Raw genomic sequence first — 71,282 nt, 5'->3', positions numbered from 1 at the left:
ATGATTCTTAAATGATACATTTTCAAATGCTCTGATATCATATAAAGGTTGTAAAAGATTTATTCATTTATTGGTTGGTAAAAAAGAGCATTTTCTCTGGTGGAGGGAACAAGAAATAAACATTTCCCTGTTTTTATGGGTGCCCACACATCTGCCAGTGAAGCACCAGTCTGCTAATGTGAAAACAAAAACTTGCCGGAGAGAATCCACTTTGCTAATGTTACATTCAAATGACTTTTATGCAGAATTTTATTGTTTTGTTCTGGTCTGAATGTGAACCCCAAACCATTAATGTGTAAACATGCCATTTTGTTTGTAACATCTTAAAAACTCTCCGATCAAGAAGCCAGATAACTGTACTTGAAGCGTTCGTCTTTCAATGATTGCAGGTATTTGGGCGTAAATAACATGTTGCTTTGAGTTTACCTTCCTCTGATCGCAGCTCATTCAGTCTGAGCGTGAATGCTGCAGACTTTCCATATAAACAGCCTGTTGTTGTCATTATCACCATTTTCACTTGAAAGAGAACAAGTGTGAAATGTGTGGATTGAGTCATCACACAGGAGACGCGATTGCCAGAGGAGGATGCATGCAAATGTGATTATCTGTGTGATAAGTGTGTGTGGTTATTTGTTGGGTTTGTGTTTCCTCTGCGAGATGAACAATATCTCTATTTTCTTGGTTCCTGGAGGAAAAACAAGCTTAAATCAATTATATATTTGTCTCCACTTTAATGTGCATCACATTGTGCAGGACGGACAGACTCCCTCCAACGGCAGCGTCGCAGATAAAAGCAGCGGCTATGACATAGGCGAGCTGGCCACCTCCTCTTTGATTGGTGAGACACACATGCACACACACACACACACACACACACACACACACACACACACACACACACACACACGCGCGCCAACAAACATAAACAGGTGTAGTTCATGTTGTGTTTCATTATGAATCCAACATATGAGACTGGGGAAAAAGCAAGCTGGGAAATTGCATTAGTAACCATGGGAGGTTAGTAATGTAATTTCCCTCCTTCTTCGTGCCCTTTTCAGTCACACAAGCTGTAACAGCAATATAACCAGGCAGACACGAGTAAACAACCAGGTACAAGAACACATTTCCATCTCCAGTTTCAATTTCTCCTTATTCCACTTCTCCTCATGCCGCCGTCTCCTTCTCTTTTTCATCCCCCTTTCCCCGAGTCTGTCTGCCTCGTATCGACGGCTCCCCTCTCTCTGCAGGAGGTTAATTATCCAAGGTAATGTGTTATACCTTGCAGAACTTTCCCTGGTGAAAGGTCCTTTATAACCCAGACAGTATAATTATGAATATGTTCGACAAATACAGACGTTCAGGCAGACAGCTGGGAGGCTGACGTCTGATTTGGGAGCGACAGAATCGGTCCAGAGGGAAAATAAAACAGCTTCCGAACGTTTGCTCCGACTTAATCACCCGTCAGTCTTCACTTTAATTGGGAGAGGAAGTTCTGTGGAGTTCAGCTGACAGCCTAACTGCTCACATTAAACTCACATGGTGCAAACTCAATATAGTACAAATCTGTTATGTTTAGAAATATTTATGCAGACATTTGTGTGCAAAGTCTTTGGCGATGAACAGCATGATGTCTTCATGAATTCCAAACGGGTAGTGAGGCTGAGAGCAGGACAGGATACCCTCCCAGATGGAGTCTAGACACTGGTGGTGGTGCTGAAGGAAGGATGCAGGATGTGATGAGGAGTGGACTCCTGAAGAGCTGAACCTGGACACTGATGGGATGCAACGATCCACTGAAATGACAAACTGGCAGCAGCAGAGAGGAGACCAGATTTAAAGTTCGACTGCAGCAGGATGATTGGCTGATTCAGGTTGTGGCAAAATCTGGTTGGTTTAATACTTAAAAGAGTTAACGCTCATGATCAGCTGTTCAGAGAAGCAGGAAGAGATAGAACGGGAGAGGTACAAGCTGTGTCCCAATCCAGGGGCTGCAGGAGGAGGAGTCATTCGTAGCCTGCGTAGACCGTTAAAGCCGAACTGAAATGAGACGGTCTGGTCTACAGAGGATTTCCTGTTTGTGTCACCAGTTCCCGCCCTTACCCTTTCATCACCAAACACCGCTCCTGTCACCTAGCAACAGGTAGCTAGTGGGCTCACTAGCTAGCATAACTAACGTTGAGTAGTCAACATTTTGTTTTATGGGTAATTTGTTATCTGTTGTTATTTGTTATACGTTTTTTAAACATGTGTAACGCTGGCTATTTGATTGAGTTGAAACCAAATACTTTTACATTTAAAAGTGTATTCCTCGGCCACTTAAGAGTCCGTCATCTTGTTTGAATTGGTGTGCAATGAATCCTGGGATCCTTCGTGGCCTGGGTAAAGGAGGACGCATTTGTCGGCCGCATCTGAAGGAGCCTTCGAAATGGGTCAGCCTGCGACGCGCCGCTGTGACGCAGTCGGCCTTCAAATACATCCTTCAAAGGGTGCAGCCCCTGAGTTGGGACACTGCCACAGAGTGATATGGATGAATGATGAATTATGAATGAATAGATGGTATAAAACAGTCTTCCTGCTTTAACTTGCTTTGGCCTTTGACTAAGTCTTTTTGAGTGGTTTTGTCTATGGTACACATCAGCAATGACACATAGCATAAACACAAGCAAAACTAATTAAACAAGCATCTTCTTGGAGTTATCAGCTATAAAAATCACACATTGTTTGAATCTTAATTGCTTTTATTCCACACAGTCCCCTCCGCGCTCCAGCTTTGACCGCTTTAGGTTTTTTAAATAATTTTGGTCCACCGCAGCTTGAAAACAACAATAGTTGTTTCCAACTGGAAAATTAGACTGCTTATCAATGTTACCCTCTTTAGCGTGTGATTAAAGGTTATTTTCCAGAATACTCACAGGTTGTCTGGTAAATAACACAGCTCTGATAGCAGCTCCTACAGGAGCCCGTGTTAGTTGATCTGTCTGTTTCCTCACTACATACAGCATGGAGTCATGCTTCACTAAATGCAATTTACCGGTATGTTCTATTTTTTATAAGAAAAGATTGATTCATGACATACTGTTGCTACTTTATTAAACTTGTAACCTTTGTGTTTACTGTAGAAAAATGAGCATGTCTGAGAAATGTAATCGTTTTTAACGGCTACAAAGGAAACTGAGGTGTACAGAGAATTATAACTTCTCATTCTAACAGAAAAAACACATTTAAATCATTCATAGTCAGCTATCAGACACATGTAGTTTATGTTAGATTCCTTAATTGAACATCCATCCATTATCCTATTCAGGGTCGCGTGAGGCTGCAGTCACTCCCAGCTGTCATTGGGTGAGAGGCGGGGTACAGCCTGGACTGATCACTAGTTGATCCCAGGGCCAGGGACATAGAGACCACCAGACAACCAGTCACGCTCACATTCACACGAATGGGCATTTCTTTAGAGTCACCAATGAACCTAACAAGCGGGTATTTGGACTGTGGGAGGAAGTACCCGGAGAGAACCAGCGCATGCTCGAGGAGAACATGCAAACTCCACACAGAAAGGCCTCAATCCGACATGAAAACACTCAAATATGTTGGACAGAAGCATCAAAAAGTAAAATGTATTGTGTCTTTAACACTGTTTTTTTTATCTGCACTAAACGTACGAATCATCAGAGAAATGTTGGCTAGCTCGCTGCTCTGCTCTGCATTCAGAGGGACACATTAAACACGAGATTACTCTGCTGGGTTCGGAGTAAACCTAATGATGATTTGATCCTTTTCACTCTGCAGCCTGGACAGTAAGCCCTAAAATATCCCACTTTCCTGCAGCGTGCACACAACTTAAACAGATGCAGCATAGCTCTCTCTCCCCATCCCCGGCCAGCCACGACAGAGCCGTGACAGTGTGAGCGCAGGGTGAGAGAGCGGGGTGTCAGTGCAGAACACAGAGAACAGTCTCTGTAGAGCTCGAAGGAAAATAACATGTCGTGATGTTTTTCTCACTTTCAATTAGCTCTCTCAGCGCCCTTCTTTTATTTAACAGTATCCATTTGTCTTCCGTGTTTTTCTCATCTTTCAGTTTGTTACCCTCTCCTCCCTGTCCTCCTGGACTTGATATTTTTTCCTTTTCCTTTCCCCCTCATTCCACCTTTGCCTTTTTCAAACTTTCGTTTTTTATCCCTTTAAATGACCTGTCCTGCAGTATGACCTCAGTTAGCTGTCACTTTCACTTATACTCTGTATTTCCCTGGACCTCTCTAGCCTTTTCTCTTGTGATTAAAATAAATGATGGCTTCTTTGTAGTTTTAGCGACTGATTCTACGAGTTATGATGAATACCATGTAAGTGTAAAGATGCAGGAACACAGAACATCTGTTAGAACTTCTGTTAGATCAACATGAGTCTGTTAATGAAATAAAGTACATTTGATTTCAGTCACAAAAATGACGACTTCAGACCTGGTTAAACTGTGAAGGCTGCTAGGTAAAGTGCCCAACCGTCAATCAGTACTAATCACATTCATACACCGATGGCTCTGCCACCAGGAGCAGTTTGGGGTTCAATGTCTTGCCCAAGGGGAATGCAATCTGTTACGAGCTAGCTTAGAGCTAATGTCTATACCCTATAGGCTACTGTATATAAGAAGCGTACATAGCCACCGTCACATCAGCAATTGGTGTGTGGTCTGTTTTGAAGCCTCAAGTTTGGCCTCTTGGGAGTCGCCATCTTGTTGTTTTTTTGAGCCAGGAGTGTCCATATTTGGAAAAGAGGATGGAGCTAAAATGCTAAATCTGTTCATGCTAGAGCTAGCTTGGTTAGCACGTGCCTCTGTAATTCATTTTTAACTCTGGCGGGGGGTAGGTGTCAGACGAAGCGATTAACTGCACGCTGCCTTTGTTTATTTTTTCCGGGGCAACAATTTAAAGTAAGTGATACAGATGACTGGTAAAGAAAGCAGGATGAGATTTTTTGTTAAAAAACACCACTTAAGCATGAACAGGACAAAATCAGCGAAGAGATAAGAGGCACGGCTTTGTCCACAGGGGGCGCCAAAATCAACTCAAACGTTGCTCACAGGAGCTTTGAATCAGACTGAAATTAGTCACAAAGTTACAAAATAAGACAAAAGTTGTTTTTAGTTTTGGAGTTAATAAATATAATTTTCAATTTCTGTACATTTGCAAAGTTTTTTTACTCTATTAAATTATGTTCTTTCATGAGGTTTTCTGTCCAGCTGAGTGTCAGTCAGTGAAAAACAACTAATGTACACTTCTCCCCTAATCCCCTCAGGTGCTGTTACACTCTCATTTCTAATTTTCTCCAATAAGTTTTCAATAGAGCTCTCCATCAGAAGGCAGCAGCAGGAATATCTATTTCATGGTTTACCTTATGCAAATCTGCTCACCTTCAAAGTCTAAATGATGCTCAAAGTATAGAACTTCTTCTCAGGTAAAACCATCTCATGATCCTTCTCCCTCTCTGTCTCTTACTGCGGCATTTATTTGCCCTTCTCTTCCTCTTTATCCCCCTCTGTTGATTATTTCATCTGGCCTATCACTTCATCTTCCCTCAAATGATCTCCTTCATTCCTCTGCCAGCGCACATACTGTACATCCCATCTTCTTATCCTGGTTACCTTTTATTTAATCCACTTTATCAAGATGTATCCCTCCCTCTCTTTCCCTTATTTAGGTCTGGTGGCCACGATAAAGGAGCATATCACCAAGCCTACGGCGATGGCGCAGGGGCGAGTGGCCCACCTGATTGAGTGGAAGGGTTGGGGTGGAGGCGGCGAGGCCAGGGGAGGTGGGGGCGGCTGGAGCGGGGCCTATAAAGGAGGAGGAGGCTGGGGGGGGATTGGCGCCGAGCTGCAGGAGGATGAACAATTCTACTCTCAAATGACGGACGAGATCAAGGAAGCTCGCTTCGCTGCAGGTGAGACATGAGGAGGAATTTAATTGAAGAAAAACAAGTTGTGGTGAGACGAGACGAAGCGATGCTCCGCTCCTTTAGGCTCTGTTTATGTTCGATTGGTTTGTTCTAAAGGAGCATCTACGAAAATCAGTAGCCCTTATGAAAACTGTGACAGTGGCTGAAATGTGCTGCACTTATTGGATTTCCCTCAGTTTGTGATGGTGGTTGACTCTAAGGGGAAAAGCAACAGGTTTGTGCATTTTGTTTTACAGGAGTAGCGGAGCAGTTCGCACTGGCTGAGGCGGCCATGGACGTGTGGTCGATGAACGACGGCTTAGAGCAGCCCTCCACCAGCTTACAAGGTGGGTCATGCAATCACATGTGTGGCAAGTCAAAAATGTCTCTTTTATTTTCATTTAAAATGATATGGAACGGAGCATTAACTTATCACATCTGTTGTGTCTAAAGTCAGGTAAATGAAATGTGAAAGCCTTTGCTGTAATGTTGATGAAAAAAAAAACATATATCCCTCCAACGGCCTGGAGCCTACCCCATCTGTCATTGGGCGAGAGGCAGGGACTGATTGCTAGTCAACCACAAGGCTGACACTCACAGACAGAGACATAAGCCGTGTCCCAATCCAAGAGGCTGCATCCTTCGAAGGACATATTTGAAGGCCAATTGTGTCACAGAGGCACGTTGAAGGTTGTCCCAATTTGAAGACTCCTTCAGGTGCGGCCGAAAAATGCGTCCTCCACGAAGGATCCATGGGGTGCATCCTTCACGGCCCAACATATCCTAAGATTCATCGTGCTCCAATTGAAACCGGATGGCGGACTCTTAAACGGCCGAGGAATACACTTTTAATCGTAAACGTTTTTGGTCTCAACTCAATCGAATAGCAATACAAATGTTAAAATCAAATTATCTTTAAAATACTAGGTTACATTACGTAAAGTTAGTTATGCTAGCTTGTTAGCCCGCTAGCTACCTGTTGCTAGGCGACAGGTGTGGCGTTTGCCGACGCAAGGGTAAGAGCGGGAAGAAACAGGATATCCTCCGTAGACCAGACTGCCTCATTTCGGTTCGGCTTCGACGGTCTACGGTAGATCCTTCGAAGGCTGCAGCCCCCAAATTCAGACACAGCTATAGACAGAGATGGGTAATTTTTAGAGTCACCAATGAACATAACAAGTCTTTGGACTGTGGGAGAAGCAGGAGTACCTGGAGGGAACCCACGATGCAGCCCTTGTAAATTATATGCCAATTTAACGTGTAATGATGTAGTATAAGAATGTGCATACTTTTTCAAAGACATGCTTTCTTAGCATAACGGAGAGAGGCCTTTTTTCAAATAATTTATGGACTGAAAACTCCCATTTTGACAGATTGATGTTTCATGCAATCAATTTGCTGTAACCCACAGAAGTGGACAAATGTTGAGTGCTGTGTGTGCAGTTTGTCTGCCTTTCAGATGTATTGTTTCCCTGTAGGCAGTATAATGGCGGACAGTCAGACTAACGGGCAGAGACAGAGAAGCTAACACATTTTGAGGACTGCCATTAAAATGATCATACATGGTACCCAGAAGGAATCCTGTTGACTTTGATGATGCCACATGTCAACAAGCAAATTCATATTTTCCTCTCAGATAGTTTAGTTCATGACAGGATTTCTGTGAATTCAGCCTCATCCCTTCTTTGAGCAAAGTGATGATATAACATGTTAGCATGCTAGTAGGCCTTTTCCACAGAAGACTGTTTAGCATATCACAGTAGGACAGATGTTTATAGTAGCATTAATGATGGCTGTATTCCATCTAGCTGCTTCAATTTCACAGTCCTGGTTGTGTGCATGCTGACTGGCTGTCATGGCTTTGTCAGACACCTGAATAGAACAGAACCATTGTTAAGTAATTATTAACACCTGTGCTTTTCCTCCTTTTAGAAGTCAAAATGTCCGCTGTGAATGCATGTGCGAAATCTGTTAAACATGTCTGAAAAGTTTAGTCTCTGTTTAAGGCCCCTATCGCATTTTACAGCCTGCAAAATGCAAGGCGCACCGCACTGCCTTTTTTATGGAAGTAAACACCTGATCAGACAGAGTGCGTTTTAGCAGCGGGGGGCGGCTTTTTTTTGCTGTTGTTAAGGCAACCACCGAATCATTTGCTGTCAATCTAACCGTTACTCTTCCGATTTATTTTGGCTAGCTGAAATACTTAACTTTGTGTTCAATATATTGGTTATATCTCAGTAAAAATATGTACAGGCGGAGGCTTGCTCTGGCTTTGATGGAGGATGAGATGCTACTCACAGGGAAACAGAGATCCTTATGGGTACATGAGACCCTCAAAGAGAAAAGAACACGGCGAGTACAGCTTCGCCTGGATGATAGCTGTTTCAGTGTTTACTTTAGGATGAGTCGGGGTCAATTTGACAATCTCCTGTCAATCGTCGGGCCCATCAACTGGCTCCAAAGCCTTGCCAATTTGGTAAACAGATTTTTTTTTTTTACCTCACTTGGCCAATTTTCATTCAATTATAGTTCATAGTTAGAGAACTGTAACTTCAATATGTTGCTAATGCTGGTTTAAAATGTTGAAGTTTCAAGCAACACAAAGCTGTACAACTCATAAACACAGGAACCTTTTTTTATCATGGTTTATTTAATTATAGTTTCACTTTTATCCAACAAGCACGTGGAACACAGCACACAGCTGTGTTGTCTTTAAACGACCATCAGACAAAAGATTTAGACCTGTCATTTCCTTTAGTGACACCCACCTGTAGTTACATACATACATTTCTATTGCATAGAAACCACGTACAAAAGGAACGTAATATAATGATATTACACAGGTACACATAACAGCACTTCCCCTCCCTTCAGTTACCGGGTGGTGATGTTTAATGATGCCATGACGGCCATAGCCCTGTCCTGTAAGTCCTGCAGCTGCGACCTGATGGAAGCAGTGTGAAGGATGAATTGAGGGGGTGTCTGGGGTCATGTGCAATGATATTTGCTCCTTTGCTGTTGAAGTCAGAGAGGTTCCTTTTTCTTGTAATTAGAATTAGAGCACATTTGTAAATTGTTTGGTTGCACTCATTTAACTGAACAGCTGCATCAAATAATGTAACCCTTTTTCCATTTATTGTAAAAGTTCCAGCTGTAAAGACTCCGTGTATGTTATGCGGAAAAAACCTCTTCCAAGTACTTCCACACAGAAATAGCTGTCTGATGGAATTTTAAGGCGTATGCAATCCAAGATAAATGCTTCCTGCCATTCAGCAGCTGGTCCAAAGTAATGGCTCCTTTTTCCACAATAAACCTGAGTGCAGAGCTGCAGCTTCTAAAAGCTCTACAACCTGAGATGACTGTTATATATTCCGTTTTTATAAAGCACACATGCGACTGATACTGTTGTTATTCCTCCTCAGCTGCACAGAGCCACCTCTTGTCTCAGTTCCTGCTGGACAGCGGGAGCATCAGCGTCCCCCAGCACCTTTACAGCATCCACCCACAGACATATGGCGACAACAGGGCGGGACGCCTCGTCCCTCCACAAATGGTCGACTCCATTTCCCCGATGTCCAACTTTCAGCAGGACAGAGAGCAGCCGTTTGAGGACAGAAGCCCTGCGACTGGGGAGGCAGCGGTGCGACACGTGGACAGCAGCTCGCTCTCCGAGGATGACGTTTTTTATAACTAGGGTTAATGGAGAAATCAAGCGAGCAATCATTGAGAGCAATTGAGAGAACTTGACCTTAAGCCAACAGCAATGACTGAAAATAAATGCTGGAATTTCCTCAGATTGCTGGTCTGAAGAGGTTTAAACGCCTGGTCTTCAGATACAAACACTCCAAAGACTCAAATGTTTTCTCCCAGGCTGAGGCGTACGCTTCTGTGAATGTACAACCCCTGTTTTTATTCAATGTACATGAAACACTTTGAACTGAGCTGTGAAGAGTCACACAATACTGCTGTAAATATCTTGTTATAAAGCATACATTTTAATATATGTGCTGTATGAAGTTCTCCAGCTCTGTTTTTGATCCTTCTTTCTTTCAACCTGAAGACCTGGAGGAGTGTGTATAAAACAGAATGACGTGAAGGCAGTGTGAGCAGAGAAAAGAAATTGAAAATGTGTCGTCTTTCCGGCTCTTCCATCTGAATCTAGAGAGCAGAAGAAGAAGTCTGGTGTAAAGAAAGCGTACATCCAATTATCTGCCTGAGTCCAATCTAAGATTAGCTATTATTCACACTTTTCTGTGCGAGCGCGACATGTGCCGGGGAGGAGTGCAGAGAAAGGACGGGTGCAGAAGAAACAGCAAGGGAGGAGGAGGAGACAGGAGCTGTTAGTGTCTGAGTGAGAGAGGGAAGGTGTGAGTGTTACCTGTAAAGCTGTTCTTTTACAGGTTTACACCGAGTGAAGCGGTGCTGCGTGATGTGTTGTGGTTGTTCTGGCTTTTGTTATCTCTTATAACTCTGAAGGGTGTTCAATCAATGTTACAAAAACACTACAAAAGGCTGCACAAAACAAAACCCTTGAGCAGGACAATCAACTGATTTGAGGTCTAATTATTTCTGCAGCACAACAACAACAGCTGAAGTAGTTTCAGTCTGCAGAGAAATGTGACACTTGAAAAGTGATGGATGACAGAATCCTATTGGACGGTTTCACCCCGACAAGCTGCAAGTTGTTTTGTGTTTCATCTCGTTGTCTGAACCATGGACTGTATACAAAGATGGACGACATGACAGCTCCCTAAAAGTTTATTTTTAATGACTGTTAAAAATGCTGTAAAAATGATGATTGACAGCTCTGTTGACTAATACGGCTCCTACAGCCGATCAGTTCTGGATTAGCAGAGTAGAGGACAAACGGCGAGAGGAGACGTAACTAAAACAATCACTACAGTCATTGAAGTTTCCATATCTGTGAACGTTATCCTCAGACCAACACAGAGAAGCTGTTCTTAAGTTAAGTGTGTGTTTTGGTTAGATGAAGTGGCTACGGCCGCTTTACCCGCCGATCTCTACTGCGCAGACTCTTGCTCCAAATTATGTCACCATCGCAAGATGGCAGCGCCTATCACGGGGGCTATTTTGGCATCAACTTCGTACAATAGGAGCAGATTGAGACGCATCGTCCATCTATATGTACAGTCATTGGTTTTAAGTATAAATGTGTCATAAAAATACTGCAGATGTATAAATGCAGAATTACTTTTAAAAACCAATATAGTGTCTGAAGACTCTGGTACAGGAACCTACACAGGGAAAGGTCTGTGTGGCATGTCTCTACAGTAGCCCAGAATGGACAAACAAAACAACGACTTTAGAGCTGGCTTTGAAACGACTTTTGTGTCCATCGCAGGATCTAGAAGAGGCTTGGAAGGGGAGGTTAAGGTTAATGGCTGGTTAATGGTTAATGGATATCAAATCCTTCTCATGGCTCCTTTATGTCTTGCTTACTGAAGTTTCTATGTTGAAGTGTCAACCATAAGTGTGGTGAGTATAATGTAATCGTCCATCCATCAATTTCCTTCTGCTTATCTGAGGCCAGGTTGCAGTGGCAGCAGGCTAAGCAAGGTGACCCAGGCGTCCCTCTCCCCAGCAACGTTTTTCCAGCTCCTCCGAGGTGTTCCCAGGTCAGACTGGACATATAGTCCCTCAAGTATAATGTATAATGTTATAGTAATGCATAGGAATTATCCTTTAAAATCTGCCTCCAATGCACAAACGATCCTTTATGCAAAAATATACAGAATATTTAGTGATCATTGATGGAAAGTCTGTTTTTATTTTAACAAAGACAATTGCATGGAAAAATAATTTCATAAAGTCATATTCTTTATTTTAGAGTCAGACTTTCCCTTAATATGTCATTTTTTTAGGCTCCTCTTACAAGTCAAGTTATTGGTTTTAAAACATATTATGATTTGTGATTTATATTTATGACTCACATTTACAAATGACTTCAAAACAACTTCAATCAAGATTTAATCGAGCTGAGCAGGAATGTCATTGCTATGGCGACTCTTGCCGCTTCTCCTGTTGAAGGTCGCAGTGGGACTGGAGCTGATTCCAGCAGTCATTGGGTGAAAGGCGGGGTACACCCTGGACTAATTGCCAGTCAATCACAGGGTGGACTTATACAGACAGACAACCTTTGACGCTCACATTCACACCTACGGGCAATTTGAAGCACCAATAAACCTAACGAGCATGTCTTTGGACTGTGAGAGGAAGCCGGAGTACCTGGAGGGAACCCACTCATGCACGGGGAGAACATGCAAACTCCACACAGAAAGCCCCACTACATCTGAACCAGGAACCTCCTAGCTGTGCGTTTACAGAGCTAACAACTGCCCCACCATATTCCTGATTTGAGTGTGAGAAATTACTCAACACTTTACCCAAAAGATATATTATTTTCGTTTTGTTCAGAGAAATGAGGCGATCCAGGTGAATTTTGGTGCAGGGGATGTGCTGGGCCTGTCTGCTTTTAAACTGCAGTGTACCACAGGTTGAACAACACGTTTTCAGATCGGCAGGTTTGAGACGTCACAAACCTAAGGAGCCAATCCCGTTAATGGATGGGATGACGCTATGCATATCATTATGTGCAACCTATGGCAACCCCTTTGGCGATGCGCGAGCCAGCTGTAACTGTCATTGCCATTTTTGCAAACCCACTACTGACTACTAACGTTCACGTTACTAAACTACTACATTTCAAGCTAGCTAAGTTTCAAGTTGCTGTCAAATGATGGCAGAGACGTGATTTTTTTTGTGACGGAGGGGGCGGTTGCATAGGAATATTTAATGAGGGAGAAGGAGGAGATGCCTCGGGAGGATTTTTACAAGGTAATTAAACGTATTTTGCAGAAAAAACACATCAGACACAATTTATTATCTTAAGCAGAGCACTTTATGTCTTTAAACATGACTGGAGCTGGTCTTTAGGATATGTTTTGTCCTATCATAAGTGTCATTTTTGACACTACCAGCAGGGGGCACTGAAAGGAATTCAACACATAGCAGCTTTAACTTAGGATGTCTTCTATGTTTGTTGGAACTATTTGAAACAAATCCTGAGAGAAATCGTGAAGTAAAATATTGTTGAGTGAGCCATTAGTCGTCCTCCTCCCCACAAGATGCCAAAACCTGTTGGTATATTTCCTGTCGGTTACCTAACGGACGTTTGAATTCTCTGCATCATGATTTCCATAGTGTATAAAAAGAAATCAAAATATGCAAGGATGTTTAGATTCTAAAAGACGTTTAAACTGGTGTGCAAACTGTTTAACAAGCTTTTGTTTTCGTCCCTGCTGGTTATAATTATTGTTAGACACAACTGTAATAATGCTGTGTCACCAAGTGCAGATCAGTGAAAGAGATAGCACGTAATCTCCTCAGGGGACAAGATCCTGCTAATTACAATAAGACAATTAGCAATGATTAATGCTTATTGTAGGAGTCTCCAAGTAATGGTGGTTTTGTTTGGATGCAAATATGGTTACGCTTGGGCGATGAAGAAGTCTTATCGTTATGAGAGCAGGCTAATCCGGCAGAGATGGATTCATGGTGGCTTTGAAAGGTTAAGGGATGTGCTTATTCCCTGTGTGGCTCTGCTTAGATTTCTTTGGCCAAGTCCTCTAATATTCTCGTCATCTGGAAGAGAAGATAGAGAAAGATTGAAAATCAGAGAGAGGGGGGGAGAGGAAGCTGCTTTGAATGTGTAAGTAGCCATTTAGACACCCACACTCTGCATAGTGTTAACAAATCCATACAGGGACATGGTGTTGTTTGGACAAGACAAACGTCCCCGGAGGAATATAACAGAATTAGTAGGCTATGTTTTATTAAGAACATATTGTGAATTTGACTTGTGAGTGTTGTGAGATTAAATACACTCATTATGTTATTAACAGTCATTACCTCTGGCCACGTGATGACCCCGACCAGCCGTCCTCTGTCTGCGACGAACAAGGTCTGCGCTCCAAGCAGACTCAGGATACTGTGCGCCTGTGAGGACAGGATTAAAAGGAACTGATCTTTTAACAATTACCAACCATTTGTAGCTATTTTTCATCTTCTAACAGTTAGATGCCAGGAACCTTAAACCTGCAATAACAGATATCCTCTGTTTTTTTTGTCTTCTCCAACTCTTAAGGATATACACCAATCAGCCATGACATTATGACCACCTGCCACATATTGTGTAGGTCCCCTTTTGCCGCCAAAACAGCCTTGACCCATCGAGGCATGGACTCCTCTAGACTTCTGAAGGTGTGCTGTGGCATCTGGCACCAAGACGTTAGCAGCAGATTCTTTAAGTCCTGTAATTTGCTAGGTGGGGCCTCCATGGATCCGACTTGTCTGTCCAGCACATCTCACAGCTGCTCGATTGGATTGAGATCTTGGGACTTTGGAGGCCAAGTCAACACCTTGAACTCGTCGTGTTCCTCAAACCATTCCTGAACCATTTATGAAGCGTAGCATTATCACGCTGAAAGAGGCCAGTGCCATTAGGGAACATTGTTTCCATGAAGGGGTGTACTTGGTCTGCAACAATGTTTGGTAGGTGTCAAAGTAACATCCACATGAACGGCAGGACCCAAAGTCTCCCAGCAGAACATCGCCCAAAGCATCCCATTGCCTCCACTATGTCTTCCCCCAGGTAAGCGGCGCACACGCCGGTCATCCACATGATGTAAAAGAAAACGTGATTCATCAGACCAGGCCTCCTTCTTCCATCGCTCTGTTGTCCAGTTCTGATGCTCACGTGCCAATTGTAGGCGCTTTCGGAGGTGGACAGGGGTCAGCATGCGCACCCTGACTGGTCTGCGGCTACGCAGCCCCATACACAGCAAACTGTGATGCACTTTGTGTTCTGACACCTTTAGATCAAAACCAGCATTAACTTTTTCAGCCATCTGAGCTACAGTAGCTCTTCTGGTGGATGGGACCACACGGCATTTGGTGCTGAGCATTGCAAGTATAGAGTATAGGTCTTTAGAGCTCTTTGCAGGACACAGCTCCATGTTGGAACCAAGAACGATGCTTTAAGGAGGAAAGAACGAAGTAAAGTTTTGGACTAGACCGCTAAACAATGAGCTTAGCAAAAGCTCTTTATAGCCAACGAGAGCTGCAGAGTCATGATTATTATTTTTTGTAGGTTCATCACTACAACAAACCCTTTTCATATTATCACATGATCTGATACAATGCTGTCATATAAATATAATTTACAGACACCTAAACTACAGAGCTGAAGTCAGGATATGGTTAGTGTAGCTTAGCATAGAACTGTTAACACAGACAAATATCAAGCTAGGAGATTATTATGAATATCGAGGAAAATATCTGGTCTGGCTCTGTACTAAAGTAAATAACACCTCTGAGGCTCACAGTTTAATCTGCTGTACACTAACATAAATGTAAAAATGCTACTTCTTATAATAATTTTGTCACGAGAAGCAATTTATCTAGTTATCTAAACAAAACATCATTTTTTAAAATATTTCTGTAAATGTCCAGAAAAAACGAAAAAAAGGTGCAAGAACATTTTGAATTTTGGTGGTAGCCAGGCTAGCTGTTTCCCCCTACATCCAGTCTTTATGCTAAGCTAGGCTAATTGTCTCCAAGCTCCGATTCTGTACTTTACAGACAGACATGAGACGGATGACAATCTTTCATCTATGGCTCTTAACACACCTGGTATTAACATGTGATGCAATCACAAGTGGTCAGCTCTAAGTACAAGCATTCACACTTTGTATTTCAATGCGTCTCCAACTGCGTCTTCAGTGACCGCTTGTGATCCGATCTCACTTTCCTGCTCTGTATGCAAATGAACACAGAGCCTCATTCACCTTAACAAGACTTTAAACACATCATATAATACAAAACACTGTGATGCAGACGCGCAGCACAGAGAGGGAGAGAGCTGCTGTGCAGGCGCTCAGAGGGACATCACTGCGCTGCACTATTAAACTGTGATAATGTCATGGTCTGGACTGTGCCTCTCCCTCATGTTTTCCCCCTCCTTGTGTGTGTTGGTCCCCTGAGTATTTTCTCTCTGTCTGTCTGTGTGTGTGTGTGGGCGTGCTGCCAGTCCACCTGCACACCTGGGATCCATTCACTCATCAGCTCCTGCAGTATATATACCCCGGCTCTTCACACCAGTCTTCACCAGATTGTTCAGTTTGCATCAGTGGTACTGTGCTGCGGCCAAACTTGTTTCTTGATCTGTGGATCTTTTTGGTGTTTTTGGACTCTCAACTAACTCCTGTTTTCCTGTGCCTCAGATCCATCAGCCACCCAGGATCTCTGTCTCCCTGCCTCATTCCACCGTGCTCTCGGTTTCTGCTGCTGCTGCCAACATAACTCAAGATCTACTTCTCATCTTCACCAACTGTTTCCTTCTGTCTCTGCTTTTGGGTCCAATTGCTACACACCTTGACAGATAATCTGGATCACTTGATTTTTAAACTGTTACAACATGCTTGTGGATCATATCTCCAACCTGTGCCGTCTCTCCTTTGTTCAGTTCGGTATCGTCCCTATTTCCGTGCACACTGTGTAAATCTACGTTTACACCTGCTGGAGTGACATGAGAGATAAATAAAAATAAGATTTTTAAGAGACACAGCGGAGAAACGTTAATTACAGGAAAGAGAGACGAGTGATCTCCCGATACGGGGAGAGTGGGCGGTGCTTAATATGGCCCGGGACACGTGCGTACACACTCCCAGACGTATGTGGAGAAATGCATCCCAGACCTCCTCCATATGCAGCCTGAGTGATCGGATCTGAATGCGTCCTCAATCCGTCCCGAGCGTTCACACCTGTAGTTAAAGCTGTCCACTTGTGATCCGATAACGAAAACCACATGTTGATACCAGGTGTGTTAAAGGCCTAAGTCTTGAAAACAAAGCAAATAAGTGTTGAAATATTCCTTTAATTTCTCAATATTTATGACATCATCAATTCTCCATACCTCCTGGACGGTGTTGTGAGGCGATAACAGGAACGATGTCGGGTAAATGCAGCAGACTTCATGCAGACGTTTCTCCGGAGTCTGCACAAAACAGCACAAAAACGTGTGTGTGCTTGTCATACAGCAGCGTTCAGCATTAAATTTATGATTCACATCAAGTCTGATGTCTAAATCAACTTAACTGAACATAAAAATGTGGATCTGTGGACATTGCTTAAATTGCATAATGCTGCTTTCTAAAAGCCCTTTTGATGAACATCTTCGCTGTCATAAAATTGGCTTGTTTTAGTCGGTCCTGTCATCATCCAGCTCCCATTCTCTGTTTTTGGAACTGTTTTATATTCAGTCAGTGTATAACGGATTGTAAAGACATGAGCAGCTTTTTAAACAGACCTCATCTCGACTTCCCTCCAGCTACCTGTCTGACTCCATCCTGGTTTTTACCTCAGTCCTCCAGTGACGCAGGACCATCAGCAGCTCTGATCGGAGAACAAACCCCAGCAGAATCTGCGACTCTTCAACACAATGCAGGAGAGGAAATCAATTTTCTTCCCAGTCGGTGCTACAGTTTAGCTCATGTGCAGCTCTCTAGTGTGCTGTGGGTCGCCTGTTTCAAACGTAAAATGTTATTCATGTGATTGCAGAAAGGCTCAGCTGGCCGACTGACTATTTTCTCACACTTGTCAGCTCCTTATAGAGAGACCCTTTCACGCTGCTGAATTGCTGTTGCTGCTTCGACAATTGTTCATCATTTCTCCCATCATTGTCCTCTTTTCTTTTCAGGGACTGTGTGGAGTCATAACCACGTGTTTGACCAGCATGCGCCTTGTGGATCCCACTGACTATGTGCCAGTGTTCTCTATCCTCAAACATACTTTAAACAAAATGACTTCTTCGATAAAATACAATCAGATATCCTTGTCTGCGTACCATCCGAGTCCACCACAGGGATTTGTGCTTCAGTGCAGCTGTTGACAGCGTGCTGAACCTCCTCTGGCTCAGCTGCTTTTTGTAGCTGCACACATTTCACTCCCAAAACCTCCCCGACAGGTGTGGAGGGAAGCCTGCAACAGAGATGAGTCACATCACATCTGGAACAAAAGCAGCAGTGGTTAAACTTACTATGAGGAGTTTTACTGGATTCTAAACAGTCTCATTACGGAACTGATGCCTCTATATGACCTACATGTTTCTATATAGTCACTGTATGTTTAATGCCTGGTTTTCCTAAGCGGAGTTTACACAGTGAGAGGTACCTTAACTAGTTTAAAGGAAGCAGGACGAGATTTTACAAGGCAGGATAGACAAAGAGATAAAAAGCAGAGGACTGACTAAAGAACAGAAATGTGGCCGGTGATACATCACAGGTGCAAACACGAGTCAGCCTTGGTCAGTCGTTCCAAGTTTGAGAGAGGTGCAGGATTTAAAAGTATTCATCCTGAATGTGCCCACTTCCGCTGGGACAGGTCGAATATTTAATTTGAACACAATTAAACATTAAAACCCATTTTATTTGTCTTTCCTGTACTATTCTCTGGTTGTAAGGATTCTCTATATGAATGATTTGATTGGAAGGTGGTAACAACGGAGGATCTGATGCTTGTGCCAAGGTAGAGAACAGTGGTAGCTACAGTGTGTTGTATGACATCCATCTCCAATATGATATGACTCTGGAAAAACATTTTTAACTAGTTAAAGGTGTCCGGCAGATAATAAGATGATCCACAAGGAGTCTGTCGGAGGAATACTTGAAGCCAGCTCAGCCCCACTGCTGTCAACAAAGAGCTATGGGTAATGGTGAATGATTATTTCAATCAAAATGTGTTGTTGGAGGCTGGCTTATTGTTCTAACTATCCCATTAACATTTTTTATGTGTCCCCTTTCAAGAAAAAACATTCTCCCTGCAGGTTTATTCACTGTAAAAAGTGAATTTCTCCCAGAATGCATTAGAGATGCTTTGATTTAGACTTTAACAGAAACTGTTCTCTATGCAGAAGGAAAATGAGGCTCGTGTGGGTGGTGGAGCGGTTCCTTAATCAATACCAGGGACTGTGGCAGTCACTCTGCCATTACTGTGCAGGCTGCTTAACAATCACAAAATCCATCCGTCCACCTGCAGTGTTGCTGTGAGTGAGGATCAGGTATGTTGCAATCATTTCACTTGGCACAAAGGCCATGTTGGATTTGTCAAAAATGGAGAGGGGGTACAGAACGAACACAGTGCACAACATGGCTGTGTACTCAGTACTGGAAATTACAGCTAGACTCAAGCTACGTTAAGTTTAGTTGTTAAGTTGGAATGGTTTAACGTCTGCCACTTGAGCTCACACTGAGTTTTCAGATTAGGCTCTGGATTGAGCAAAAGTCTCAGCTGTAATCAGACTTAAAGCTCCTGTGAGGAGTTTTTATCTAGTTATGAAACAGACTGAAATTAATTCTGATGTCTCTTTATGACCTACAAAAGCAAACCAGACCATCAGCGACAAGACTGATTATTTCTATGTCGTTATTTTTAATGCCTGAAACTGCTGGTGGTGGTGTAGGTGACAGACGAAGTGATTAACAGCAAGCTGCCTTTGTCTACATTTTCCAGGGCAAAAATGAGTGATACATATGACTGTTAAAGAAAACAGGATGAGATTTTTTATTAAAAAACACCACTTAAGCATGAACAGGACAAAATCAACAAAGAGATAAGACGTTTGTCCACAGGGGGCGCCAAAATCAACACAAACCAAAAGTTCCTCACAGGAGCTTTAACTGAATGCTAAAGGAAGTGTTTTAACATGCACTGAATTACATTTGTAAGATTTAGTGATGGCTTGTAGTCTTTAGGATGTTAGCAAATGTGCACAGTTAGCAATTACAAATAGTCCTTAGGGTTAGTATGGAGCATAACAGTCAAAGGTTTTTATGTCTTTGCTCTTATTATTGAACAGTTGACCTCATAAATCATCGCTGATTCCTTTTATCAGACACTTTATATTTACTTACTTTGGGCATACCTTCTTCAGAGAGGGCAGATGTGGGAGCTTTTTGCTGATAGAGATTGCATCATAGAAAGATGGGCGGCGCCCAGCTCGAGCCAGGGTGTTGGCCAGCAGAGAGGCGAGGAGGACGGGGACAGCATGGCTGAACTGACCGGTTAACTCTACAGCCAGGAGAGCTGGAGACAAGGTGTGTGTGACAGCTCCAGAGAGGGCGGCTGCACCTGCAAGACAAAAACCTCATTAAGGTTCTACCACACTTTCTATGAAGCCAACATCTATAGTGCATTATGGGCTCATTCTAAGTGTATTTCAATGTATTTGTTATGCTATATGACTGCATGCAAAAACATAAATAATGCTTTCTCATGCACTATTTCATAAACGTTATAGATATGACTCATAATGAACTATAAGTTCAAGTGTAGTATGGATGCTCCTGACTACTAGACTTGTTTGTGTATGCGTTAAGAGAAGTCAGGTACATGTTGATGCATCTGTAATAATGCATGCTTTATCATAACATTTCATGCTAATGTCATTTTCATGTCTAATCACTGCTGCATTACAAGAGGAGCAGATATGCATACTATCATAGAACACAGTGAGTCCGAATGGTCTGTGAGCTCCTTCTTACTTGTTGCAAACACGCCAGAGATATGCTGGGAACAAAAGTTAAGCTGGCTTGTGCAACAAGCAGAAAAGGTTAAGGTACATCAGCTAGGGATTTAAACCCTGCCACTATTGATCGAGTGTTTCTACCAGCGAGTGCATAGCCCCCGGGATTTATAGCAGCCCACTGCTGGCCTGCTGAGGAAGACGCCAAAGCTGCTCCTTCTCCAAACAGACGGCCCAAAGCTGCTCCTACAAAACAGATCAGTTAAAGTAAGAATCTCAAAGATTTCCATGTAAATAAATGTCTGTTAAGTCACTATCTATCGCTGAATGAGGCAACACAATGGTGATTGAGCCTATGGCCCACTGATGAAAGCCAGTGTTATGGTGTCTGGTGTGAATTTCAGGTAGGAGGGTATAGGCGGAGCTAAGCAGCTGCTTTTCCACTCTCTGCAAGTGTTGCGAGTAAACAGTAATCTACTATGGCTGAACAAACAAAGAAAAGACTGATGACTACAGATACAACTTCAAAAATATCCAACATCCAAAGAAAAAGAAACTAATTCAACGCTCAGATGTCAGCGATCAGCGAGGAAAATCAAGAGTTACAACCGGAGCCAACCGTGGACGTCACACATGCAGCACTGTCTGGATATCTGGGAAGTGTGCTCCCGCAATTACCGTTTATCGCCGTAGGTGATCTTTGAGATTACCACATTAAAAATTTGTTTATCCCAGTTTTACCACATTCTGGTGATTTGTGCATCACAGGTGATCTACAAAACAGAGTCCTTTCCCTTCACTCACCGTAGATAAACACTGGCATGAAGTATCCAGCTGGCAGAGGCAGAGTGCAGGCGAGGACCAACATCCACATCTTAGAACCAACAACACACACACACACACACACACACACACACACACAGACACACACGCACACACACTTATAAATCTCTCCTCGGCATCTCTGCGGCCAAAACAGCTTTAACAGCACACGCAGCACAGCATGAGTCACTGTCAATCTGTGTGCAGGGAACTGTTTGCATCTCCTCCAAATCAATTTTGCACAAATAAATACTGAATCACTTCAATTTACATTTCCCATTTGCATGCAGAAATGGGAGAAAACACATTGTCATAGTAAGTGGATCTTACTGAGTGAGTTTCTTACAGCGCTCACTGCATTTCAGATCCTTTGACTGGTATAAGGATCAGATTGTCATTTAGAAATGTGCTCATTCGATGCAAATTTTTCTACAATAAATGCACTATTTTCTTTTCAATTGGGCTACAAATGGGAATAAGAGACTTGTGGTTGATGTTTGGGATTCTGCAGGAAAACAAGTGACTTCTACCTGCAGTGTTGCTATGACAGAGCGTCAGATATCACAAGACATTTCAGTCTGAAAGGTTAACAGTCTTTAGCTCGCTTAACCTGCATTGAAAATGTCATTTGCTGTACGTCAATTATGGGCGGATGTGACTCAAAGGAACAAGAGGAGTGGGGGGCTGAGCTCGGTGCCCTGTTACTGTTCCTGCTGCTTATCACTGCAGAGATAAAAGAATCCGTAATTAGCAGCTTCCATTGTGTGTACCTTCATGAGCAGGAAGACAGCCAGAGACAAGTAGACAGGACTCCCTGATGAGCTCCACTCCGACAAAGGCTGAACAGATGCATTGTGGGATTGTGTGCTCCACTGACTGCTGTCCAGTAAGGAGGTGAGGAGCTGCTTCATGGTGTGCTGTGAAAGAGATTACTGCCAATCAGATGACCGTGTGAACACAAGACAGACTGGGATAAAACAAAGGGTAACATTTAAAGGACGAGGCTGTCAGTGGATGTTTCTTTCTGACAAAAAATCTCATGAAAAGACAATCTATCCATCTCAATACATTCTTAAATCCTCACCCTGTTTGTAGTACTCACTCCCAAAACATTGAATTTGTTCCGATAAAGATGTCAATCTTTAAAAAAGGGCCCTATCTTACACCCCAAGCAGAGTGGCTCACAGCGCAGCACCAAGGGGCAGCTTTGGCTCAGCTGTAGAATACGTTGTCCTTCAATCAGAAGGTTGGCAGTTCGACCCCTGGCTGCTGAAATCTACACGTCGAAGAGTACTGGGCAAGACACTGAACACCAAATTGCTCCCGAATGAATGGTTATCTAGATCCTGATTGGAGATTGGCACTTAAGTGCACTTCGACACCACCATCATTGACTGCATCCTCACCTGCTCCATCACTGTCTGGTACACTGCTGCCGCTGCCAAGGACAAGCTGCAGCGTATCATTGACTCTGCAGAGAGAGTGATTGGCTGCAATCTGCCACCTCTCCACGACCTGCACACCTCCAGGAGGTTCAAGATTGAGGCCGACCCCTCTCACCTCGGACACACTCTTTGAGACCCTCCCCTGCGGCAAGAGGCTGAGGCCCATCAGGACCAAAACCTCACTACACAAGCACAGTTTCTTCCCCTCTGCTGCCAGCCTCATCAATAATGCCCTGGCCTGGCACATGACACAGACTCTCATCCAGCCCCACAGTCACTTAACATTACATTAACACTGTAACTCAGATTTAGCATTACATTAATGCCATACTGTCTGCTTACATTGCACACATGCACCTTCCTGCACATCCGTACAGCTCCATTCACTTATTACATATTTTGTATTATATAGTTGTTGTTTTTTTACATATTTCTATTGTTTGTTTATTTTTGTATTATTCTATTTAAGTTCCCTGACAGTCAGAGTACTGCTGCTCCTAGCTACCAACTGTTTCTAATTCTAACTCTGTGTTCACTGAGGTCAAACTCCTCGTACCTGTAAACCGACTTGGCGATAAACCTGATTGTGATTTGCAGCGGCCTCTGCCATCAGTGTAGTGTAAAGCACTTTGAGTGGTCACGCACTATATAAGTGCAATCCATTTACCATTTAACTTCTGCTGCTCATGTCGCAGTTGTCATTGCCACCACAGTGCTCAGTGAAATTGCAATTGTGCCCATCTGTGCAACCCGTGGCTGTATTGATGTGGTAAGACGCATTACTGTGGCATTTATCAAACCCGGTCTAGTGTATGAAGCTCAGTATTTTCCTGCTGTTCAAAAGTTCAAAATGCGCACTTCTCAAGATGTCCCTACACGCTTCCACTGCTTGTTACACACAGGGACGCACAGCAGGGCTCCTACTCCTCAGTTCAATATGGCGCATTTACTCATGCGCAGTCAAATGAGTTTGAGTTCTGGGAGACAGCCAGCTTTTGTTCATCGGTCTCCTGACATCATTGTACTGGTGATGCCAGAAGACGAGCTGGTCGAGCCCGGTCTACTAAGAAGAAATGGCTGAAATCAGCTGATTCAATAGCAGTGTAGGTGCAGGTGTGTCTGGTTTGGTGTGGGAGATTTAACTTTGATTTCTTTGATTCATGTTACGCCCAAAACACACTTTTGCTATTTTGCACCCAGATTATGCACTGCCAGCAAATCCTCATTTAAACAGAAAGACATGAAAATGAGCAGAATGTCAGAGTGAATCATGTGACATGCCATTGTTGGAATAATGCACGTGTTGTTCTAGCAGCTTGAGGATGTATGAAGCTGTGACTCAAAATAAACTGAAGTGTTTGTTAATGCAGAGACATGTGACACGATGCAACAGTGTTGGAGCTCTATGAGGTATCTACAGAGGCATATCATATTTAGTCTCGGTCTTTCCTTTACTATTGTTTAAAATGTAAAAGTAAGATGTTTATAATGATCATTCATTGGAATTATGTCTTTAAAATGTTCATTCCCACCTGAGAGGCCATATATTGACCTGCAGAGTTTGGAAACGTCACACATGCCAGGAGGAAGACCACCATGCCCGAGTAGAGACCCTTCCTGCAGAGAGGTGATCATATAAACAGGCACCTTTGTGAAAATCATTGAATTCATGCATCCATCAATCCATTACAGCCACACCTGGAGGTTAAACATTTTACTCCAAACTATCCATTATCTATATTCTTCCATTATCTATACCGCTTATCCTGTTCAGGGTCACAGAGGGGAGCCTACCCCAGTTGTCATTGGGCGAGAGGCAGGGTACAGCCTGGACTGATCGACCTGACTGACCTTTCTCTCTCACACTCACACCTACAGGCAACTTAAGAGTCACCATTGAACCTAATGAGCATGTCTTTGGACGGTGGGAGGAAGCCGGAGTACTTTGAGGTAACCCACGCATGCACGGGGAGAACATGCAAACTCCACGCAGAAAGGCCAACTACGTACTAACGTTAGGATTCGAACCAGGAACCTTCTTTTAGTGAATTTATTCCAGCTAACATTTAAATAATCAGTTGTTTGTTTTTCGTGGCTTTATATGAGACGCTACTGTCATCTGCTGTGTTCAAAAGGCCACACTATACTAGCAGTACGTACTGATTTGGCTAAAATGTAGTATGTAGTATGCAAACAAAAGAAAAATGTGCAGTATACCAAAAATCCCCGGATGTCGTACTAATTCGGAAAAATCTCCAGAATGCATCGGACCAGTCTACCTCGCCTACTGTATCCCACAAAGCAAAGCGCTGGAACGTCACAGACGGACATCAGCACGGACATGACGGACATCAGCAGCATCCCACAGAAGGGGGCACTTTAGCTAAAGAAGGTTATTGTTCACTTCCGCCTGGCGTAGCATACTGCAAAATGAATTTGAAAGCTCCTCCATACTACATACTACCGCTGAGCGCAGTATGCAGTATATAGTATGTATAGTACGCCATTTCAAACACAGTCTCTGCTGGAGCATCCTGCTCCTCTTAGACCCCACCCTCCAGCCGCTTCTCCTGCACAGAACCCCTCTGCTCATTAACCAGCACCTGCCAGCTTTTTCCATGGCACTGACTCTCCCCCTTAATTTGTCTGTCGGCCAATCACTTGCCAGCCTGCTCATCCTGCCACACACCTGTGGCTTGTTAGCTCATTTACCCCCTCAGTATTTAAACAAGCCATCTTGCCGTTGTCATTTGCCAGATTGTAGTTTGAGCTTCTGCTTCGCATCCCGCCGCTCTGTATGTCTTGTGTTTTTGGATTTTGACCTGAGTTTTTAAACTTCTGTACCTCTGCCTGATTCTGTGGATTTCTGGTTTAGACCTCTGGAAAGGACTGTACATGACTCTGCCTAACAAACTAAGTAACATTGTTGCTGCCTTCCTCCTGCCTCTGCCCTGTGAGTCTGCATATGGGTTCTCTCATCTATTTTTAGCGTAGTTTAAATGGTTGCATAAGATGAGTCTGTTAAAATAGATGATCCTTTAAGACACACTCTGATTGTCTCATGAGCCTCCTTTACACAGCAGATGACTCATCCCTGCATCACAATCCTGCCTTCCCCTTTGCAAAGAGCTCTCACTCTGTCGTCAGCATCTTGATAAAAATCAGGTTGGTTTTGGTGACTTTCAGGCTCCACCGGTGGAAGAAGAGGAAGCAGCAGCTCATAGCTCCACACAGCAGCCTGCTCATTAAACACACAGGAGAGGATCATTTTAACACAGGCACTTGTAGATTATGAGAAGTCATTAGACCTGGGGAAATGATGACAAAGGTGAAGAGGAGGAGGACGGGAAGAGATTGTTGTGAGATCTGACTGCTCATTAGAATAGAGGGATGAGAACAGAAGTGCTTGGTATAAACATTAATGCCAAATGTCAGTTATTATTTGTAAGATATAAACCAAGTCACAACTCGTTTAAATCTGCAGACGCTGTCAAACATAAACTCACCCCAACAAAGCAAACAGCAGAATCTCCAGCGGGTAGAAAGGTGAAGACGAGGGGAAATTAGTTTTGAACATAGCCTGAAGAGTCTCTGTGGGCACAAAGCAGATCGGAGTCTCACTCAGATTCAAACACAATCTTATCTTCTCTTATTTTATCGCATTTTAATGCTTTTAAAGGAGAAAGTCACAGCTGCTGTTCTCTGTAATCGATAGAAGCAATAATATTTGAAATTGGTGCCATAGCTGTGGAGAAAGTTGTACAAACAGCACGTGGTTTCACCCATTCCTACAACACCCAGCGTGCATTGCGCCTCTCCCTCTGAAAGAGAGGAGTGAAACACTACCGTTTTCGCTGCAGGCAATGGCTCAGAGCGGTACAGAATCCGAAATACGACAGGAATATACCGGTGGATCGTCTAGAAAATCTTCCGGTCTGCAGTCTACATTTCAAACCTGCCGACATCGGAGGCGGCTTCCTAGGAAGGGTAGTTTAGCAAGGTCCGCCAGATGACACGTTTAACGTAGTCTGGCGGAGCTTTTCCAGGGCCCATTGGAGAAGCGTCCTCCAAAGGCACAGAGCGAAATTGCAATAATTGGCATTAGCTCACCATAACAGCATGATAGGACTGAGGCTGAAAATCGGCGAATTGGCCCTTTAATCAGTGTCAATTTAGATCAATCGGCAGCTCATGTGCAGAGGCCATAGTCCTCAATGAGGCAGCCCTGGGCTAGACTCACACCCTCTGCCCCCTGCTGCGTGTCATCCCCCACTCTCTCTTCCCCTGTTTCCAACACTATCCAACGTCCTCTCTATAAAAAAGGCATAAAAGGCCCAAAAAATAATCTCTAAGGCTTTTAATGAACTGTCAGTCAGCTCAAATGTTTCTGCTAAGTTTGCCAATGCTGATGTTCCCAGTCTTCGGAAAAATCAGCATTGGCAGGTAATTACAAAGCTGCCAGTATCACTAACAAGCTAACATGACCGTATTATTACACCAGTCATTGTTGGGTCTCTGTAAATAACATTATAAAGTGTACGAATTAGAGCTGCTCTATATGTTAAGTGTTGTGAGATAAGTTTGGTTGTGATTTGTTGTTATATTTAATTGACTTGATTTACTGTGAAAAAAGAAAGTATGTTTCCAGTCTAAGAAATGTGACATTCTCGTGGGGGAAAAAAGGTTAGAACTTTTACAAACTGAAAGGGTTGTTTGTGGATTTTGAGCACATACACTACATGGCCAAAAGTATGTGGACACACAAACGTTACAGCCACATGTGGAGGATGAACATTTATCTTGAAACCATCCATTATCTACACCGCTTATCCTGTTCAGGGTCGCGGAGGGGCTGGAGCCTATCCCAGCTGTCATTGGGCGAGAGGCGGGGTTACACACTGGACTGATCACCGGTCAATCACAGGGCTGACACGTAGAGACAGACAACCTTTCAACCTCCCATTCACACCTACAGGCACTTTAGGGGAGAACATGCAAACTCCACACAGAAAGACCCCCTATGTCCGAACTGGGACTTGAATCAGGAACCTTCTAGCTGTGAGGCGACAGCGCTAACCACCCTGCCATTCTCTCAAAATCAGTGGCATTAAAATTCTGCCACAGCAGCAAAGTAAACCACCAGTTGACCATTTCTTTACAGGCCTTGCTGTGTGCATAGGGTAGCCTATGTTATATATCAACCCTGGCTAAACTAATTTGCAGGAAAGGGTCCTGGATCAACCCATGAAAAAGTTCCCAAAACCAAATGTGATGAATAGTCTGAGTACAGGGCTGTTATTTCAACCACAGTGCACATGTGTTTGACTCTCGAGTGATCCTTCTCCTTGTTGACCATGAGGGGGCGGAGGCTGATCGGGGCTTCAGTTACCTAAATCTCCACTCCACACGGAGAACAGGCGGAAGGTCAGCGCCCCGCAGGCGGCCGAGAAGAAACACGGGAAGTAATGCCTCAGGGCGAAGTGAGAACTCATCACTTCCACACTGAACAGCACGCCTACAGGGGCGAGAGGGGGCAATGATGACAGCATGACATTTTAGACAAACTGGATATAACAGCAACAGGGTTTTTTAAATATACAGAACTCTTAATATATCTCTGAAACATAACTCCTTTTTTTTTGCATGTGAAGCAACTATCATTTAGAAATATACATATGTTTGTAACAGAATGTTTTATGTAAATTATGTTATTGATGTTAAATGTTAAATTACCAGGAGTTTAAACCTCAGCTGCAAACCTCAAACAACGATGCAGAAATAAGGCTCAGTGGATCAAATTAGGAGGCGGAGAGGTGATCAAAGATGAGGAGGTGAGAGATAAGGAAATATAAACATGATGAAGGTGCAGTAGAAGTGGGAGGGAGATAAAAGGGAAGAGCAAATGTGTGAAGGAGAAATCAAAGGAGGAAATGCATTAACCAGACAAGTGTGAGAAAACCATTTTCAGCTCGAGCAGAAACACAAACATGCTGAGCCTTCACCGACTCTCTCACCGCTGATGGGAGCTCCGAAGCAGCTTGCTACACCGACTGCAGCCGCGACAACCAGCATTTCATTGGAAGCTTTTTCCTACAAGAGAATTATACTGTGATGTCTCTTTACATGCATTTACATCATATGCAAAGTAAAAGGAACATGCAATATGAGGAGAAAACTCACTTTACCACATTTTCATAAGCCTGGTTCTCCATTTTCTTGGCTGCTATTTTAGTTTAATTTCAAACTTTGTCTTTTCGTCCATAAAAAAATATAACTTACAGTTATTTCACAATAACATGTATTCATATTCAAACCATAGACTGTATAAAAAGATGGACGACATAGCTCCCTAAAAGTAAAGCCAAAACCTCTCTATCACCCCCTGCTGACTGGCTGCAGTATAGCTCATAAAGCCCGCCTCCTCCATGTTAACAGATGGGACATGAGTCAAACTATAAAATCAAAATACACGTCAAATACATTTTTCTCAAACATGGTTTCTATCATTATACTTAGTTCTTATCATGCTGATTACGTCCAAGAAGCAGTGTTTTCTGACAAATGTATTTTTAATTAGTTATCTGATGCTGTAAAAATTATGATTGACAGCTCTGTGCACAAATACGGCTCCTGCAGCCGATCTGTTCTGGATTAGCAGATTTGTTTTGTCTCCCTATGAAGCTGTAGTAGTGAATGTTTAACAGCCATTTTCATTCTTACACAATCAGGAACACAAGGAGCAGCACTGACATTTAAACTACATAAATCTTAGTATAATCTGCACATTGTGTCTTCACTCTTAATGACTGAAAAAAAAAAGTGTTTTGGAAAGTAAATAAAGTATTATTGTGCGGAAGAAATGTCCATGTGATATTTATATTCACAGATTTGATATATTTTATATATATAGAGAGAGAGATCCTAAAACATGACTCAAGGTGTACCAGCTGGCTTTTCAGCAGCATGTTATGGTCTTCACCAGCAGATGGAGGCTAAAGCAGTGTCCACCTGAGACCTGTATTACCTTCTTCTCTCCCTGCCAAGAATAATGGAGGTTGTGATGGCAATGATAAAAAAAAATGTTTTAAAAGCATTTTGGGTGCAAATTCAGCAGGCTCATCTCTCTGCACAGCACGGAGACCAAATTACAGAAAGAGCCATTTCAAATCCAGCAAAAGCAAATTCTCTACAGATGATGAGGACATTTACATTTAACTTTTTTTCAGTTTTTAAGAGGCCTGGCAGTTATTATGTGGCAGCCTTATAATAGTAATGTAAGAAAGCCTTGACATCATAATTACAGGAGGTGTTATTTCTAAATCCTAAAGTCCTCTGTTAATACTTGTGTAAAGATGAAGTAAGATGAAGTAAAATAGGTAAGTTAGTAAGTTAATAAGAATATAATATAGACCTTGAGTTAAGATTATTCAATAAAACTGTTGTTTTCAAGGTTAAGAATTCAGTTTTGTTTTACTGCAACATGCTCAGTGTGAGTCCAACATACATGCTCGGCTGAATTCAGCCGACTTTGTCCGTCTGCCATTTGGTTTTGGGCAGATAGTGTGCAGTGGGTTTATCAGAACGAAGGTTACAGGCTGAAAAAGCTAAAAAGCTTCAGAGGCTGAGGGGAACAGAGTCTTGTGATAGTTCTCTGTGGGTTTGTCACATATTACACATATTGCATCACATTACATTTATTGTAATTTGTCCCATAGTTAATATTAAAGCTACTGTGAGGAACTTTCATTTTTATGTCTATGTGACCAAGTCATCTTTGCTAAAGTCTCAAGTAAGTCTCGAGTCATTTTTCCTTGGGCAGTCAAGTAAAGTCAAGTCGAGTCCTTAGTTAAGGCAAGTCAAGTCACTTTTTTCCACCCAGGATCCAGCCCTCTTACCTGTAGTATCCGGTCTTTATAAAGAGAAAAGACAAGGTATTAGTAGCCCGTCTAATAATGATATTATTGGCCAATTTATATAACCTGTTCAAAAAGTACGACAATAAATTGTATCTGTATTATCTTGGCACTGACGCAGCCATGATGATGAGTAGTAACGATTACTACTGATGAGGCTTCTCTTTGGGAAATAACATCAGGTAGCGGGGGGCTTTGATGTTGCATGTTGCCATAGTGAGGATTTTGACTGACAGCCAGCCATCCAGTCATGAGAATCACATACCGGGGAGCTTTTTGACAAAGTGGTGCCTCTTACCTCTTTGCTGATCCTGTCCTGAACATGCGTAATTAATATTTTCTGACAAACGTCTCGTCCCATTTTAACAGTCAAATGTATCACTCACTGTGAGTCTGCTGTGGAAAATGTACACAAAGGCAGTTTTCGCAGCTTGATGCTAATCGTCTTGTTTGACACCAGCCCGATGGCAGCAGTTACAGGCATGAAAAATTACCATAAAGAAATGCTTAATCTTGTCTGTGATGGTCTCATTTGCTCTTGTCAGTCATACAGAGGCATCAGTATTCATTTCAGTCTGTTTCACAACCAGCTAAAAGCTCCTCACAGGAGCTTAAAGTATTTATGACAGAAGTAATTTAACAACTAGAAATGTGGACGCAGCTGTACCTTCTTATCAGCTTGTGTGAGAGAGCGGAGGTTGCTCAGGTAGGCTCCGAGCATGGTGGACAGATGCACAAACGGACCCTGATGTTCAGAGACAAATATAGACAAAGAAAACTGTGTTCATAAGTCATAACAAAGCAGACATTGAACTATTTGCATGTTTTGACTCATGGACAGGTTGTTTGTAACGTCTCTCACCACTTTGCCCAGGAACACAGTGCTGCCGGCTGCCAGAGTGCAGATAAGACCCAGCAACTTGGTGAACATATTAGTGAGGGACAAGTAATGAGGCATTTCAACACCGGACAGCATGGTTCTCACCTCGGGTATCCCAGAGCCTGACGAGAAACAGTATTTAGTTCTGATTTGTTTTAAACACTATACAGCATGTTTTCAGGCCTGACGAGGCGTCTTTGGGGAATTTGGTCACATTTATTTAACAGATTTCCCCTTTCAGGATCCATCTGAAGGTTTTTTTCTTTGCAGTAAGAGAGCAGAGAGGGGGACTGACGTCCTCTCTGAAAGTTACAAGCTCTCCTCATACATATTAGAGACTTTCTGTGAAACAGATAGAATCAGAGTTGACTTTTCATACTGTACGTCTCCTTTTTACACTTGCTGGATTTTAGAGATAACATCACTCGTGACTTTTTCCCATCGCCAGTCAGTGCTGAAGGATGTTTCCAAAAGTAAGCAAGAAAAATCCGGATACACAGATTTTCTCTGTTCTTGGAAACCGACTGAATGATACTGTATGTTGTAATCTGCAATCAAATTACAATGAAGCCTTAAAAAGTCACGCAAGATAGCCTCTCTGATCCGATTTGTTCAGGGTTTCATCCACAGCCTAAATGCCTTCTATAATAGTGAATACATGAACATGAATGAATGTCACGAGGTAGAGCGAGTTATATTATAAAGGCCTGTGCTTTAGAGTTCCTTTTCCTTCACATGGTTTTGGCCTCATCGCAGCAGGGAAATAAGGGCTGAGAGGGCTCTTATGACCTCAAGGAACATGTTTGATTGATATGTACACACATGTTTCGTTATGTTGAAGTAGAAATACGATTTAACTAAATGTCAATTCATGAGAATCCTCTAAAATAGTCATTTACTTACCAGGCGGTTCTAAACCCGTCTGAGGTAAATGCAAGGAAGCCTCAATGACCTCGACTCGTGACAAGCAAACAGCCTCAAACAGAATCGTGAAGCAGACTTCAACTGGTCATTTAGGGATGAGGATTGAAAATCCAAATCTGGACTAAAAAAGTAAAGCAATAAATGTAAGATTTATCTGACCCATGAAAAACGGTGTAGGGTTAAGAGGGGACCCAGCATGCAGGGGATGCGAGGGGCATTGGACATCTTTTTCATTTGTTTCAGTCCTGTCTCAGGGCTCAGACATGCTGGACAACAATTCATAAAAAATATTTGACTGATTATAGGTCAGGACAGTCCTTTTCTACCTAAGCTGTAGTATTCTGGGATTCCTGAACCCTGGACAAGGTCGATGCACACAGTCAGCATGCTGAGCCAAAAGCTCCTGGTAAGGGAATTCCTCTTATTTCTTATAATAACTGCTTAGAGAGAGTTGAACGTGCAGGATGGTAAACCTGCAAGACCTGTACAAAGCTAAAAGGCAAAATCATACTGATCTTACATTATAGGGCCATGATGCTTATTCATTGTACTTGAATTATGAAGAGTTTATGTCAATAAAACCTATAAAAAAGAATAAAGTATTTGGTCATGAAAACAATTCCTGCTTTTCCAGTTTGGTTAGCTAGCTGACAATTGTTGCTTCTTGTTGTAAGGTAAGTTTTCAGTGTACATTCAGCAGATTCTTAAACATGCTGTAATTCATTCTGTAGCCACTAGGGGGCAGTAAAAACAAGCTGGATACACACCACCTTTTAAAATATGTAAGGCTAATTTGCTGCCTATTTTTTCTAACACAAAGCAACTTTAGCGACATGTTTATGACAATCTGACAACAGTCCAATAATCACTCTCTATTGAACGCTCCACCACCATCAAATAAGTATCTGGCTCTTTAGCAGCTACAGTAGCTTGTTGCTAATTTGTAATATTCAATAAGTCAGTAAATTCACTAAAGGCAGAGACATTCATTCTTTCCAGCTTAAATTTATAACATTTAAATACTGAAGACTGTGTAACTTTATCTGAACAAACCTGTGGAGAAGGGACAGATGTTGTGGGAGAAGGATGATGCTACAGCACAGAGGCATGCTGGGTAAAGAGTCCAGCAGAAGAACTGCAGCAGACTGTTGCCGTCCAGCTTCATATAGAGCCACTGATGAGCTACGAGTGAGAGAGAAACATTTACAATGTGTGTCCTTTGTCCACTCAGGTTTTATATTCTGAATCAGTGTGTGTCTGTCTCTCCTGTGTGCGTTTGTACCAATGACTGTATTTAAAGATGGACGACGCGTTTTCCCCTCCTCTCATTGTATAAAAGTGAAGCCAAAATACCCCGGGAGACGGTCTGCTACTCCAGAACAGATCGGCTGCAGGAGCTGTATTTGTCAACAGTGCTGTCAGTCATGATGTTACACCCCCTTTTTAAAGCATCAAATAAGTAACACTTGGACATAAATCAGCATGATAAAAACTAAGTATAATGAAAATTATATTTGACGTGTATTTTGATTTTATAGTTTGACTCATGTCCCATCTGTTAACATGGAAGAGGCGGGCTTTATGACCTATACTGCAGCCAGTCAGCAGGGGGCGATAGAGAGGGTTTGGCTTCACTTTTAGGGAGCTGTCATGTCGTCCATCTTTTTATTCAGTCTATGGTTTGTACCTTTGAGCAGCTTCGTTACACTGAGGTCCATGAAGAAGCTGAGGATGGCAGTCAGAATGCCTAAAGCAGCGTAGCCGTACCACTCCATCCCGCACACCGATCCCAGACAACAGCTCAGCTTCAGCAGCACGTCTGTGGACACAAACATGCTTTCCTAAAGTTTAATTTTAAGATAAGTTAAGTTAAGATACTTGTAATATACATGTAAGAGAATAACATTCCTCCAATAGCTCTTTTTAACTCCTTTTTTTCAGCTGTTCTCTGTTTGCACATTAACTCTTTTACTAAATCATGAGGTGATACTAAATGCAAAGTCCAGGTACTTTTGGATGTTGCTTTTAACAGTGAACAATGAACATAGAAACAGTAACCACAATTTTACTTCTGCGTCTGTATTGACCTTGATAATCTGTATTTCATAAAGGACAAAGATATGGAAAAAAGAAAGCACAAGAGAGAAAATCAATACTAATATCAGCTTCTTATTTCTTCTAATGTTTATTATTTACTTCACTGGCCTACCAAACAATGCATAAAAACACAAAGCATGTTCTTCTGTTGCTTTTGTTAATGACATATGCAGAACCTGGTGTGAGAAATAAAACATTGGAAACACAAGGAACAGCCTAGAGCGATGCCTAAAGACAATTAAATGCACTTTCTAAATTAAACACATGGGAGGCAAATAAAAAGAACTGTATGCAGAGAGTGGAAAAAAGTGATACATTAAAGTAAAAATCTCTAAAGCCCCGAGCTCAAATTCTGTCTGGGGATACAACTGAAATTAACTTGCTATCAAAACAGTGGAAAACGGAGTAAATAAAATATATGGATGCATGTCCGCTTAGGGCTTCCATACAGTTCACAAATACTCTGAGCTCCTGAAAATTTGTCCAGATTGTCCGGGTGTGCTGCATGTTTTAAAGGCTACATTTTCATCAAGACTTTATGCAGACTTTTCCTGCCAGCCTCCAAGTAAAATGTCCAGCGTGAAACCAGAAGAGCGACACATAACAGGGTGATTAAAAACATGAAGAAGGAGAAGAAGAAGGATCATTTACAAGATGACAGTAACAAAGATGTCTGCAGACTGGAGAGATGAAGAGATTCGGGAGCGTCTGGCTGTGAGGGCAGAAATTGTTCGCCAGTTGCAGTGACCAGGGGCGTTTCCAGGGGGTGACCTGTGGTGGCATGGGCCCCCCCTGAAATCTGATTGGCCACCCCAGCTGCCACCCCAAGAACTATGATTGGCTATCTGTCAGGTCAAAGGCGGGGCTTAAGTTCCAGCCGCTTCTTTTGGACTTTTGGAGTTACACTTTTTTGAGTCTTTAAATTTAGCGCCAAAGATTTATATGCTGCCACTCTGCTGTGTTATTATTTTTCGATTTAAAAACCTTTACACAGGATTGTAACAACTGCATGATATTTTAATGTTAGTATTTAAAGTAGATACGACTAGTGGAGACACAAATAAAAAAGCGCCCACTTGTTAATGCCCCCATGCACAAGTCAGTGCCCCAGTTGGGCCACCCCAGCCCTGGCAGGGACCACAGCGTACTTTTTATGTCATGTCCTGCTAATGAGACCCCATCCCGTCCGGCAGGGAGAATCTCCCACTGCGAAGGACATATGTGAAACTTCTGTTTCTGGAGTCTTGAAATTTCCTGGAAATTGTCAGGCGTGCATGTGTGAAAAGAGCTTAGAAGACGTCAGTACTAAGGGAAATGATGTGTTTCTTTATGCAGATTGTTCACATTTGAACAGCACAACATTACAGATAAATACATTGTTCGTGTTGTCCTTAAACTCAACTCTAATCTGACTCCTCAGTTGAAGGTCAAACAAAGCTGGTGTTATTGTTTATCACATGCATGACACAGACTGACTCCCACATACCTGCTCTTTGATGTATTGATGGGTTCAGTATGGATCACATTCTAATGATTTGAATCTTACCTTTGACAGCTCCACGGCTCTGTCGGCATGGTTTCCATCGATCAGCGAGCAGCAGAGTCTCATTATGGGATGTGTCTGATTGATTTTCTCTCTCCCGGTTGTTGTTCTGTCCTGCAGTCTCACTCCCAGGAGACTCGTCCTGCCTCTTCATTTTGTCTTCAGCTGTTTGTTTTATTGTGCGATTAAGTACAGTCACAGCACTGAGGATCAATGACTGAGTAAGCACTTCATCTGCTGCAGAATACACACAGACGGCAGGTAGACTCACCTTCTAGTTGCACCAGTCTGTATGTTGTGTACAGGTGTGTTTGTGCCACCATTGACCTCTGCTGAGTTATTAGCATAATGCTAGAGCCGTCATGGTTGAAGGGTAGCTAATATTAACTCTTTGGAGGAACACTGGTGTATGCCCTTCATTCGTCTTTTAGCAGAAATTCAGCGTGAGAGATTTTAATTTCATGCTTCTCTGATTTTTAATAGATTTTTGTTGATATTATCAATCCTGCAATCATTAATCTCATAAAACCTGTTCCAGCTAGTGTAATTGTGTCAAGTAAACATGAGCTATAACATCTGATAACGCTGGTTATTATATAGATTAAATTATCTTTATAATATCGGCCTGGCAGATGTGTTTGATTAGATAAGATATGATTTACTTATTATCCAATAAGTAAATCAATAGAGCTACAAACAGTGTGATCTTTGCGTGGGCACATTTATGAGCTTTTTAAAAGTTCTCAGACCTGAAGATGCATTTCATCATAAAGCTCATACATGCAGCTAAACAATAGGATCTAACTCATCCAGACTCCATTCATGATCTATAACAGGGGTTCTTAGACTTTTTGGGCCAGGGACCCCTGACAGGGGATAACATTTCCAAGGATCCCCTCATAATCCTAACTCTGATTAAGCATAAGCTTTCTACCATTTGCACTCTTAGATGCCATTGGAACTATTTGTATTGTAAAAGTTATCAGTGTAAACACCTCAGAACTGTTTTTATTGTGATAAACAGAAACACATTTCAATCTGAATCATGTTAATACTTCAATACTTTAAAACAGGGGGTCATTGGGGTCAACTGCTTGTGGACTCAACTTGACAGCACAGACAGATTGACCTGATGTGTCACAATCATGTCCGTTTCTATTGGTCCAAAGCTAACGTGGGTGGGAGTAATGGACACTACATGCTTGTTTTCATTGGTGGTCTTCATCCCTAGACATGCAGTTTTTAATGATACGGCTCAATTTTATTATTATTCTGATGAACTCCTAAGCTATGGTTTGCGGACCCCCAAGGGTCCTAGGATCCGACTTTGAGAACCACTGATCTATAGCGCTTATCCTGTTCAGGGTCGCAGACTGGACTGATCACCAGTCAATCACAGGGCTGACACACAGAGACAGACAACCTGTCACACTCACGCCTACGGGCAATTTAGAGTCACCAGTGAACCTAACGAGCACGTCTTCAGACTGGAGGAAACCCACACATGCAAAATCTACACATTAAGGCCCTCTTCATCCAGCTAGCATGCAAGCGAAAGCTAGCATCACCGTGCAGTCCCTCAACCAAACTTTCAAAATAGTTTTTCATGTAATGTGAAGAAAAATAATCTTCACTGCAAAGGTCTTAGTAATAAAGTTACAGCACTAGACATCATGTTGCTCCTGTCAGTTTAGCCTCACCTGACAATAATCACAAAGAAATGACTAAAAAGATGTTTAAATTATGTTCAGTCATTTGCTTTAATGTGCTGAAATGGTAACAAAGAATGAGAAATGCTCTTTCTGAAGTAACAGCAGAAATATTATTTTAACGACTTTCATGAATTGAGCCAAAGCAACTTTAGAAAACTGCAACACAAGACGGAACTGACAGAACAGACACAATGACAGCTATATACAAAAGGATATGTTTAATTCTGCACAACCACAGATTCATAAAAGATATTAAACACATACGTTATAAAAATGAGGAAGATTGAACGCATGTGAAAGCGCAACGTGATGTGTACCACATCCTCTGAATTACAGGAAGCACATGCCTTTATAATGTGTCAAAAAAAAAAAAATCCAATTAAATTCTGTAGTGCAACAATGATTCCAGCGCCCCGAGACATGTATATAGTCAAACAAGGACTCCCGGTATCAGGAAGGAACTTTCATGCATAATAATGTGCAGTGATTTTCTACCATAAGAGAACAGGGAGCTTTGTAGAACTATATTACTTTGCAAAGTAGCTAAGATAAAACCCAGGAAAGCTTTTCAAAATAACATCGATTAGAAACAGAGTCAGTTTGAGATAAATCTCAGCCAAACCTTGAAGCGGTCGGAGCAGTAAAATATACAGTGGAAAAATGTTGTTGTATTACATAAAATGATCCTTATGGGTTAGGGCTGACTTAACCTAACCTAATCTTCTTCTTTTAATTAATATAAATTAAGATGCTTGTACCGTAGAGTAATAATCTCTAAGATTTTCCTTTAAATTAATGTCTGTTAAGTCACTATCTCTTACCGAATGAGGTAACACAATGGTGATTGAGCCTATGGCCCACTGATGAAAGCCTTTTTAGTATTACAGACTGGCTGTCCAGTGCGACTTTCACAGAAAAAATCACAAGCGGCGCCCAGTTAGTGACATGTTTCCATCAGCCAGCAGTGGTTGGTCTGCCAGAGAGGGTAGGCGGAGCTAAGCGGCTGCTTTTCCGCTCTCTGCAAGTGTTGTGAGTAAACAGTAATCTACTATGGCTGAACAAACAAAGAAAAGATGGATGACTACAGATACAACTTCAAAAATAAGTGAAAATCCAAAGAGAAAGAAACAAATTTGACGCTCAGATGAAGGCAAACAGTCTAAAGAGGAAAGCGACCGTCAGCCAGGAAAACCAAGAGTTACAGCCGGAGCCAACTGTGGACGTTACACATGCGACACTCTCTGGATATCTGGGAAATTACCGTTTGACGCTGTTGGTGCCACCAAACAGAACGAAACAGAGATCTTCCAGTTTACAACTTTAACCTTTGCCTTTTCAAGGTTAAGGTAATCATTATTGAAATCCTGGAACAAACACACACACACACACACACACACAGACTTTATATTTAGCCCTTTGTTAATGTTTGTTTTCCTCAGTTCAACTTCCCCTTCAGGCTTCCAATCACAACCTGTTTTTATAGAGACATAAAAATCAGTATGCTGCGAGTGTCAGTCACACTCACACATATACACCGTGTGTGTAAATCTACACACATACAGACTGCTTTTCTCAATATAAAAACTAGTTTCCATGGGAACGGCACAACGAGGCGACCAAAGAGCCAGACAGGAGGTTACTTTACTTTACTCTGATAAACACTCGACATGGCCTGCAGAGAAACTTCTCAGATAAGGACAGACAGCTTAATTGAAGTTATGCAACAGTTTCCAAATCACCAAACTGAATATTAAAACATTAAAAAAATGTATTAAGCAGAGACGCACAAGCTTCATGTCCCTATTTCTACTGAATAATCTAGGGAATCTCATTTCCTTTACAGAGCTCTGAAACAACTTGAGTGTCGATTAACCCAGAAACAAATGTATTATTCCTGCTTTGTCCCCACTCCCCATTGTGCTTCAGACGCTGCACAGTCATGCACACACACTCCAGATGTCTGGCAGTGATGATACGGACCCTGTTGGTTTTCAGACTCCCCTGATAGTGGAGGGGACCTGACCTAGAATCACACATACGTTGTCTGCCTGCTGCGTGGTGATGTGATGACGTCCATATGACGTAGTAGATACTGTATAAAGCTGAGAGAATGTCATGCTACTTTAAGCATTTCGTATGTCCATTTATTCATGCTGTGCCATTCCTTCCCCGTTGTAACAGGTTTGGGTTGTATTTAACTCAAGTAAGAACTGAAGCTTCTCAAGTTTATTGTTTCATTAATCAGAGTGAAGATTGAGCCCAAGTTTTCCACATCAAGTAGGAAATTATTTTCCATGTTTAATTATGAAAGAACTTTAGTAATTATCATATCAGGGAAGTCTGATTAAAAAGTGCCTTAAAGCTGCACTAATGTTTTTCTTTTTTATAAAATGGATCAAATGTCCTTGTAATTTGAAAATAATCGCTCATAGGGACGAACTGTAGACTGTATGAAGAGATCAACAACTTGACAGCTAAAAGTGAAGCCAAACCCTCTCTATCGCCCCCTGCTGGCTGGCTGCAGTATAGGTCATAAAGTCCGCCTCCTCCATGAGTCAAACTATAAAATCAAGATACTCGTCATATACATTTTTCTCAAACATGGTTTCTGTCATTATATTTAGTTGTTATCATGCTGAAGTTTAGTTTTAGTTAGTTATTTGATGCTATGAAATGAGGGCGTAACTTTATGATTGACAGTTCTGTTGACAAATCCGGCTCCTGCAGAGCTGTTCCGGATTAGCAGAGTAGAGGAGGAATGGCGAGAGGAGACATAACTAAAAGAAGAAGCTGTTCTGTAGTTGAATGTGCCGACGTGCAGGATGTTTGTCATTTTGCGGTACGTTAAGTGTGTGTTTTGGTTAGCAGAGGTGACTACGGCGTCTCCACCCGCCGATCTCTACTGCGCAGGCTATGGCTCCATATGACATCACCATCGCAAGATAGAAGCGCCTATCACAGGGGCTATTTTGGCATTAATTCTGTACAATGAGAGCAGATGGAGACGCGCTGTCCATCTTTATATTCAGTCATTGGTACAAACAGCAGACTGCCCCTCAGCTCAACAGGATTTAAAGTCTCTTTAAATTCATTGTTCATTCCAACCATTCATCAACCCCAGCCGCCTGAGGCAGCTGGATTAAATGAAAGGATCCTGCTGTTTCCGACAACTTAGCTATATCATGTAGACAGAAACAACCCTTAATGAATAAACACTTTCCTTGCTTGAATGTGTCAATACAATTGTGTGCCAGCAGGTGATAATATGACAGCTTAATGGGGTTTTCCTGTTCTTATTCAAATATAGTAAGATAATAATAATAAAGGAAAACTGAATAAAATCAGCAATTCAGTATCCATTTACTCTGTCATGTGATTAACACAGAGCTGCCACATCATTTCACAAAAAGGAGAGGTGCACTTGAAAACTTTTGGGCAGCTTCAAATCAAATTCAAAATCTATCAGTATTTGACTCCTATAAATGCACAGTTTAATTAGTAACTTCAGGCAGAGTAATATGTTTAAATGCATTTATATGTGGCAAACTTTTAAAAGATAATACTTCCCAGGGGGACATTTGGGAAAAATGGGTTTATCAGGAGAAGAGCAGCTTTTTATACAGCAGGTTTTCATGTAAAGGTCAGAGAAGAGAGTTAATGGATTCCCTCGACTTAGTGGCTCGTTATTCATGAATACCTGTGTGACTACATTAGTTCAGGAAGCAGAGTATGAATAAATATATACAAATATATGTAAATAAGTCTCGAGCAGCTTTGAGATGACCTTCTCGCTCAGTCTCAGTCTATGTCTGTGGGATTTGTTCCTCCGCCTGCAACATTATGTAGCAGCTGAGGTACACACAACCCTGGCACAGGAGGTGTGTGTGTGTGTGTGTGGACAGGAATGCACAGACAAACACTCATATAGAGGTGACTCAATGTCACAGATGAGACAGATTACTGACAGCTGAATCTGAATCCCCCTGTTATGTTTCTGCTCCCAGTCTGTCGTCATTATCGTTCGTCACTATCATAATTCCTGAAGACATTATTAGACATATTTAATCCCATTTATCTATAAGGAACTCTCATATGCGCTTCTCTTTTATAAATGTATGTCTTCATTTTTTGGGCTTGACTTAATTTCAAGATAAATCATATTCATCCTGGTCCTACCTCACAATACTACAGTTACAGTTTTTATCAGTATCCTCTGAGCCTCTCTGATCTCCTATTGAACTATTTGTTGTCATTAAGGAGACACATCTTTTTGTCTTCTGTTTTCTGTATAAAATAATTAAGCTCCTTTTGATCTTAAAGACCCCCTTAAGTGAAAATCAAGTGTTTAACCTTGTAAACATCTCCATGCGGTGTTCTTCATGTGCTACAGGACATATCAGGGATAACATCAGCAGTCATCTCCATGGCTGGGCCTGTCTGCTTTTAAACTGCAGTGTACCAAGGACAGGCTGAACAACACGTTTTCAGATTGGCAGGTTTGAGACGTCACAAACCTAAGGAGCCAATCCCGTCAATGGACGGGGTGCCGCTATGCATATCATTATGTGTAACCTATGGCAACCACTTCGGCGATGTGCGAGCCAGCTGTAACTGTCATCGTCATTTTTGCAAACTCACGACTGACTACTAACATTACTAGTATTAATTACTAAATTTCAAGCTAAGCTAAGTTTCAACAAGTTGCCACTAAACGATGGCAGAGACGTGTTTTGTTTTCGGCTGTAGTTTTACGAAAGAAGAAACGTAGTAGCAAAGTGGGCGGGGCCTATGCAGATTCAGGAATTTTTAATGAGGGAAAAGGAGGAGATGCCTTGAAAGGATTTTTACAAGGTAATGAAACAGATTTTGCAGAAAAAACATATCAGACACAGTGTATTATTTCAAGCAGAGCATTTTATATGTCTTAAAACATAACTGGAACTGGTCTTTAAAAGGCACCCTTTGATATATCACTCATCTAATCTAATATTCCTTCACTTGAATATTTTATTTTATTTAATAATTCCAGACTAGTGCATTCTATATTATTAAAACAACATACCATAGATTATTACTTTACTACACTATACAATACTACTATTAAACGGCTGCGTTAAACACTTGATTGCGATTGGTTAATTATGGCGTTCTGAGGTCTGCTATTTCTCGATAACAGACCGTTGTTATGAAGAACAGACCGTTGCGATGAATACGGCTCTAATCACACCACCCGGAAGACTAACTGTAATCACATCTGTGATGCCCCTGTGTCACCATGTGTTTTCTGCATCATCCTGGAGGTGTGCCTTTGCAGGTAACTAATCAGTGTAACTCAGCTCACCTGGGCCCAGTGTGCTGAGGTTACTTAAACTCCAGCAGGAACCCTTCTTTCTCTCCTCTGGCTCTCTCCACAGGCACATGCATTTGGTGATGTTGGTTTAAGTTTACCTTTTGCTTTGTTTGCATTGTACAACACTTGTCCACATACACATTCTCCACTCATGCACATCATACATTACTGATTACTGATTTCCACATCTCATATTGTTCTAATTTGGCCTAATTTGATTTAATCTGTTAAATAAAGCTCCATCTTTTATGTTGGATATTTAATTTGGTCTAATTTGGTTTGATTTGAATTAATAAAGATTTGTTTAAACGTTTGGCATGGTATGGTCTCCCTTCTTTGTTGTGACTTCTGAGCCAGGTCATGACACATCAATCTGACGAAAGAAGTCCGGTAAAGTTGGCGTCGGTTTGTTTTCAGCGGGAAAAAAAGAACAGAGAGGAAAACAGCGGACAGAAAGTAATAAAGGTTTAAAGACACAAACAGCAGAGAGATCTACAAGACTGAAGACGGCACATGAGGTAAACATTCAGAACACAGTACGGGAAATGTAAAAAAAACCTGCTCACTGAACACCATCCCTTACCTATATTATACCTTACAATACTACACTCTACTATAGTATTTAGCATTTAACTGGACCGTCTAGTGTTCAACCCAGCTTTCTTCATATTCTTTCTTCATTTTTGACTGTGACAATACTTGGACACAGAAATAGAAATTTCCCATTTTCAGGGTGTCCTGAATGCTACAAACAATCCTGTTGGCTTGGTCCTGTGTTTTCAAACCCCTCCCATCCTTTCCTCTCTGTTATTTGTCTTTCCATTATCTCACTGTCTCTTTAATCTATCACTGTCACATCCCCTCATTGATGTCCAACTGCTGTCATCTCACCCATTAGTGCTCGTCCCGATCCCCACTAATGCTTCCCTGCACACACCCCTCTGTCACTGACGCCCCATCATGTCATCATCCAGGAGGCCCGAGTGTTTGATGACACCAAAGATGGAATGAAGCCGCTCACATTGTTTTCTTTTTGTCATTATTTAAAACTGTTACATAAAAGCTGCATAATGTTTAAGAGTTGTAAGAAGGTAACCAAAAGGTGATGTACCACTTTCAGATTAATACCTTTGAATGCTGTTTGAAACCCTTGAAGATAAGATAGAATTATATTAATCAAGAAGTACCAGATTGTTTTAAAGTTACAGTACAAAAGATGAGTAATACAAAATAACTCAAATATAAGTATAATACAATATGCAATATAAAGTGTACTGTGCGTTAAATGCCAAGAGACAGTGCCTAATATAATAATAGTACACTGAGATATTTACAGAGTAAAGGTTTGTAAAAGAAATTAAACTATTCTACAGTAAAAAATATATAAATAAATAAAAATAATAGAAAAAAACAAATTTCTTGCATCAGATTGATCTAATGGGGCACTGCTTTCGCTCAGTGGGAAGAGATGATGCCCTGTATACAAAGGCTACAGGCCACCATGCAGCGGCTGCAGGATCGACTCCGGCCCTCGACACTTTGCTGCGTGTCATCCCCCACTCTCTTCTCCCAATATTTCCCGCCTCTCTTCAGCTGTCCTATAAATAATGGCCAAAAAATAATCTTTAAAAGAAAGCATCTAATGATCATCCAAACTTATGCTGTGATCCATCAGGGAGGCCAAACAGACTGGATGATTCGGGTAAATTACCTTTATTTTTTCGCATATAAAACATTCTTATTGTAAATTATCAACTGTTCTAAAACTGTGATACCGCCTGACATCAGCATAAATGATAAATTAATAAGAAGACGTAACTTTTCATTGGTTAGGTCTTTATTGTATCTATTGCTCATTCAGTCTGAGTATTAAACTCGGCGCTGACAAATTTGGAACAATGGTCGAGCGCTGCTTGGACAGAGAATTTGTAGCTGACATAACAAGGGGTCGCAGAAGTTACAGACGGAGCATAGCATCGCGCTGCAAAGGGGGCGGAGATTAGCATGTCAACACGGGTTTTGTGTTCTCATCAAAGCCGATCAGAGCCGAGACGATAATTACCCGGTTCTACTGCAGTCATTTGACACGGGTCTCAATGCTGATTGTAACCTTTCCCAGTAAGCAAAGAAAAGCGGGGTGTTAGTGGGTTTTTGACCAGTGGAAAAAGGGCTTTATTTCTCTCGTTATCTGGAGACAACAAAGCTCGTTTCTCGTGATAACGGGATCATTTTCCAGCAATCTAGAAAACTAAACGACAGGCTGGTTACTGTGATATTCCAAACCAGGTCATGCCGTGCTGCCCACACTAATGAGATAAGTTAAGCCTGTTTCTATGTCTGTTTTGTAATCTCAAGATAACGAGATAGATAAGTTGAGATCTCAAGAAAACAACCGGAAATGACTCGTTATCATGGGAAAAGTGATTCAATAAAATGTACAGATGTATGCTTAAGGCTTCCGTAGTAAAACACTGTCTGGTCAATGTAAGAATAAAGACCAGAATGAACCGACAGTATCTCTGCTGTTACCGGGAAGGGAGAGCAGCTCTGTACGCTCCCTGTGAGGGAGGTGGTGAGTTGCTGGGCTGGATTTAGCCCTTCAGCAGGGGGCTGAGCCCCATATACTGATAACACTGAGAGCACATAGCACTGTGTGGAGTCATAATGCTGGGTAACCTTTCAAACACGGCTTCAAAATAAGAGAAGGCAATCTTTGTGGTTTATTTCAACAGTGGACTGCTCTGAATTTCAATTTCAGGATGATGGTCAGGATTAATGTTGCAGTGTCAAAATCTGTTGTGTTGTTTGTGTCACATACAGGTCATGTGGAAATTATTGGGCGACGTACTGTTTACTGAAAATAATGCAGAAGTCACATTTGTAATGTCACTGAGCCCATAAATGGATCTTAATGGATGATCTGTCAGCTGCAGACAGTAGCAGCCCAGTGAGTGTGTTATAATCATGATCGGCTGCATGTGCTCTGCTCTCTGTGCAGATATTTATAGCCACAAAGCAATGTCACTACTAAGTCCCCCGACCTGCTGACGGCTTTGTTTTCGAGCACATTCTTTCCATCTTTGTTTTGTTCTCAACTTATCCTCTGAGATAACAAACAACACCCCTTTTTCACTATGTAATTCCTCTCTCCGTGCAGCTCAGCAAGAGAGAACTGCATTTTCCACAGAATCATTTGGTGTAAATGTGTTCAGAGGTTTAATATATTCATTTAATAAGCAGATGTGTGATTTCAGTTGGAAATTTAGCCTGAAAAAAACACACAAATCTCTCTAATGAGATGAAACCATGCTGTGAAAACATTGGACTCTATGTCATTTAATGACAGAACCATGTGTGGATCCAATTTCAGGACAAACGCATGGCACTTAAAATTCAAGCCACTGCAAACCAAGTTCTGAAAAGCCTTTTACTTTGAAATATAGGGCCTTAAACTTTGAGCATCTAAAAGTAGAAGAAATTAGTTTTAATCCAAATTTGAAATATTGTCATTTAAGATCCTCTTAGTTTTACAATGGTTTGAATTGGGCGTGGTTAAGCTTGGATATTTATCACGTAAATTAAGCAATACATTCCATCATATGTACAATTACACAGCAGCTATTCACACCCTGCTTAAGAGTCGCCAGCGGGGCAAGTATTAATGGCCGAGATCCACTGTCTATTTTGGGCTGCTGGTGTTTTAAGCACTAATGGGAGTTTAGCTATGTATTAATATAGCACTAGCTAACGCTACAGAGCCACAATGTACCATTCAATTCATAGCTTTGGGCACTAGCTAACGTTTAATGAGTATGCTAACTGCTAATTTTGATATCTTGTTCTCACTATTCAGACAATAGACAAAAAGGACGACACAGCTCCCTAAAAGTGCAGCCAAAACCTTTCTATCGCCCCCTGCTGACTGGCTGCACTATAGGTCATAAAGCCCGTCAGGGGCAGATCCAGAGGGGTGGCCAGGGGTGGCCTGGGCCCTGCTTGAAATCTGATTGGCCACCCCAAAATCCTAAACTAGGATTGGCTATTTGCCTTGTCAGAGGTGGTACTAAAATCAACTATTCGGGCTGTGTTGCAACAGGCTGCTAGTAGCTTTCTTTCCATTTCAGTGTGGCACATCTACTTTAGTACTTTAAATTGTTACTCTGACCACACATCTTCTGTTTGAGTCCTTAAAGAATAAAGCTTTGGGTTAATTAACAGATGGGACATGAGTCAAACTATAAAATCAAAATACACGTCAAATAAATTTTTCTCAAACATGGTTTCTGTCATTATAGTTAGTTATTATCACGCTGATTGATGTCCAAGTGTTGATTTTTCTGACAAGTTTACTTTTAATTAGTTATTTGATGCTGTAAAATAGATGATTGACAGCTCTGTCACAGCTCAGCAGATTTGTTCTGGATTAGCAGAGCAGAGGAGGATTGGCTAGAGGAAACGTTACTAAAACAATCACTACAGTCATTGAAGTTTCCATACCTGTGAACATCTGCTTTAGACCAACACAAGAAGCTGTTCTGTTGTAAGTGTGTGTTTTGGTTAGTGGAAGTGGTTACGGCAGCTCCACCCACCGATGTGCAACTCTGTCTCCAAATGACGTCACCATCGCAAGCCAGCAGCGCCTATCACAGGGGCTATTTTGCCATCAATTTTGTACAATGAGAGCAGATGGAGACGCGTCGTCCATCTTTATATACAGTCATTAATTCAGACCAATTGAATAATTTAAGCTTAGGGCGCCCTCAACTCAAATGTGCCACTGTGGTTGGAGGGGCCTGGCAGATGTCAATCAATACCTGATTTGCCACATCCACACAGTCTTCAGAAGTGAGAAGAGTCAAAATGAGCGTTTTTTTTTTAACTGGGTTTATGAACATTTATTTTCGCTCAGATTTCAGTAGATGCTTCAGGAGGTTGAACCAAATTTCCAGAGGATTTAAGAAAGCAGGAGAGACAAACAGATGGAGCAATACAGTGCAGGGAAATCTACAGACATCAGCTCTTTCAGGGATTGTGTGTCTGCAATGACAACTGTTAGCCCCCTTCCTGCTCTCTCTCTCTCTCTCCTACTCTTAACCTCAGGGCCTTCAATGCCCTAAACTTTTTCCAACCACAGATCCGTCTCTCCATCGCTTTGTGCGTCTCATGATAAATATAGAACACTGTTACCCTTTCCCAATGAGCTGTGACACACGTGCATACCGCCCACCGACACTCCTGGGACCTTAGGGTGTATATAAGAGTGAGCGACTGCAGGAGAGAGTGGAGACATAACTTTTCTTACGTAAGACAAACAAGAAAAACGAATAGTAGAAAAGAAGACAGAAGAGCTGTGTGTATTATTTCTTAAATCTAAGCCTCTGGAAGATTCCCAGAGCAGCCACAAGAAGAAGAAAGTCTCTCCGCCTCCCTCTTCACTCTCCTCCTCTGCCTCACCCAGTACTCTAAGCCATCCATGAGTGTGACCAACTCCTCTGCCTATCGATCGGAGCGTAGTTTCCACCAGACTTCATCCTCCTCCTCGTCCTCTGCTAACCCATACATGGAGAAGAGCCGAGGACTGTTCGCAGAGGACTTTGGCTCCTTCATGAGGCCCGGGAGCGACGCCTTGGGGTTTTCCAGTAAGTTAGAAGTCGTCTCTGCAACTCATTTTGTATACAAAAGTGGTTTTTAATAAGAGCAACTGCAGGTTGAAGTGACAGCTCTGACTGTAAAGTGGATTTATGTCTGTGCTTGGAAGGGGTTTGTTTAAAGTGTGGAGCTTTTCTTCATAAAGTGATGATAAAACATGTCTGAGGCAGTTCAGAGGAGGAGACAAACGTCAGGACTGAGTTCAAAAGGACTCTGGTGTGGTTGATGTGTTTGGACAAATGTGTTTCCAAGAAAGATTACAGCCGTGGTGTTGTTTGATGGAACAGCTAGTGTTAAACAAAAGATGCAAAGAAAAACGAGAAACCCTCACAGTTGGAGGGTTTTCAGGAATTTATGAGTTTAAGATACACATTAAAGTCAGGAGACATTTCACAGTAAAGCGCCTGTTTCATCTTCCAGCTCAGTAATGTGCGGAGCTGGTGTGAAGTGCTCTGTATCAGATCACTGCTGGCACACACAGACGTGCGAATGTGTGACATCTGAACTTTAAGTGGACTCGGAGTCCTTGTTGTGCATGTGTCAGGGGCTGAGCTGAATTGTTATGGAGCCGCGGGTGCAGCACAGGACCCTGAGGGTGGGTGCACCAAAAGGAACTGAATTTTCATACTCACACACACACACACACACACACACACATAATGCATGTGTAGAAGCAAACGGGGGGATTGCTGGACCGGCTGCCAGCATTGTGACTTCACACACTGAGTATCTGCAATGACGCCCGCATGAAGAATGACCAGATGGTTTCCCAGTGACCGGTGTGCACACAAAACACACCGCTGAACTGTTACATAATCGAACCAAGCTGCATATGTAGTTGGGACGAATGCCCCCCCCCCCACACACACACACTCACCTATTTCCAGTCTGGTGACAAGTGTGAGGTCATGTGTTACCACATAGTTCTTCGCTGAGCTCATAGTGACTGCGTACAGACACTCGTCACTTACCGGACGAAGCATTAGACTACATGAATACCAAAAGTTTTTCCAATGTATCAAATGATGACATAGAGAAGATGTCACTCATAGTGACAAACCCAACAGATAATTATCACGTTGCTCTATAGGTGTCCTCAGCAATGAAGCCCTTTCAGTTCATTGTTCTGATGTTTGGCAGCTCCAATCTCAGCTTCCATAACCTCCAGGTAGTGATCACATAATACAGCTGTTAGCTAATCGCCCAGCACCTAACGGCAGACGCAGTTAGCGACTGGCTAGTGAAGAAAGCCATTAAGCTTTGACCACAATAGTAATAAAAGCATTAAAAACCTCTAGAACTTTCCAAATCCATTTTACAAGGTGCTTCAAGAAGGCCTCAAAATAAATAAATAAAGTTATCAGGCAATTTTTTGTTTGTTTTTTAAACACCAATAGATTTAGAAAAAATGGAAAAGAAAGAAAGAAAAATGGAAAAAGACAATTAAAACTATATATATATATATACTATATATATATAAATATATCTGGCAGGAATCCTTGAGAGTCAAACAGAGCTAAAAGCAGAATGATAATTGGCCTTACATTTATCAGGAGGACTGAAACAAGCTCTGTTATATAGATATATTATACATATATTATACCATATTCTACATTTTATTTTATACTTTATTGGAGTTTATCTAAGTTATGAGTAGGATTACTGCTGTTTACTTGCGTTCTATTTTTATAGCTACGTACGTCATTATTACTTGCTAAAATAATGGAGGCATGACATTGTTATACACAAACGTTACAAAAGACTGACACAAAAATTCTAGGTACCTAAAAAAGAAATGACATAGTTTACAAGGACTTTTTGTTGTTGCTGCTTTTGGACATTTTTTTAAGATTTAAAATTCTCTGGGCCAGCGGGGCCTCCCTAAAATTCTTCAAAGCTCAGCTGGCTAACAGAAAAGTGATAATTGCTCAACTAGTATGTTTAGAGAAACACAAAATAATGAGCCTGAATGGTTTAGAATAAAATTTCCCTTCTTTTAGACGGTCTGTTTTAAATGTTGGCATAGAACATTGAAATTATGAATTAATTAAATGTAAAAAATATTATAATAGCATACGAGTGACTAGTGCCTGCCTGTCTGTACCTAATCTCTATTGAAAAGCCACCTGCAGGTATTATAATTATCACCAGCCTTCTATTATCATACCTGAAAGGTATTTACCCTCCATAACGGCAAGAGGAACATAAATACATTCTGTTTCCTGCTGTGGTCTGACATCATTTCTTGTGTTTGTGTGTTTAAGGTGGAGCTGGAAATATCAAGGCTCTTGGTGATTCGTACCAGTTCACCGTTGACGTGCGGGACTTCGCTCCTGAAGATGTCATCGTCACAACGTCCAACAACCAGATTGAGGTTCATGCAGAAAAGGTGAGCAGCCAACTTGTTTTAGTTTGGAATAGTTACACAAGTCTTGGAGAAGCTAAAACAATGATATTCTTCCAGCAATAGTGGTGCAGAGACTTCTTAATACTGTAGTTGGCTCAATGAGAGCAGATGAATCAGTCATTGCATGATCAATTACATTAATTCATCACTAATATTCTGTTTTTGACAGTTGGCCCAGGATGGTTCAGTGATGAACACTTTCACACACAAGTGCCAACTACCTGAGGATGTGGACCCCACCTCAGTGACATCATCACTGGGCGCGGAAGGGACCCTAACAGTGAAGGCCCGGAGACACCCAGCCAAACACGAGCTCGTACAGACCTTTCGCACCGAGATCAAGATCTAGAGATCGACCCATGTCCTCGTCTCACCTCTCTGTTTTTGTGTTTTTAATGCTACTTCCTGTATTTTATTACTGTCTTCACTTTAACCATTCTACTTTAAACACAGAGAGTTGGCTCTGCTCTATAAAACACGCCACATCCTCCCTCGATTGCTGCAACTCCATTTATATTCTGAGTTAGTTTAAAATACACAGCAGCGATACATCATACCTGAACATGATGTATAGTTCAGACACAGGGGCTCGGACATGTACAGCACCAACAACTAACAATCATAATGAGTCTGCTCACTATTTTACTCCTTTCTGAAACTGAAGACTCACCTCTGACATTGATATGCGCTATGTAATTTATTGTATATTTTTTGTGTGAATAAAAATTATCCAGCTTTGACAATAAACATCTGGCAATGTGTGAGCCTTTTAATTGACATATCACATGTCAAATCAGATCTGTTTAAGGTAAACGTTTGGGACGGGAGCTGGTTTGAGCAGCTGATTGGTTAAAAGAAAACTAATAGGCCTATTTGACTTAACACCATTGTTTTCTTTACGCATATGATAAGACAATTATATGCCTAAAGGTGGGTAAGCATTGAACACCAAAAGACAGACTGCTCTATAAATCAATATAAAACAGTGTTCAGTCACTGTAAAGAGGGTGTGTGCTTCTATTCAGTCTCTTATGACGTACTGTATCTGTCCTGCCGTAACAAGACAAGAATTTCAAAGGTGCCATTCAAGCAAAATAATTAGCTTTATTACGTTTTAGCCAGCCTCTAAGAGGGATTCAAATCATGTCTAAAAACCAATTACTACACATACCACAATGTTCTACTGTACTTATTTTTGTTAAGGTTTTTAATGTCCCCCCTGAAGAGTACTTTAGAAATGATTCTGCATCATTATTCTTAAAAGACATGGAGCTCAGTTTGAATCCACTCATGTACAATATGATTTGAATAATGTGGATTGAGGATTTAAATTGAAGATCTTGGTTGAGTTTACCCATATCATTTTAAGAGAAGTGCAATAATTTACTATTTAAGATATTTTATATCTATGGGCTTACCAGTAGTAAGCACCAATGCCTCTACTATCAATGTGACAATCCGTTTAATAACATTTCAATGAAATCTTGTTGCTGCTGCTGGTTTTATGCATGTACAAGTTGCTTTATTACAACAATGTTATAGGCAAAGGTTAAAACACATAGGCCAACACAGACAATAGAAAACAAAATTAAAAACTAGAGTTAAAAATATTTCAGTATTTTACACACAGGAACCTCCTGTTGGTCACTCAATCACTAACTGAACTAGTTTTTATAGGGTTTTGTTTTTGTTGTTTTCAATGTTGTTGTCTCCCTACATTACCCTGTCAGGTTTTATAATGTATGTAAGCTTTCATGTCAACAACTTATGTAGCACCATCAAATAAAATTAATAATAATAAACATAATTAAGAAAAATTTACAGCTCCCAATGCAAGAGTTTGTGTTACATGTGGCATAGTGAATATATTTAATAGCTTAAAGTTTACATGTTTAAGTTTTTAAAATCTGATTTAATAAAGAGTAGGGAGCATGTCAGGCATTTTATCCCGTAACCCGAGCATATTGCGCCACCATGCGTTCAACGTCAGCACAGCAGGTTTTCACACTGCGCGTGCTCCTGTGTTACTCCCTACATCCGGCCGGTCCCTATCAATCGATCAGAGAGAGGAAGATGGCGGTGGATGGAGTAAGCGGGGCTTGATCGATCACCGAAAAACTCGATTGGGTTTGTTTATCCTAACTGAGTCAAAGACTCCGTAACACCGTCTTCTCCAGCGGTGTGAACCCGGACACGAGAAGCGACCACAAGGAGGTAATTCAGAAGTTAGTTTGTAATAAAATGGCGCTAACGCGAAGCGAAAATAGCGAGCTAGCTGTGAAAACAACACGAAGTGAAGACAGGCCAAGCTCGTCGTTCCGCCATCTTGTTCCTTCACTACATGCATGTCAAGGCACGCTAAATTAATCCCTGATAGCAAAGCTACAAGGATGGAGGAATTGCAATCGATGTATTGCACTGTCAAACAAAGCTGTCAAAACTTTAAGATAAATAGATTTTTTCCAAATATCATTAATACTGCAAACATTTTTCATATATTTCTGTCAGGTTTCATGGCCATAAGGTTCAGTTGAAGCTAAATTCTGGTGTCGTTGTTGGTAATTTTGCATCTCGTCGTTTAGTCTGCTCTATATTAACCAGCTTTATTATAACAAATCCTGACAGTCGTTCTTGGCTGTGGTCATGGTGCATTCTCACGAAAAGGATACGGTTATATACACCTATAAGTGCAGACTCCACTGCTTCACTAAAAATACAGATGAAAAAGATACTTGTTTGACTTTTGTATTAATACAAAGAAAGAGATTCACAGTACTGTGAGAACTGTTTGCCAGATAAACCCCATAGATTTGACCTTATCGTTAGACACAGTTGAAACAGACTTTTCTGATTCATCTCATTATAATGAGTGTATTGCATATTTGAGTTTACTGAAAGATTAAATAGTTTCCTCTAAAAACACCTTTTAAAAGCAGTTACATAGATAGTGATATATTAGGCCTACATTAAAACATAAAAAAAGATAAACTCTCATTCATAATAGATCCTAATAATGACAGCCTGTATTTTGTTATTTATTCATGTCCCCAGAGGTGGGAAACAACAAAGGTCAAATACCTGGTTACTGTAATTAAGTTAAGTTTTCAGGTTGGCCTATCATGTGAGGGTTTTTTGAGACAACTTTTTACTTTCTACTCCTTCCATTTAAAGAAGCTGTTACGTTTCAATAATGCACTACAGGGGAATTATTGATTATTTTTATTTTGCATCATTGTGTGCACCCAACATCAAGACTGATTTTAACATAGATGGATGGGACAATAACACATACAAAAGACAAGTCCACCAGTGCATGACCGACGTAACATGATTTTTTACTGTTCCTTTCAGTAAAGACATTTTATAAGTACCTCTACTTGAGTAGAGAATGTGTGCACTGCCACCTCTGCATCTCACACACTGGGATGGTTGCTCTGGTCAGTCATCTGAATAATTAATTAAATTAGATTGCTTCATTGTGCTCAGGGAGCTTCACAGAGCCTGCGCCAGCCTATACCGCCATCCTCAGGCCTTCAGGAACATGGAGTTCCCCTGGCACAGCGGGAAGGTTCTGGAGCAGCTGAACCGCCAGCGCAAGCAGGGCCTGCTGTGTGACTGTACCTTTGTTGTGGATGGGGTGGACTTCAAGGCCCACAAAGCTGTGCTGGCGGCCTGCAGTGTCTACTTCCGCACCCTCTTCCTGGACCAGAACGATGTGGTGCATCTGGACATCAGCAATGCAGCAGGTGGGTTACCTTCAGCCTCTGGACACATTTTTGTGTTTATTTGATTCAGTTAGTCATTTTCATCAGTGCTCTTTCTTTGCCTTCACAATGCAACACTTTAATATCAGTAATTGTTCCAAATCATAATTTCCGTTCTTGTGTTGTTGATTATAATTGCAGGTTTGGGTCAAGTCCTGGAGTTTATGTACACAGCCAAGCTGAGTTTAAGTCCGCAGAATGTAGAGGACGTGCGGACTGTTGCCAGCTTTCTACAGATGCAAGAGATTGTAAACGCCTGCTCAGCGTACCAATCAATGGCAACTCAGGCTCCATCCCTTATAACACTGGACTTTGCTGTCGGTGAGTCAAGACTTCACTTAAGGTTTTACTCAGTATGCTGTTTTTGTAACGAGTCCATCTATCCTCTTATTATTTCCACATTTACAAAGGACGATCTGATGAGTTTAAGCAAGTTCTTAGGCAATAGAGTTCCTGTGTTTGTTTTGCTTATGACGAAGAGGTATTTCCACTCTCTTCATAGTTAGCAGTCACGACATATATCATCTTCACCTGTATTATAAACAAATAAGATGTCAGACTCCTGGAATTCAAATCAATAGACTGAGGTCATATTAAAGCAGCAATGATGAACTTTCCCTTTGTGTTCATTGTTGCATGTCTTCTGGGCTATTGCAGTACACTTAAAAGCAGGATTTCCACATCAACAGCTCGCAATGCTTTTCACTGATCAAACAGACATATTATAGACATGTGTGGGAGGAAGAGAGACAGTTCAGCATCTGTTTTGATATATTTATATATTTCTTCATCTGTTCAATGAAGGACCAGAGTTGACACATGATTTCATCCATGCTTTGTTGATGTCTACTAATTAGTATTTTTGTTATTAATGCAATTCAATTCTGCCCTGTGCATGTATGTGCAGTATTATCTAATATATATAAATATATCTCCTCCTGCGCCCTTTTAAATGGCTAATGTACTCTGTGCAAAACTCTGCTGGGAAAATGTAAACAAGGGTTATCTGCTCCCCAGAAATAATTTTGCTGATTTTATGGGGAATCAGACCTGATAACACAGTAAGAATGATTCATAACTAGCTTAAGACTCCTCATAGATGATTAAACGTTTGACTTATAATCAGCATCTGGTGGATTCTTTTTCTAATATGATAATTATGAGTATTATAAATATAGTTTCATGAATGTGACATTTTGTGTCAACACGATCAGTCCACTCAAATTCAAAATTTTAATAAAGTTTTGCTTTAAAGTCAAAGAATGAAAAATTGATCCTGAGAGCCAGACATTTTGCACCATATTCTATCTAATAAAGGAAACCTTTTCCCCTTTTCCAGAAGAAAAAAATGTGGATGAAGAGCAAGGAGAGGAAGTGGAGAGTGACCTGGCAGAAGTGGCATTACAGGCAGAGGAGGAGGGTCTGCCTTGCACCCCCTCAGAAGATACAGAGCCCCAACAAAATCAGGACAATTCAAAGGAAGACATCTCTACTGAAACACAACACACTGCTTCTCAAACAAAACCCACCAAAACTCAGTCAGGCCGAGGCCGGCCGTCCAAAAATGCCCCACTTTCTGCTCAAAAGAAGATTTCTGTAAAGAAGGAGGAAGAAAGTGCTGCACAAGATGCATCAGGATTTCAGGATGACCCCTCCGACACCGACTACTCGCCCAGTAAATCCTGATTTACAGAATTTCTGAAGCAACAAGTTTCCATTTATTTTTCTTGACATATTGTAAAAAGTGATATTTCCTTTTTGTTCACAGAATCACAGATGAAACCTGCTGGCAGCTCATCCTACATGAGCTCTCGGGGGAGAAGAATCAGAAAACCACCCAGACGAAACTTTCCACCTGGTCAGTATTTTGCTCCGTCAGAGATTTTCTAAGCTATATTTTTTATATCTATTTTCATTTCCAGTCAAGCCTCTGGAAGTATGTGATATTTAAGAGTTCTCTTTTCCCCCTGGTAGACAACGACTCAGAAGATGAAGCCCCATCAAAGAAGAAAACTGTGAGGAAAGTGAAGGAGCTGGCAGAGGCGGCTGGAGAGCAGGAGGATGACTCTGGGGAGATTGGCGATGGGGAAGCTGATGATGAAGAGGGGGGTGGAGAGGAAGAAAGCGAGGGCAGCCAGCAGGCGGGGGAAGTCGACTCGAGCAGCGAGGGAGACGGCAGTAAATCTCAGTCAGCGTCTATGAGCAGCCGATCGGAGTCGAAGCCTTACAGCTCGGTGACGCACAAATGTGAGGTAAGAGACATGATTGTGGCCGCAGGAGGGAAGGATATATTTATTTAAACTGTTTACTTTAAAGGAATAATCTGGAAGATTTTCATGTAGATAAATGTCTGTTAAGTCTCTATCTATTGCCGAATGAGGTAACACAATGGTGACTGAGCCAATGGCCCGCTGATAAAATCCTTTACATTTGCAATATTAAAGACCGGGTGCGACTTTCACGGGAAAAAATCCCGAGCGGCGCCCAGTTAGTGACGCGTTTTCCATCAGCCAGCAGTGGTTGGTCTGCCAGAGAGGGTAGGTGGAGCTAAGTGGCTGCTTTTCCGCTCTCTGCAAGTGTTGCGAGTAAACAGTAATCTACTATGGCTGAACAAACAAAGAAAAGATGGATGACTACAGATACAACTTCGAAAATAAGTGCAAATCCAAAGAAAAAGAAACAAATTGGACGCTCAGATGAAGGCAAACAGTCTAAAAAGGAAAGTGACCATCATCGAGGAAAATCAAGAGTTACAACCGGAGCCAACCGTGGACGTCACATATGCAACACTGTCTGGATATCTGGGAAGTGTGCTCCCACGTTTACCGTTTATCGCTATAGGTGCCACCAGAGAGAACGAAACTGAGATCTTCGAGATTACAACTTTAAAGATATGGTTGTATTTTGCTGGACGTAATGTCTTTATTAGCTTTTAGCATGTAAGTTAAGATGATTGACTTGTTGAAAGCGTTAGAAGAGAAAGAGAACGTAAAGATTAACAAGACATTTGACGTATATAGAATAACACAACAATTACCAAGTCCTCAAAACAAGGAACGCTAAAGTTACAATGTCGTTGCAAATTCCAACATAAATCTGTTAACCTGTTGCAGAAAATACATTACTTAAAAGAAAAATATGAGCCCCTCTCATATTTAAATGATTGCTAAGGTCTTTTCCTCAGCATGGCTCAAATGTGAATGATTCACACTTGGCACTACACGAAAGCACATTGGCTGTGGTAACATCCTGTCATTCATGCAGTTATCACACCCTGATTAGACTGCAGTAATTCACTCTAATTACGCTTAAGCAAACACTCCAGACATAAGTTTATTGAAATTACCGCTGCCAGACGCCTCACTGACTGAAGAGCACACAGAATCCCAAAATAAGCATCACGACACTTCCTTCATGTTTGAGAATCCATTTTAAGATTTGAATCATCATCTTTAAGGCTCGACTGAGACTTGCAACTGAGTGCATCAATGAGTGTTTAATCTCATATGAGCCTCAGAGTAGCCTGAGATCCTCTGGGGGTCCTTAGATCACAAGATCCAGATTGAAAACTATTGGCGACTGAGCTTTTGCTCTCGGGGCCCCGTCACTCTGTACTGACCTGTCAGTGAGGCACTTTTTTAACATGTTTTCAAAGGTGCATTTAAATTAATATGTATTACTATTATCATTATCATCATCATTATTATTATTATTATTATTATATAGTTATCTGAGAAGAGTCATTTAAAATCTTGAGCCAGCTCACCCTTCATGTCATATTTTCTTCTCTCCAGGATTGTGGGAAGAAATTCACCCACACGGGAAACTTCAAGAGGCACATGCGCATCCACACAGGAGAGAAGCCGTTCAGCTGTCGGGACTGTAACAAGGCTTTCTCTGACCCTGCAGCCTGCAAAGCTCATGAGAAAACACACAGGTGAGTTACACACATTTCAGTCTACCTGCAGTCCTTTTTCAAACACCTGCCCAGCCAGCTCTGTGTCTTAAAATTGAGGACCTGTTTCATCGTAGCCCTCTGAAGCCGTACTGCTGCTCGACATGTGGGAAGAGCTACCGGCAGATCAGCCTGCTCAACCTCCACCGTAAGCGGCACACAGGGGAGGCACGCTACAGCTGCGAAATGTGCGGCAAGCTGTTCACCACATCCGGCAACCTGAAGCGCCACCAGCTGGTGCACAGCGGCGAGAAGCCGTACCACTGCGACTTCTGCGACAAGGCTTTCTCCGACCCCACCGCCAAGATGAGACACCTGGAGACGCACGACATGGAGAAGGGCAACAAGTGTCCACACTGTGACAAACGATTCAACCAGGTAACATGTTCAGCAGCTTTCTTTCGTATCAAAGACATAATGCTTTGATTTTTTTATACACTTTACCTTGATCTTAGAAAGCCAGGGTTTGAATTGACACATATATCCACCAGAGTGTGTTATCTCACGACTGGTTGTGTCGTGTTTTCTTTAGCTGGGAAACCTGAGGGCTCACTTAAAGATTCACATCACAGATGGGCCTCTGAAGTGCAAGGAGTGTGGCAAACAGTTTACAACTTCAGGTAAGACGAAAGTAACGGCCATATTTTGTGAATTTATGTCAACCTCAGCAAATTTCTTATAGGTTAAAATCACTGTGTAACAGCAGAAGACACTTTTACTGAAATACATAAAAGACTCAGGTTTTACCCCGGGTCATTTGGTGGTATGACAGAGCCTTGCTGAAAGGCCTAACCTTTGCATACTTAGTTGCCCAAGTCCTTAGATATATAAAAAATGTAATTTTATTTAATTTCACCACCGACAACAGTTAATAACTCTTAATATTATTACATTGGAATCAAATATGTTAATTTAAGCTGTTTAGAGTTTAGATATTTGTACAGACAGAGGCAGAACAAGCGTATGGTTTACCCAGATGGTCCCTATAACGGTTGGGTGTAGAGGGTTTGTAGACACGTCAACAACCAGGCTCCTGAAGAGACTGGGGGTTTGAAGACAAGCCTTCCGACAAGCCGTCAAGACACTATCAGAGGCTGCTGAGTGAAGCGGCAACTGGCTTTATTGGAAAAAAGGAACGACCCCAACTGGGCTGCACGATGTCCAGCATGAGGGGTAAAAACAGAGGGGGGCACACCTGGGACGCCAAGTGTCGCTGTGAACTTTCTGGAGGTGTTGTGGGCCTAGCAACTAAACTTTGATTCTAAATATTCAGTTGGTAGAACACAGTAAATAACATTTTGAAAGAGCTACAAAGGCGAGATACAAGTGACAGCGCTGACCCTGAAAACGCATACTTAAACTCTACAAAAGGTACACATTTACACCTGTGAGTCATCCAATATTGTAACATTATGTACTATATGTCTTAAAATGTGAAACACCATAATACTCTCTCTTTAAGGACGTCGCCCTCTGTAGCTGTTTCTTTGCAGAAGAGCATTTATTCTAACTTTCTGTGATTGTGTCTTTTTTTTAAGGAAATCTGAAGAGACACCTGCGGGTTCACAGCGGTGAGAAACCGTACATCTGTATGCACTGTCAGAGAGCTTTCAGCGACCCTGGAGCTCTGCAGCGGCATGAACGCATCCACACAGGTACTCACCTCACCTGACATTCAGACTACAGCTGTTGAATGTGAAAGCAGCATGTTTTCAGTTTTCAATCCCCCACAAATATTATCTATATCCCAACGTTCTGCAATTCACTTTTAACAGGAGAGAAGCCCTGCGTCTGTCCTCTCTGTGGAAAGGCCTTCACCCAGGCCAGCTCGCTCATCGCTCACGTCCGCCAGCACACCGGAGAGAAGCCCTACGTATGTGATCGCTGCGGAAAAAGGTCAGTGCTGTAACAGAAGGCTCATTATTCACACTGCAGAAGATAACTTAAGACTATCCAACTGTGGAGAGTCTTTTAATGTGACTGCCAGGGTAAATGAAGGAAGCATAATAAGTAATGTATCTGTTCTCTCTATCTGAAAAGGTTTGTGCAGTCCAGTCAACTGGCCAATCACATTCGCCATCACGACAATGTCCGGCCGCACAAGTGTCACATGTGTAACAAGGCGTTTGTTAATGTTGGAGACCTATCAAAGCATATTATCATTCACACAGGTAAGGACACAGTTGGTGTCAACTAATGCCTTTGAACAGTTACCGCTGAAGTTTTAGCTTTCACTCGTAAACCTTCAGTTGGTCACCTCTCTCCTCCTGTCTGTCCCGCTCTCTCAGGGGAGAAACCGTTCCTATGTGATAAATGCGGCCGTGGGTTCAACCGAGTGGACAACCTACGCTCCCACGTCAAGACCGTCCACCACGGCAAGGCCGGCATGAAGCGGCTGGTGCTCGCAGGGGGCAGTGCAGATGAGGGGGTTGATGGGTGTGCTGGGGGCTCCACCTCTGACAGTGAGATCAACATAGTTACTGTCACCACAGAGGACATAGTCACACTGGCCACAGAGGCCCTGGCAGCCAGTGCTGTCGCTCAGCTGACAGGTGAGATAGCGACTTCAATGCCAGGTTCAGTCATTGTTTTATCAGGGGGGAACTTAAACATCCTTTGACAAATGCTTGCTTCTGCAAATTATGTATAAGCATGATGATGAGGTCATGACTGTTATTTTTACCCTGTGTCATGTGTCTGTTAACAGTAGTGCCAGTGGCTGCCTCAGTGTCTGCAGACGAGACGGAGGCTTTGAAAGCTGAAATAACCAAAGCAGTTGAAAAAGTGCAAGAAGCAGGTAAGACTGCAGAAAACTCACTGTACAGTTTAAACATCTGTATTTGATAAAAATTATGGGGTCATGGTTGGAACATGAAAAATGAAATGATGGGTTGGGAGGAAAAGGAAACAAACTTATTTTAGAAATGTAAATATCGCATAATTCTGATTTACATAGAAAAGAAGAAGAATTTTAAGGGGACATCTGTGTCAGTGAAACGAGTTCATTTCTGACCCTGCTTGAATTATTATTATTAATAGAATTATTCCATACTGAACCATCAGATGGATTGAGGTCTCGTGATATCTAAAATCAATTATGAAAACAAAATACAAAAACAGCTGAAGGACAGAAAGGTTTTTCATATTTCCAATTGAAGAACAAGAATTCCAGATGTTGGTTTCAATACATAAAACGTCCTTTTATCATTAAAACATGCAATTTACAATAATTCAAAATACACACATTAAATACACAAGGAATATTGTTATGCACCGTCTAAGGGGGTAGGTGCACATAAAGGTACATGAAAATGTTCCCTCCCCAGTCCACAAGCCAACAGGCGGAAACTAAATTTCCCATATACTGTACACAAACAATTTATTATAACGAGTCACAAACACAAGGCAATACAATCTAAGCAAATAGCTCAGGGTGAGCCCAAGGCCAAATCAACAAACAAAAGAAACTATTTCCTTTTAAAAACAATTTCTTGCCCTAAATAAAACAGAGGAAACCAAAATACATTATATAAACCTAACTGCCTACCTTAAACAAAAACAGGAGAAAAAAAGATTCAAAAGAAAGTTTTTGAAAGTCGAGGAGGAGGAGGATTGACCAGCCCCACAGAGTCTTTTCCCCTCGACCCACTCCCAACTCCAGCCACTCAGGACGCTCCACCTGCGATGGACAAACACAGATCCACACAACGACAGAGCACGCACTCGCACACAAACACAGACACAGTCTCCACAAAAAACTACACGGCCAGGGCTGTAAAAATATGAAATAACCATTCTGGAACTTTTGATGGTATCACATGATTTTCATAAACAGGAAGTAGGTCGAGCTGTCCTGGAAGAGTAGATGATCACTTCTTCCTTTTTATCTGAGCATTTTAATGATGAAGCTGAGGTTCAAACTTTATTCTTGATCTTGTAAACAGCATCTGAAAATTTATTTTTTTGAATTCCTGCTTTTGTCAATGATGTTCACTGTCATGTATTACCTATGTCATGTCGAGTTTTTGGCCTCTTCAAGTTATTTTATAAGGAGTAGTATAACAAATAGTAGGATTTGTTTTGGAAAATGTTTGGCAGAATTATAAATGATTGCAATAAATATATATATATGTATATCTGAAGTGAACCTTAATTGGTAAGGTAAGTTTGAACTGTGCAGTTCTTAATGTTGTCAAATTTAAGTATGATGTGTAATGTTTCAATCTTTGAAAAACACAGCGACTGTCAGATGTGAGTGTTTACTTTAAAGGGAACACAGAAACAGAAACATGAATGGCTTACTTTCTTTGTCAACTCTTTTTGTGTTCCCAGACCCAAACACCCAGATCTTGTACGCCTGTGATTCGTGTGGTGATAAATTCTTGGACGCCAGCTCCCTTGCCCAGCACGTACGCATCCACACGGCTCAGGCCTTGGTCATGTTCCAGGCAGATTCCGACTTCTACCAATACACCACAGCTGCCGCTGCTGAGGGGGATTCTGCCACAACATGGCAACCCACTGCTGAGCAGGTCATCCAGGAAGGAGAGCTGATCCTCCAAGCCCAGGATGGAGAGGGAGAGGCAGAGGGAGAAGCTGAAGGAGGGGCGGAGGAGAGTCACAAGAAGAAGGATCAGGAGGGGGATTCATAAGGAAGGGAGAGAGTGAGAGAAGGGAGAGTGACAGGCACACAGAGGATAAAGACTGAAGCTACAGCAGAGGGAAAAGAAGAGGAGATGGAATGTGAGACACGGGCATAGTGGGGCAGTTTTGTTAAGAGTGTATGATGTATAGTTTGTAACAAAAATATTTATACAAGAAAAGCAAATAGATTAAAAGAGTTCATGTCATGATGTTAAAAAGAGGTGTGATCTAGATTCATAAAATACAGCCGTTTTGTCTGAGGACATATGTTCATAAATTATGTTTGCGAAGTCCCAAATCCAGGAGACAAGGTGAGATCAGATGATTTGGCAAATATTGATGAGAACTCTTTCAGAGGTGGGTTTACTACTTTGTATAGTTTGTTTATTTTCAGACTTTAATGCAGGTATATGCATTGTCTTTTGTATAAAATATTTAGTTTCCAGTTCTGTCCTATCTTATATAACTTAAGTAAAAATTCTGTTATTTTTCCATTTGACTCTGATGTACATTTAACTTAAACAATCAAGATATTTTATTGTACTTAGTTGTTATTTTCATGAAAAGCTTATTATACAGAGATCACTACTTGAACATTTGGGGGTACTAAAGAAAGTAACTGACACCCTGTCTTATTGTGGGAAGTAGTGTCTTCATGTACTAGCAAACACTGTAAATGCTGTACATGTGTAATATTTGTATATTTGTTATGTTCCCTCTAAAGAAAGTCGAAATACCTCTTATAGAAGATAACGTGGTGATGTCAAACGGGTCAACAATTCTCCGCTTTTTTTGTTTCTGGTAATGCAGCACATTTTCATATTGTTATGAAGACAGTTCCCTGTCAACAATGTTTCTATGTCATTACTGTCCGTTAAAATTAACACCTGCAACATGCCCTTTTGAACATTAGTCACATTGCTTGTCATCACCTGTTCAATAAAGAACAATCACAGTCTAACCAGCCTTGTGTTGATTGTATAAAAACTATGTAGTGTTTTATGGACATTTTAAGTATTTTAAATTTCATCTCAAATCATTATAAAGTCAAGAAATTAAGTGAAATTAAAAGAATTTTAAATAAATCTGTAAGTATGGTCAGGATTACTACATTCTTACATCTTCTTTCCTTCTTTTTCTATTAATTCCCCTTTTTATTTAACTAATGTAGCTATGGTATGGACAGTTTTGTATGTATTACTTTTAATTTTCAAATATTATTTTTTTTAAAATTCAATTAACATGGTGGAGGTGTTCATTTCTTTCATGAACATGTATTTTTTATGGTATTCTTCCGTGATTGTCAGACTCATAATAAAGCCTTCATCCAATTGGAGGAGCTGCAGTCAGGGCGACGCGTTCCTCTCGCTGATTGGTTGGAATCCTGGGGTCAAAGTTAACTGCCAGCTAACGCTGACGTCGACTTCTGCAGGAAAATGGCGTCGTTGACAGCAGTCATGCAGACGAGCCGGTCCGGTTCTTTATTGTCTTCCAAAAAACGGACCGGAACGATGACCCAACGGAGGTTCAGACTCTTGGACAACTATATCATCGTATTCCTTTCGTTAGCCTCCTTATTGCACTGTGCTGTGGCTGACGGTAAAACGTTGGTTCTGCTGGACAACCTCAACATCAGAGACACCCATTCAATCTTCTTCCGCAGTCTGGCAGGTCAGTGCGAGATTCGTGCTATTCCATGTATAAATACCTTCTGTGCTGTTTTAGATTTTTTTCTATTGCAAACTGGTTTCCAGAAGGAAATCTATAGGGACTTGGCACTTGAGTTTGCAGTTATGAACTCCAGCAGCACAGCAAGGATGCTAACGCAGTCTTAGCTACATTGTGTTCTCTGTCTCACCAAACATTATTCATATTTCTGGCACTTGAATGTATTTTTAACTAAATAACTGTTGATTTTGTGCTTGGTAATGTTCACTAAAACTAAATTGAATAGATACAGAGCCACTTTCCATTTCGGCATAGTTGTAGTTCACCAAATACTCGATAATTTAAAAACAGTCATCATCTACCAAAGATTCAGTAATACCCGATGCGATTGCAAGATACGATATATGAAAAACTGAAAATGAATATACATAAGGTTGCAATGCATCTCTAGTGATTCTGCAGAAGATAAATGAGCACGTACAGTATTTAGTAGGGGCCGGTAATATTTGGCGTTTGTGGGATAACCATCCTAATTGAAGGAATGTATACTGTACATAACAGTTTGAGGAATAACAGCTAAAGATACAAGCAAAAAAGAATCAATACATTTTTCTGAAAACACAACTTTTCTTTGGAATAATGTTGTTGTAATGTTATAATCACTAACACGAGATATTACCGTTGTATTAGCAGCCAGTGTGTTATAGCAAGTTAGTTACTGTAGTAGAGGATCACAATCACAAGGTACACCTTCAGTGAATACATCTGAATGCACTGCAGTACCACATTCTTCAAGTGACTACAAAAGATTTGATGCATGTCTCTTTTTCAGATCGAGGCTTTGACATCGCCTTCAAGACAGCCGATGACCCCTCCCTATCTCTGATCAAATATGGCCAGTTCCTGTATGATCACCTAATCATCTTTTCACCATCCGTTGAGGGTAAATGTCACACTCTCAGTTCTAAATGAAGTTAACAATATTGAGGTTGTGGTTATCTTGTTGAAAACCTTTTTTTTTTGTCATCTTCAGACTTTGGAGGGAATATAAATTTGGAGACCATTACAGCCTTCATTGATGGCGGAGGCAACGTCCTGGTCGCGGCTAGTTCAGATATTGGTGGGTTGATTTTGTAAAAGCTTTTGAAGTATTAATAATAAAATACTTTTCTATTGTCCTGTATTAAAGCTCCTCTCCTGTTACACAGGTGACCCTCTGAGGGAGCTGGGCAGTGAATGTGGCATTGAGTTTGACGAGGAAAAGACTGGTGTCATTGACCATCACAACTATGACGTGTCTGACCCTGGAGAGGTGAACTGAGTTCTGAACGGCAGCAGGCCCATTCATTTAGTTTCACATTTTCAGTATTTAGAACTGCCTTTAGTCCAGGTTGTTATTTATGTGTGATCCTTTTTTGTCTCCAGCACACCCTGATTGTTGCTGATCCAGAGAACCTCATGAAAGCTCCAACTATTGTTGGCAAGCCCACCAACAAACCTGTTTTGTTCAAGGGCGTTGGGTAAGCACAACTGAACACAAGTTAAATGTCAACAACCAGGATTTGCTAAATATTATTTTATTCAGTATTTAGACACTGTTGATATTCTAAAGCAGCAGCGAAGACATTCACTCACTGTAAATGTTTTTGTTTTTTTTAAATACTATATTAAATGGCATTAAGGAGTACTGTATTACTGTTAACTCACTGCAGGTTCTATCATATACAATTTGACTAACCTGCCATGGCTCCTTTGTCCTCTCTTCCAGCATGGTGGCAGACCCAGAAAACCCTCTTGTACTGGACATCCTTACCGGCTCGTCTACTACCTACTCCTTTTTCCCGGACAGACCCATCTCTCAGGTGAGAATACTGATCATGTCAGATTATTCATTTAGATGTAGTTTATTCAGAAATAGTTGTATCTTTTATAGTACCTCTTAAGTCTTGAGCTTGATTAGGACTAGTTTATTTGCTCCTTCTCTGTTATGCCAAACTAGTGGAGAAGTAACCACTGGGGGCCTGCATGGGAAATTCCTGCATGGAACTACTCTAACTTCTACCATCTATGACTAAGCCTGGCTAGCGTATCTATTTCATTAACATTCAAAATTAGATGTTTACTCTCTAGGTTTTAGCTGTGAAAATAATTTGATCTGATTCTGATTTAATATTAATTTTTCCCCCCTACCTCTCCAGTACCCCCATGCTGTTGGCAAGAACACCCTGCTGATTGCTGGTCTTCAGGCCAGAAACAACGCCAGAGTGGTTTTCAGCGGCTCCATGGACTTCTTCAGCGATGCTTTCTTCAACTCTGCTGTGCAGAAGGCCAGGCCTGGGTCTGAGAGGTAGTCTTCAAATCATCCGTTTTCCCCTCATGGATAATCTTCAAGCTTCCAGTTCAGAAATGTTCTCATTATCAAACTTTTTTTGCATGGAGTAAAGGTGCAGGCATTTTCTTCATTAAGTTTGCCAAGTTCTGTTAATACCCAGTCTTATCTATATTTATTAGATTTAGGTATCTAGTGTGAAAAACAGCCTGCAGATGCTGGCGATGTTATCTGTCTCTCTGGGACACAGAGGCAAAATCTGTTGTTCTTCTAGCTCGGAAGATCTCCAGCCTATTTCAGCTTGGATTTATAGTCTTTGCCTTCTCCTGCATTGCAATCTACAAAACCCCGCTAGAACAGTGAACATGGCATCCAAAAATACAAGACCAAAGAATGTTATGGAGGAGGATACATTCTCCAGTGTTTTGGCTGACTCAAATATTGAGCCAAGTTTATTCAAAACAGAGTGTACAGCCATGGAAAGAGGCAGAGGCAGCAGCATGTGTTGTGCCATGCATCCTGGTACATGTAGGCAGAACTCCCTTCTCCCTTTAATAGCACATAGCAGAGTCAATATAGCACATGCTTAGCAATGTAGTGCTGCAATTGACTTCATTTATCATCAATACTTATCAGACATCCACTTAAAACTTTGCCAAAATTCCCTTTTAATGCGTTTAGGTTCTTAATAGAATCTTGAGTTATTACAATTTAGTTTAAAAGCCTGTAAAAATGTTGCTTTCAACCTATTTTTCTGTGCAACACTCTCTGATGAGAAATGTCTCTACTTGTTATCAAGCTAATTTGTAGAAGGAGAGTAGTCTTACAGTCTTTAAGACATATTACGGTTTCACATTTAAGTGAAAGTTAACGTTTAATGTTTAAGACTGGAACAACTGTTGATCATTTATTGTTGCGGCTGTGGTTGGTAACGTGGACAGCTAATATTTTTGCTATTTAGGAGTATTTTAGCATGAAGACATTTTCATGTTCAAACAGAACCAGCCTAAACAAAATTGTACAGCTCTTCTGAATATGAAGTGTGTAAATGTATTATTATCCCCTACTGACAAAAAGTAAAATTGATTGACTGCTGAAAAATCTGTAATGATATTAACAGTATTGCCTGGTAATCAGTCTCCTGTGGTTGAAACACTTCTCTTGTTGTTGTCTTTGTCAGGCACGAGCAGACGGGGAACATGGAGCTGGCCGAGGCTCTGTCTCGCTGGGTGTTCAAGGAGGCCGGAGTCCTCAGGGTGGGAGCTGTCACCCATCATCCTGTTGGAGAGATCACTCCCCCAGCAGCATACACAATCACTGACCTCGTGGTGAGTTAGAAGTTTAAGATACTGAACAATCTTCACCCTGAATCCTGAAGGAGGGGTTGTGTATTTTTATGTGTATCTCAATCATTTTAAAACTTTCCCTGCAGGAGTACAGCATCGTCATTGAGATGTTGTCTGAGGGCCGCTGGATTCCCTTCGATGGAGATGATATTCAGCTTGAGTTCGTGAGGATCGATCCCTTCGTCAGGACTTACCTTAAGAAAAATGGTATGTTGCAGTGCTTACAGACCATATACACTACTTATTCATTTAGTTAATTATTGCTAACAACCTAAATGTATCAACCATAAATGCCTTCTTGTCTTTCTTAAAGGAGGTAAATACAGCGTCCAGTTTAAGCTGCCTGATGTGTACGGGGTCTTCCAGTTCAAGGTGGACTACAACCGTCTGGGATACACACATCTCTACTCCTCCACACAGGCAAGTTATTGGAAACTTCTATGCAAGGATCTCCATACATAGAAAGTGTTAGATGCAAATGTAAGGACAGAAAAACTGAATGATTAAGAGTCTTTTTACTTTTTGTTAATGAAATTAGATGTCAAAAATATTGTCTGCAATATTAAATGAGCTTTCCAAGGACTACCCAAAACCTTGGTGTATTATTTAAGTGTTTATTTGCTCAGTACTCTGGCTTCTAAGACGTTTCTGTTGCTAAAATGCACTTAACAACCCTGCTGTAATTAATGACAGGCCTAACCTCTATTCTCTTATTCCAATACCACAGGTATCAGTGCGTCCCCTGCAGCACACTCAGTACGAACGCTTCATCCCCTCAGCCTACCCATACTATGCCAGCGTCTTCTCCATGATGGCAGGACTCTTCGTCTTCAGCATCGTCTTCCTACACATGAAAGAGAAGGAGAAGTCAGACTAACAAGAGAAACAACAGGGAGGATAGCGGGATAAAAGAACTAAAGTGGTGGTGTGAAAAGTTATATTTGAATGTTTTGAGGGCTTAAATCTTTACATAGGGGCTTGGACAGCAGTCCTTAAATACAGTAAATGTTTGGTTTTTGGGGCTCTCAAATAATCAAGATCTGGAAGGCAAAAAGGGGTGATGACTGTGACTCAATGCAGTGTCTTTGTTTGTTTGTTTGTTTTTGTACTTTGAGATCACTGAAACGCCTGTAAATGTTCTGAAGTCAGTCAGCGTTTGTATAAAGTTGCTTTACATTTGATAAAAGTATCTCCTGAGTAGAGCACTTGCATTGGAAAATGAAAGTAATCCATATTAAAATCTGACACCCATTTCTCAATTAGGAAAGGTTATTGTGGTAACTACATGCACTGAAAATGTAAACTGTTCATTTGGTTTTGATAAGACTTCAAAGTGTTTCCAAAAAAAGTTGGGAGTCATCTTGACAATAAAACACTGACATTCCACTCTAAAATTCCTGTCTTTTCTGTGACCTGTCAAAATTTTGCTCTGTGAATCCCACACTGTTACGAAGTCGGTCTCCAGGACCTATTTAGTGGTATTATAAAAAAGGGTTATAAATGCGGTTTTGGAGTGTTTTGTCCAAAAGTGTTTTGGAGATGCTGCTGCACTATCCTAAAAACTCAATTTAAGCTCCTGTGAGGAACTTTTGGTTTGTGTTGATTTTGGCGCCCCCTGTGGACAAAGCTGTACCTCTTATATCTGCAGATTTTGTCCTGTACATGCTTAAGTGGTGGTTTTTAACAAAAAATCTCATCCTGCTTTCTTTCTTTCTCTAACAGTCATATGTATCACCCACTTAAAAATGTTGCCCTGGAAAATGTAAACAAAGGCAGTGTGCAGTAAATCACTTCATCTGACACCTACTTACACAAGGGGTTCAGGCATTTAAAGTAACTATATAGAAATAATCAATCTTGCCACTGACGGTCTGGTTTGTAAACTGTAAAATGTAAACTGTTCATTTGGTTTTGATAAGACTTCAAAGTGTTTCAAAAAAAAGTTGGGAGATCATGTTTTAAAATTGTCAGCAGTACATGACCAACAGAGACACTCCGCTCCATCAGCGTTTAACATTAGAAAGTCTGAAAAGTAATTAATAAGTAATTCACTATGTCGTCTCCCTCTCTCTCCCGTTAACAGTAAACCTGTCACACGGAGTGCCCCCTACAGGCGTGGAGCACTTCTGTTGTGATGGCTGCATTTGCAACGTTTTTCTTTTGGCTGCAATTGCTTAAAAAACCCTGCTCTTTCAAAAGAGCAGGGTTACCTGAGCAGAGTACCACGCTGAACAGTGAATCTGGAGAAGAGTGGGAGACTCTGCTGGGCTTTTATCCTGTAGAGTAGGTAGGTGGCTTGATTGCAGA

The 71,282-nt window shown here is 41.4% G+C and overlaps 5 protein-coding genes across 5 annotated transcripts in view; 4 read left to right on the top strand and 1 right to left on the bottom strand.

The window, feature by feature from the left end:
* fam131c (family with sequence similarity 131 member C) overlaps positions 1–9,890 on the top strand; it is a 13,863-nt gene extending 3,973 nt beyond the window's left edge. The window contains exons 3-6 of the mRNA XM_069660895.1: positions 754–838; positions 5,692–5,934; positions 6,186–6,275; positions 9,351–9,890. Of these exons, the coding sequence (XP_069516996.1) occupies positions 754–838; positions 5,692–5,934; positions 6,186–6,275; positions 9,351–9,622 (690 nt within the window). The 3' untranslated portion in view covers positions 9,623–9,890. The remainder of the gene's footprint in view (positions 1–753; positions 839–5,691; positions 5,935–6,185; positions 6,276–9,350) is intronic.
* A 3,661-nt stretch (positions 9,891–13,551) lies between these two features.
* Positions 13,552–36,305, bottom strand: clcnk (chloride channel K). Its single transcript, XM_069659360.1, has 19 exons — positions 36,155–36,305; positions 34,199–34,330; positions 33,565–33,693; positions 31,570–31,709; positions 31,375–31,452; positions 28,809–28,884; positions 28,184–28,309; positions 26,301–26,385; positions 25,931–26,032; positions 24,327–24,411; positions 22,120–22,266; positions 21,332–21,401; positions 20,672–20,773; positions 19,917–20,133; positions 17,852–17,985; positions 17,366–17,436; positions 16,922–17,002; positions 13,858–13,944; positions 13,552–13,590 (listed from the first exon to the last, which is right to left on the bottom strand). Exons 1-19 carry the CDS (start codon positions 36,303–36,305, stop codon positions 13,552–13,554), a joined length of 2,052 nt encoding a protein of 683 aa, XP_069515461.1.
* Positions 36,306–48,509: 12,204 nt separating this feature from the next.
* On the top strand, positions 48,510–53,040 carry hspb7 (heat shock protein family, member 7 (cardiovascular)). Its single transcript, XM_069660438.1, has 3 exons — positions 48,510–48,852; positions 51,127–51,251; positions 51,439–53,040. Exons 1-3 carry the CDS (start codon positions 48,687–48,689, stop codon positions 51,616–51,618), a joined length of 471 nt encoding a protein of 156 aa, XP_069516539.1. The 5' UTR covers positions 48,510–48,686; the 3' UTR covers positions 51,619–53,040.
* Positions 53,041–54,810: 1,770 nt separating this feature from the next.
* Positions 54,811–64,582, top strand: zbtb17 (zinc finger and BTB domain containing 17). The gene is made up of 14 exons (XM_069659914.1): positions 54,811–55,015; positions 55,175–55,354; positions 56,373–56,708; positions 56,802–56,891; positions 57,008–57,285; positions 58,828–58,970; positions 59,066–59,366; positions 59,521–59,608; positions 60,527–60,643; positions 60,764–60,884; positions 61,029–61,159; positions 61,277–61,540; positions 61,696–61,785; positions 63,321–64,582. Exons 1-14 carry the CDS (start codon positions 54,811–54,813, stop codon positions 63,638–63,640), a joined length of 2,664 nt encoding a protein of 887 aa, XP_069516015.1. The 3' UTR covers positions 63,641–64,582.
* Positions 64,583–65,068: 486 nt separating this feature from the next.
* On the top strand, positions 65,069–70,361 carry ddost (dolichyl-diphosphooligosaccharide--protein glycosyltransferase subunit (non-catalytic)). The gene is made up of 11 exons (XM_069660242.1): positions 65,069–65,303; positions 66,133–66,243; positions 66,334–66,420; positions 66,509–66,612; positions 66,726–66,820; positions 67,069–67,162; positions 67,499–67,647; positions 68,810–68,957; positions 69,062–69,182; positions 69,289–69,395; positions 69,703–70,361. Exons 1-11 carry the CDS (start codon positions 65,069–65,071, stop codon positions 69,850–69,852), a joined length of 1,401 nt encoding a protein of 466 aa, XP_069516343.1. The 3' UTR covers positions 69,853–70,361.
* The last annotated feature ends 921 nt before the right edge of the window (positions 70,362–71,282 follow it).

This window comes from Semicossyphus pulcher, unplaced genomic scaffold, assembly GCF_022749685.1.
Source record: "Semicossyphus pulcher isolate SPU_LCO1_2020_fin unplaced genomic scaffold, fSemPul1.0.p SCAF_13, whole genome shotgun sequence".
Classification (NCBI taxonomy): Eukaryota; Metazoa; Chordata; class Actinopteri; order Labriformes; family Labridae; genus Semicossyphus; species Semicossyphus pulcher.
Note: the sequence above shows the minus strand (reverse complement) of the source record. Positions and strands in the feature narration are given on the sequence as shown.

Coding starts and splice junctions, on each gene's coding strand:
- zbtb17 (XM_069659914.1), top strand. CDS start 54,811: ATGGAGTTCCCCTGGCACAGCGGGAAGGTTCTGGAGCAGCTGAACCGC. Junction 56,892..57,007: donor CAGACGAAACTTTCCACCTG/GTCAGTATTTTG, acceptor TCCCCCTGGTAG/ACAACGACTCAGAAGATGAA. Junction 61,786..63,320: donor TGAAAAAGTGCAAGAAGCAG/GTAAGACTGCAG, acceptor TTGTGTTCCCAG/ACCCAAACACCCAGATCTTG.
- ddost (XM_069660242.1), top strand. CDS start 65,069: ATGGCGTCGTTGACAGCAGTCATGCAGACGAGCCGGTCCGGTTCTTTA. Junction 65,304..66,132: donor CTTCTTCCGCAGTCTGGCAG/GTCAGTGCGAGA, acceptor TCTCTTTTTCAG/ATCGAGGCTTTGACATCGCC. Junction 66,421..66,508: donor CGCGGCTAGTTCAGATATTG/GTGGGTTGATTT, acceptor CCTGTTACACAG/GTGACCCTCTGAGGGAGCTG.
- clcnk (XM_069659360.1), bottom strand. CDS start 36,305: ATGAAGAGGCAGGACGAGTCTCCTGGGAGTGAGACTGCAGGACAGAAC. Junction 31,453..31,569: donor CTGTGTTCCTGGGCAAAGTG/GTGAGAGACGTT, acceptor TCTGAACATCAG/GGTCCGTTTGTGCATCTGTC. Junction 20,134..20,671: donor CGGGGGCTATGCACTCGCTG/GTAGAAACACTC, acceptor TTTGTCTTGCAG/GTGCAGCCGCCCTCTCTGGA.
- hspb7 (XM_069660438.1), top strand. CDS start 48,687: ATGAGTGTGACCAACTCCTCTGCCTATCGATCGGAGCGTAGTTTCCAC. Junction 48,853..51,126: donor CGACGCCTTGGGGTTTTCCA/GTAAGTTAGAAG, acceptor TGTGTGTTTAAG/GTGGAGCTGGAAATATCAAG. Junction 51,252..51,438: donor TTGAGGTTCATGCAGAAAAG/GTGAGCAGCCAA, acceptor TGTTTTTGACAG/TTGGCCCAGGATGGTTCAGT.